This window comes from Balaenoptera musculus, chromosome 1 (assembly GCF_009873245.2).
Source record: "Balaenoptera musculus isolate JJ_BM4_2016_0621 chromosome 1, mBalMus1.pri.v3, whole genome shotgun sequence".
NCBI lineage: Eukaryota > Metazoa > Chordata > Mammalia > Artiodactyla > Balaenopteridae > Balaenoptera > Balaenoptera musculus.
The window spans coordinates 117536216-117603477 of record NC_045785.1 but is presented as its reverse complement, the minus strand read 5'-3'; the positions used below and the strand labels follow the sequence as shown (position 1 = coordinate 117603477).

Here is a 67262-nt window from a genome sequence, read left to right as displayed (position 1 = left end):
ACTTAAAAGCTTTTGCACAGGAAAGGAAACCATAAACATGATGAAAAGGCAACCCTCAGAATGGGAGAAAATATTTGCAAATGAAGCAACTGACAAAGGATTAATCTCCAAAATATACAAGCAGCTCATGTAGCTGAATATCACAAAAAAATCCCCAGCCCAATCCAAAAATGGGCAGAGGACCTAAACAGACATTTCTCTAAAGAAGACAAACAGATGACCAACAAATACATGAAAAGATCCTCAACATCACTAATCATTAGAGAAATGCAAATCAAAACCACAACGAGGTATCACCTCATACCAGTCAGAATGGCCATCATCAAAAAGTCTACATACAAGAAATGCTGGAGAGGGTATGGAGAAAAGGGAACCCTCCTGCACTGTTGGTGGGAATGTAAATTGATACAGCCACTATGGAGAACAGTATGGAGGTTCTTTAAAAAACTAAAAATAGAACTACCATATGACCCAGCAATCCCACTCCTGGGTATATTCCCTGAGAAAACCATAATTCAAAAATATACATGTACCATAAGTTTCATTGCAGCACTATTTACAATTGCCAGGACATGGAAGCAACCTAAATGTCCATCAACAGATGAATGGATAAAGAAGATGTGGCACATATATACAATGGAATATTACTCAGCCATAAAAAGGAATGAAACTGAGTTATTTGTAATGAGGTGTGTGGACCTAGAATCTGTCAGAATGAAGTAAGTCAGAAAGAGAAAAACAAATAGCATATGCTAACGCATATAAGTGGAATTAAAAAGTGGTACTGATGAACCTAGTGACAGGGCAGGAATAAAGACGCAGACGTAGAGAATGGATTTGAGGGCATGGAGGGGGAAGGGGAGGTTGGGATGAAGTGAGAGAGTAGCACTGACATATATACACTACCAAATATAAAATGGATGGCTAGTGGGAAGATTCTGCATAGCACAAGGAGATCAACTCGACGCTTTGTGATGACCTAGAGGGGTGGGATAGGGAGGGTGGGAGGGAGACTCAAGAGGGAGGGCATATGGGGATATATATATACATATAGCTGATCGTTTTGTGGTACAGCAGAAACTAACACAACATTGTAAAGCAATTATACTCCAATAAAGATGTTAAAAAAAAAAAAAAAAAGAACAAGAACAACAAAAATAACAAAGAGCCTAGAAAAGAGAATAAAAAGGAATAGCCAATGGACTGCAAATGGGCCTGAGAAATCTTTTGGGGGTGATGAAAATGTTCTAAAACCAGTCTGTGGTAATAAAACTGCAAAACTCCATAAATTTACTAAAAGTCATTAAATTGTGCACATAAAATGGGTGAATGTAAATTATACCTCAATAAAGCTGGGATGGTTTTTTTTTTTTTTAAAAAAACAAAACAAAACAAAAGAACAAAAAGAACAGGGCAGGAGGAACCAATGCATTTAGAAAAGATAAAGGGGCTGGATGTGAAAGATAAAATGCTATTTTTCAGACTTGAGGAAGTGAATAGGAATAAAATTTCTGGGGTCCAAGACCCAAAAGTTATCCTTTGATATAGTCTGAGAAGAATTACTAGAATTAAAACACAAGGCAACAGAAGTCTCTGCCAAGGACTTCTAAATCTGAAATGATGCTTTAAAAACCTCAGTTGGAATGAGGCTGATGTACTTTTTGACATTTAATGGTGTGTCTAACACTTGCGCTTGTGCTGGATTGCCCTGGCTGGGATGGAGGGCAGAAAAGCAGTATCAGATAAGAGAGTGGAGCAAGGGGAGGTCAAAACATGTGATCCCCAAGTCTCTATCCTCACAAGAAGAAAGCACACAGATGTGCTAAGGAACACCAGCAGAGGCAGTTAGAACAGAGTCTGCCAGAAAGACTGAGAGAACTTCACATGAAAGTTATATAGGAAGGTTGGATGGGGGGAGAAAAAGGGGAACTCTTGGGGGACGGGAAATACGATCTAGGCTCTTTATATTTTGTGGTCTAATATGTGGGTATGTGGGCATGTGTAACCTGTGTAGTAGATGTAACTGCACATGGAATCAGGAAACCTGTCAGCACTGATATGGATTATACATGACAGACAAACAACAATGTGGAGAAAAGAAAATCCTCCAGAATAGAGTTTGCCATGTCAAGAAAATTTCATTTATGGTTTATTGTGAATGTTCATATAATTTAAAAAACAAGATAACTTGGTTTTAAGCTTCTAACTGCAGTATGAAACTTTGATCACATGCTCTTGTTTTCAGAGGTGCCAGTGTACCACAACTTAAAAAATTAAAGGGAACATTGACTTGCACAAATTACCTTATCATTCAAACCTCAATTTTGACCTTCTAAATTTATAATTCACAAAGTAGGTGTAATTCACAAACTAGGTGGCAGGGCATCTAGAGTCATTATGTTTTCTTTTCCATTTTTGCAAAACACTCTGATATATTAATATGCCAAATGTAACAATTTAAGTATAAAATTTGATGCTAAATCAGATTCTGATTTATACTACAAAGTTGACCCTTGAAAAATGAACAATGTGGAGGTTAGGGGTGCTGATCCCACCCCTACCAAAGTCTAAATTTTGAGTATAACTTTATAATTGGCCCTCCATACAGGCGGTTCTGCATCCGTGGATTCAACCAGCCACAGGTCAGGTAGTACTGCAGAACCTATTTAGTGACAAAAAAAAAAAAAAAAAAAGGTTTACTCTCCCTCAAGTAAGAGAAAATTCTCCTGCCTGATGACCTTCAAACTGAGACATTGGCTCTGCAGATTTTGGATTTGCCAGCCTCCATAATTTCATGAGCCAGTTCTCTATAATAAATCTCTTTATCTCCATCTCCATTTCCATCTCTATCTCTCTATCTATGTCTATATATCTCCTATTGGTTCTGTTTCTCTGGAAAGCCTCACTAATACATTGATCTTATGTTATGTAGCTGAAAACCTGGGAACTCGGAGAACTGATACTTTAAATCATCGCACGTGTAATATAGTTATTGTAAAAAGTTCTGGACAGGAAGTATATGTGGAATAAAAAGTAAAAGTCACTCACTCACCTCTACTCAAAATTCTACTTCTTTATCTAAAGGTTGCCATCATGAAAAAAAAAAAAAAAAAAAAATATATATATATATATATAATTTTTTTTTTTTTTTTTTTTGGCTGTGCTGGGTCTTTGTTGCTGCGTGCGGGCTTTCTTTAGTTGTAGCGAGCGGGGATTACTCTTCGTTGCTGTGCACGGGCTTCTCATTGTGGTGCCTTCTCTTGTTGTGGAGCACGGGCTCTAGGTGCGTGGGCTTCAGTAGTTGTGGCACCCGGGCTCAGTAGTTGTGGCGCACGGGCTTAGTTACTCCGCGGCATGTGGGATCTTCCCGGACCAGGGCTCGAACCCATGTCCCCTGCATTGGCAGGCAGATTCTTAACAACTGCGCCATCAGGGAAGCCCCCATCATGAATATTTTTCCCCAGGCATGTTTCTTTGCATTTACAACCATTCAGAGAGCATAAATACACACACATTAGTTTGTCCACCTAAACAGAACTATATTATGCAGATGGTTTTGTGAATGTCTTAAGGTTCTTTTCATGTGAGTATGTGGACATTTATTTTACTCTTTTAAAAGCCTTCTTAATATACTGTAGTATAGAATGAATACACCATATTTTTAAAACTGTTCCCCACTGATTAACTTTAGGTTATTTCCGACTTTTTACTTAACAATGCTATAAGGAAGAATCTTGCTTATCTTTGGGCATTTGTGAAAGTATTAGTCAGAGTATTTCTGTGGGTAAATTCAAAGGGGGTATTGCTAGGTGAAAGGGCATATGTATTTAACATGTTAATGATTACTATTAAATTGCCTTCTAGTAAATTATCAAAATTGAAGGTGGTCTTAGGGACCCCAAATTTAAAATTTGTCTCAGAAGTGGGTGGATTGTTTCAGACATTACATGAAATTTCTAAAAATCTTATATGTTCTGGTATAATGTTATAAGTCATAATTCTAGTATTACTTTAAAATGTATATCTCAGAAATAACTAAATTTCCTTGTCAATTGCATTATTATGAACTTTCATCAAATCTTTAACCGTGGTCATTTTTAAGTCTTTTGTCATTTACAGACAGTTCTGGGTGTACTCTGATGCTTTTGCAAAAATGTTCCTATAAAAGGGTTTCATCTTCAAGGAATCCATGGAAAAGACTCTGACAAGTACAGGTTTCTGGTAACTGACTATACTGCTGAACTGAATGAATAAGCATTTTCAGAACTCTAATGGAAAACTGATGAATTCATAAAAGTGCTAACAAAAGATCAAGATGAAAAAAAAATTAATTACATGGGACTGAGTGAACTGATGAGGATGATTATAATTTTTGTGACTTTCTATTTGAATAAAAAAAAATCCCACAAGGACTCAGAGATAAAAAGTATACAAATCAATTTTCACTGCAAAGTAAAGGAGCTGTTACAGTGGAGGATTACTGGACTGAATGTCAATATTATGACATAGTATGAGTGTGTTTCGTGTTTGGTAATTGCAATCATTGTTGCTTTTGTTGTGGTCATCCAAAAAAAAAAAAAAAAAGAAGAAGTGGGTGGATTTGGGGACTCGTCAGTGTTGTAGCTGGGATATACTAGAATGACCTTGACTCCTTGAAACATGGTGAAAGTGTGATTTGAGAAAAAGAAGGATGAGAGGGTGGGGGTTGATGAAACTAATTCTTGGATGGTCACTGACCATTAAATGTCCAAGACTTACAAATACCTGGGAAATATGCATGGGAAATGGGAATACAGGAGTTTCTGAGTTTATGTGGACTTTGTAGCATCTTGGGTCTTCATGCTAAAGTGGCCGGATTACACAGAAGGGTTCTTTGTACAAGGATCCTGCAGGGCAAGATATAAACTCCATGAAGGCAGGGACCATGGTGACTTAGTTTACCAGTGTATCTCAGAGGGAAGGGAAATGCTTTCTCTAGGGAACTCATTCATTCCTTCAGCACTCAACAATCTATAACCAACTATTAAGAGCCAGGCACTGGGCCAGGCTCTGGAAACACTAAACTAAGGAGAGAAAAGACTTCATGTAGAAGAGCTCAAGGTCAGGCAGGGCAGTGTGGAGAACAAGTAGCAGTTATCATGGGGTAGAGTATGGTCAGGACCACAAGACACAAAGTGGTACATCTACTTCCAGTTCAGTTTCCAGGGGATGGTAGGTCAGCCATGTGACTGGTGGGAAGAGGATGGAGCTGGTGCTGGGGTCAGGAGCGGTGAACCACATTCCTAATTCATGTTGTCCATTAGTTGCTTTGAACAGATGGACCTTGTCCTCCATCTTTAACGGGAGGAAATTTACTCTTCCTTATTTTATCATGCCTTGAGCACCATTTCTTAAGGTCAAGGGCATGGCCAGATCAACTCTGAGGAAATTTCCCAGGGCTGAGGGCTGCCCCTTGGGAGGAGAAAAATGAGAGAAGAGCTGATAACCATTAGATTAGCTGGAAAAATCTGTGTGGGTCTACGTTTAAGAAAACAAACAAAACCTTACCGTTGTCCAGAGTTTTTTACATGCATCCTCTCAGGTTCAGTTTTTAATTTGATTCTGAAACTACCTTGTGAGGGATGGGAGCCAAGTATTGTTGAACCCACAGGCTCAGAAAGTAATTTGGTCAGGATCATACAGGTTGTGTGTTGCTGAACTGGAACTCAAGTCTACATCTTTGACTCCAAATCCAGTACTCCATCCGGAATATCACTGCTGCCTTTTTTGGCAGGCAAGGCTTTCAGTCTGCCTCGCCTCAGCCCAGCTTCAGACAGGGTGACTGGAAATGGATCAAAAGATGGAAAAGGAGAAGAAAGACTGACCTGAAGTGAACTGAAAGTATTTTCTGCTAAGGAGAAAGCAGAAGAAAGAGAAAGGCATAGAACGCTGGGGTGTGGTCTCAAAGCAATTGCGTTCTGGGGAAGGTGGGCTGCCTCTGCCTTTCCCTGGCGGGGTGAAGAGGATCAGATGCTACCTGGCCTTTCTGGAGGGTGGAATCAAAGTGCGTGCTGGGGGGAAGCAAACATGCGTCTACATCCTGTCTGGGTGAGAGAAGCTGAGAGAAGGAATAAAGGACTATTAAAGGAAAGTAGAAAAAGAAGAAGGGAGGGAATTTAGAAGTACAGATAGGAAACTAGGGCAAAAACACATTCTTAAGAAAAAAATTTAATTTGCATATGCTTAAACTTTGGTATCAACTTGCAGAGATTCCCCAGGCCTGTTAGATTTTTCCAGTGCCCCCTACTTGTCTTCTTCAACATTTCACCCACTTATCTAGGGTTCCACTTCTCAGTCCACATCCTTCCCAAACCCTCTCCCCTCCACCTTCACCATGTCTGTTGGGATGGGACAGGCTCTGATGATGGCTGTTTGGTCCCCATGTAGGTTTCTCCATATTGCCAGTAGGATGCAGAGAATTGGAAAATTTCTTGGACATCTGTCCTTTAAACAAAGCAGCTGGGCTGGGGCAGAGCTTGGGACAAGATTTTGAAGCTGGTTTTGTGAGTCACTGTGAACTCTGAGCACCCGCCCACTTGAGGCAGACTTTGCAAGTTTAGCTTACGGGACCTATCAGACCAGGTCCAGGGACTGGGGCTTCCTCAACGGCCTTGTTAGCGTTCAGCTAATGAGAACAGCCTCAAGTTGAGGAAACTGTGGCTGGAGCGAGGCAGTTCTGCTCCCCGTCACCCTCCTGCTGATGGGTGGCTGCTGAGCCTGTGCAGGGCAGAGCATCTGGTGGGAGAGGACCCGGCCTGACCCCTCTGTCTTGTGGGGATGTTGGGGCAAGCGCTTACCCTCACACTCCTCCTGCTCATCAAGGGACATCGGGGCCAAGGTAAGGAGGCTCAGCCTGGCAGGGGTGGGGTTGGCATGGACTAGGGGCCATGGCCTTCAGGGAGATCAGCATCCAGAGCGTCTGGGTTGTGCTGCTTACATGGTGACCTGGAACTGTGACTGAGCAGTTCCCCGCACCTCTGGACAGGCTGGGTCAGAGAGCAGAGGCTGGCAGTGGGTTGGGAGGTCCTTGAGAAGTGCCTCTGGCCAAGCAATCCAGGCCACCTCAGGCAAGGTGAGTCTTTTCCACTGGCTTCAGTTTTCCTTTCTGTCTAGTGGGGAGAAAGTATCCTCCCTGCTGGCTGTAAGAAAGACAAAGGAAATATCCTCTAATTTGGTGGGATTACCAGCAGAGAGGAGAAGTGGCCATGAGCTTCATGGGTTTCTCCAAGGAAGTAGGGGTACTGGAGCTCAGAGACTGACAGATTATTCTCTGAGGCAGGAAAGCTGAGCCCTGGCAAGGGGGAGGGGAGAGGGGAAGTGTGAGGCCAAGGCCAGAACAAGGGCTTTACCAGCATGGCCTGGTCCCTCATCCCTCAGCTCTTCCAGCAGCCCAGAGGCCATGGGAGCCTGAGAATTATTAGGGAAATGTTGTCTGGGGGCAGGGTGCGGGGAAGGGAAGAGAAGGAGACATATATAAGGAAGCTCCATAGCAAACTGATAACTGTCAGCTGGGCCCAAGCCAACTAATGTTTGTGTGTGTGGGAAGCAGTCTCCCCCTCTTTTTCCAACCCTGTCTAGGATGCTCTGAGACTTGGAGCCTGCATTTTAGATCAGCGACTCTTTGAGGGGCATCATGAGCGCGGCGTGCAGTGAGAGGAGGGCACACTTTTGTGCAAAGGGAAGAAACAGAGGCACAAGGAAGTATTTGTGCAAGGCCTGTTAGAAGCCATCCCTGGGTACTCAGTTCAATCACTGAGCCCCTGAGCACTCTGGTATCTTTCAAGAAGACACATTCTAGGCTCCGGCTTTTGTAACGAGTACAGGTGGAGTAAGGCAGGGTGTAATAAGGAACAGGGAGCAGAGAGAGAAGTCTGGAGACTGGGGCTCATGCGTGTGGGCTGGGGGGACCCAAAGACGCAGGATCCTAGGTAAGAGAGCTAGGTTGGAACCTGGGCTAAGTAGCCTTGAAAGCTGAGATAGGACCCACATGCTTTGATGCCTGGCTTTGGGGGTGGGAGGGACAGAAGGTTGAGGCTGACTCAGATCATGAGCCCAAGTGGCAGGAGGATGGTGCTCCCTCCATCCTCATTCCTAGGGCTGTGGTGCTCTCTTTGGGTGTGGCTATGACAAGACTCATTGGTAGGGGGTAGGGGGGAGCCTGGCAAGTGATTCTTTGAGCACAGGGACGGATGGACTTTGGTCTTAGGGAACTTCTCTCTCTTCTTGCTATGCCCTGTGTCTGTGGGGCCGGCTGATGTAAGCTGACTGAAACTGCTCTGTTTATTTAGTTCAATTTTTAAACTTCTTAATTGAAAATAATTTTGAAGTTTCAGGGAAGTTGCAAGAATAGCACAAAGAATTTTTGTATTTCCTTCACCTAGATTCACCAGTTGTTAACATTTTATCACATTTGCCTTATTTCTCTTTCTCTCCAAATATAGGTATGTGTGTATAGCTGTATAATAATAATTATTTTTGTGGAATATTCAAGAGTAAGTTTCAGACATCATGCCCCTTTACTCTTAACTATTTTAGCACACATCTTCTAAGGACAAGGATGTTCCAATATCATATCACATATCATATCATATCATATCATATCATATCATATCATATCATATCATATCATATCATATCAGCACAGGTATCAAATTTAGTAAATTTAACATAGATACAATCAAACATACAGTCCATATTTAAATATTACCAACTGTCTCCAAAATGTGCTCTACAACATCTTTTTTCCCCATCCAGAATCCAATCAGGATCATGTATTGCATTCAGTTGTTATGTCTTTTTTGTCATCTTCAATCTATAATTATTCCTTTCTTTGTCTTTTATGACTTTGACATTTGTGGAATACGTCAGTTGTTTTCTAGAGGGTTCCACAATCTGAGTTTGTCTAACGTTTTGTCATAAGACTTAGGTCATGCACTTTTGGCAGGAATACCACGAAAGTGATGGCATGTCTTTTTCAGTGCATCCCATCAGGTGGTACAATGATAGTGAAACATTTTTTCTAAAACTTGGTTTACTGAAGAATGTAATATGCATCACATATGTGTAAGAGGCTCATATCACTCTTGAGCATTGCAAAAGTCTTCCAAAGGCTTCTCACTTCACGTAGAGTAAAAGCCATACATTTTGCAATGGCCCACGTGATCGGACCTCCCTAACCACCGCCCCTTCCTCTCTGATCTTCTCACTGCATTTCAGCCACGCTGGCCTGCTGGTCCTCACGCATGTTCCACTTGGGGGCTTTGCACTGTCTTCTCCACTTAGAATGCTGCTTTCCCCTCATTTGCCATGAGACTTGCTTCCTCATTCTGCTCAAATAACACTTCTGCAGTGATATCTTTCCCATTAAAAATGTCAACCCCTTCATCCTGTAACTTCTTATCTCCCTCTTCGTTTATTTTTCTCTGTAGTGCTCGTCTCCATTTTACATACTATCTGTTTACTTATTTGTCTTATTTTCTATCTCCTAGGCTCTTCTTTACCTCATTAGAATGTAAGATCCTTGAGGCCAGGGCTTTTGTTTGTTTTGTTCACTGTTGTATCTTCAGCATCTAGAACAGTATCTGGCACAAGTAGACCCTCAATATGTATTAATTGAATGAATGAGTACTTTAAATAATCCATGGAATAAAGTGAGTTTATCTGCCTACCAGAAAGCTTCATTGGGAAAACCGTTTTAGATTTTAAAGCATGTAAATACTAACTACCTCTGTGGCCTTGAGGAAGTTAACTAACTTCTTGTTTCTCAATTTTTCATTCATAACATGAAGTTAACAGTGGTGCCCATTTCCTGGGGGATGTGTGAGGATTAGATGAGATATAGTGTATAAAGTGTTTAGAGAAATGTTGAGTTATGACAAGTCCTCCAAAATGAATGCTCATGTTATTCAGCTCTTTGGAGGCAGGGCATATATTTCACTTAGTTTTGTAGTCAGAGTAAAGAAGAGAGACTATTCAGTAATCCTTTGTTGACTTTAATTAGTTGAAGAGAAAGTGAGTTAGAGAATCTTGAGATAAGATGATAAAGTTTTAATGTGTGACCCTTTTCTGAGGGTTTCTCATTATCATAACCAGGATCTTAGGGAGTCTTCAACATTTTTAACTTAAAGGAACATGTATTCAAGACATTTAATCACATGATTACATCGTAATGTAAAGTAGTCTGTTTTCACAATAGCATCTCCCTCTCTCTTCCCATTCCTTCCCTGGATATGTTTTGAGTAGCTCTGCACCAGGTGCTGGACAAGATATTTAGGATTCAGTAGTGATTAAGTACACGGCCCCTTTGTTCATAGAGCCTACACCATTTATATCCATCAGTATATAATTACAGCTGTGATTAGTGCCCAACGAAGTGCCCAACACAGTAAGTGCTCCAAACATGTTAGTTGAGTGAGTAAATGAATTGTTTTCAGGCATCTTAGAGGAAGATTGGGATAATTTTTGGGTCAGATGGTTTGGGGACCAGGGACCTTCAAATCACTGCCCATAAGTGTGGACTTGGGCCCTAAAGTTCATTTTGGACCCTAAATTCAGGTTTTGGCTATGCATTCTGAAGAAACTACAAAGGACACACCAGAGGCTATAAATGCCCAGGGGCAACAAGGTGAGATGTGCTGGACAAAAAAAAAGGGGCAGGGGCAGCGTCTCACAGATCAGCTCTGAAGACTGCAGGCTGTTCCCATAGGTTGTGTTGAAACTTTCACTTCTCAGGAAGGAGTCACTGATCGCAACTGCTCTGGCTGGGATCCAGACAAGTTCTAAAAAGGCTGGATTTATTTTTGTCCATCTTTTCCTGATTGTACTCCCCCTCAGACAAAGTGTGAAGAGTGAAGTATCTGTCCACAGGAGAGAGGTCAGGACTCAGAGAACTCAGGGCTGCAGCACCACTGGAGGAAACCAGTTCTATAGAAATCCCTCCAGAGGTAGCTGGGCCACTGTCTTCATGATATGTGTGCAGAAAAGGGTGCAAAATTATAAACGTACCATCTCAATGAGTTATTGTTAAGTGAAAACACCTGTGTGTCTACCACATGTTCCCTCCTTTCCTTACCTCCACCCTCTTCCACAAATACAACCACTCTTCTGACTTCTAACATCATTGGTTAGTTTTGCCTGTATATAAATGGAATCATAAAGTATATACTCCTGTATTTGGCTTCTTTTGCTCAACATCTGATGAGATTTATCTCTGCTATCAGTTGCAGCTGGTCGTTTTCATGGCTGTATTTCATTGTATGACTATATAATAGTTTATTAATCTATTCTACCATTGATGAACCTTTGGGTTGTTTCAAGGGTTTTTTCCCTATTATAGTCACGCTGCTAAGAGCCTTTTGGCCAAGCTGCTTGGCATGCGGGATCTTAGTTCCTTGCCCAGGGATGGAGCCCACAGCCCCTGCAGTGGAAGCGCAGAATTTAAACCACTGGACCACCAGGGAAGTCCTCTATGAGACTTTTAGTGCATTCACGTCTGTTGGGCGTATCTCTGGGGGTAGAATCACTGGGTATGTAGATATACCTCTAGCAGTTGCTGCCAAACTGTTTTCCAAAGTGGTTGAACCAAGCAGTGCGTGAGAGTTCCAAGTTGTTTCAGGGCCACCAGCTTTGTGTTCTGAGGACCTGCAAATGGGAAATGAAAGTGCAGGGGTGTGGAGCCTGAAAGGTGAAAGTCAAAGCCAAGAGAACCATGTCTGTGTGGCTTCCCTGGTATACTGCACGAAATTCCTACACGAGAGTCATTTCTGGGAGCTGAATTTAATTGATTAATTAATCAACTGAACACTTCATTAAACCCTTACTATGTTCCAAGAACTATGCAAGATTTTGTGGAGGAAACAAAGATGAAACACACATTGGTTCCATCCTTAAGAATCTTTCAGACAGTTAGAGGAAAATAGGCCTGTACAATATCAACTCTAAGGGAAGACAGAAAACGCTAAATGCTAAGTGTCTCTGACAGGCAAGATACATTTAGAGCACAAAGAGTGCAAAGAAGATGGAGATTCCTTCTAGGTAGGGACACTGGGGAAGTGGCCTTGAAGGATAAATAAGAGTTCAGGAGATAGAGGTAAGGTAGAAGGACAAGCTAAGCAGAGGGAACAGCCTAAACAGAAGTAGGGAAAACAGGTTTGAATGAGGAGACATGAGAAGCAAATGCACTTGTTATCTTGGAAAAAGACAGTATTATAAATGGGATGATTCAGTTAACTGATACAAAGAGTGGGACATAGGCTAGGTAAGTTGACAGAGGTAAGGGGTTGCATTGTCTGAGAGGTGGAGTCAGTATGGTCAGGAGGAAGCCCCCCAGGGTGGGGCTAGGTGAAGAAGAAGAGAGGCGATGAATTGGGTTGTGGACCTGGAGGGGATTTTGTCTACTTTATAATTTTGCCTTGACTAGGGCCGGCCCTGCCCCAGCACTTTTGGGACCTCACTGAGCTTTATCCACCCAGACCCCATCAGGAACCCCTTCTGTTGCCTTCACTCCAAGCCTGGTGGCATAACCCTGAGCTGAGAAAACCTCAACATCCTTTGTTGGCTAGGGGAAGTTATACTTTTCTGAAAGTTCTCTTTTCTCTCCCCTGTCCCCTCTCCCAGTCTCTCAGGCCTCAACCTTCTTCCCATCTCACCCTTCCTCTGACCAGCAGGTCAAGGTGAGAGGGAGCTGAGCTGACAGTGGACACTGCGGGACTTTGGAGGCTGCAGCTCTTGCACCCAACTCTGGGGCTGAGCGGGACTCACTGCTGGGTCAGATCGTCTCCCTGACCGTCCTCTGTGCTGGCTTCCCTCTTCTTCCTGAGGAGGTGGTGGAGTTAATCATTTGACCTCTGCCCTCCCTCTGCAGAGTTGTTTCACCCCATTCTTTCCTAACCACCGGAAGAGAGGCCCCAAAGCTGCTGAGTGGTAACAACAGAGGTAGCAGCAGCCCTGGGGCCTGCTCTGACCACCGGAATCTGCTGTGGCCTCTCCGCTCTGAACCATCCACCACTTGTCGGGGCCTCCTCCACCTCTCACTAAGCATGTGAGAACTTGTGTTGAAGTTATCTTATCATACTGCCATTTCTTGTCTCTCCATTTGGCATATGTGCCCCTCGGGGACAGGGACAGAGGTCTTTCTGCATCAGTCACAATACCCAGTACATAGTACCTTGCCCACTCATCTTTCTGCTGTATCCTCCCACTCCAACCTCACCCCACCGCCATCCCTGTCTAGCCCTGCCTCACCCTGAATATCTTCCTTTTCCCCACACTGGGCTGTTGAGGGCTTCAGAAGAAAATTCAGCAACAAAGAGCAACTACAGGTTGAGAGCCTTCAATTTCAGCTGGGTCCTCAGTGCCCTGGGGATCCTTGTTTCTGATCCACAGCTTTCCCCTTTCTCCAAAGGGGTGATTCCAAAGCTTCACCATCTCTTCAAGATCCTGTTCCATCATCATAGCTTTTATCAGCCTACACTCTCCTTCTCCAAGTAAATGGAGGCCCCAATTAGGGATTCTGCCGACCTCACCAACAATCCCTCAACATCAACTGACCTCATCTGCGCCCATAAATGACCACAGTCACCTCTGCTCTGCGTTAGGGAGCTCTCCTCCTTTCCTTGGTCTGTCCTTCCCCGTGTGCTCTGGACTTCACGGCTTCATCTGGTAGGTCATCCAGGACCTGCCCAGTCCATGATATCTCTGATCTTTCTTCAACTGCTCCTTTTCTGTTGGCTCTCCACTCTTAGTTCATTATCCTCCCATTTAAAAATCTATGTTGGAATACCATCCAGTTTTTCCCTACTGTGTCTTTCTTTCCCATGTGTCTCTTTTACTACTCATACAGAACACTTCACTTCTGATACCTCTGGTCTCCAAATGTGTGTGAGGTTCTTTCCCCATACCAAGCAACTCTCTGTGACACCAGCTGGGTGTCTTACAATTTGACTCAATTCTGACACCATCTGCCAGGAGACAGTGTTAGATTTCACAGATTAAGGGCTCGTTCCCACAAGATTACCTCCCTCTGCCATTTCAGACACCAGTCTCAAGCCCAGGTTGTAGATAAGAGGTTCCAGTGAACCCCTCTTCTGATTCAATTAATTTGTTGGAGTGGCTCACAGAACAGTGGGAAACACTTACTTACATTTACCAGTTTATTAAAGGATATGATAAAGGATACAGATGAACAGCCAGATGAAGAGATAAATAGGGCAAGTTCTGGAAGGGGGCTTCTGTTCCCTTGGAGTTGGGGTTCACCAAACTGGTAGCTCCCCTAAACTCATGCTATTGGGATTTTATAGGGGCTTCCTCATGTAGATGTGATCAGTTATTAACTATTAACTCCATTTCCAGCCTCTATCCCTCCTCCAAAGGATGGGAAATGGGGCTGAAAATTCCAAGCTTTTAATCATGGCTTGGCCTTTTTTGTGATCAGCCCCTCCCACCCAGGAGTTGATCCAGAGTCATTTAATAGAATAAAAGATGCTCCTCTTATTACTTAGGAATTTACAAAGGTTTTAGGAGCCCCATGTCAGGGATGGGGTCAAAGACTAAATACTAAAGCAAGAGATGCTTTTATCACTGGGAAATTATAAGGATTTAATTTAATTTAATTTAATTAATTTAATTTAATTCCTCTGTGCCAGGAACTGGGGGGAGAGAATAATATATATATTTCCATTATCTCACAAAAGCCAAACCAACAAATCAAAATAACACCTGGTGTTCTTCCTGTGGTAGCTTATTTCCTACCTCCTTTTTAGTTGGAGACAAACCCTTCTTAAGTGTGTAAACTAATACAATTTACATGAAAATAGAATAGTATAATTAAAAAAATGACTACAATGGCAGTATAGCATCAGGAGGGTAGATCACACATTCGATTCCTTAATAATTTAATAGTTTAGTTAATAACTTAATCATTCCCTGTATACTCTATATTCAGTTTTTAAAAATTTAATTAATTAATTAATTAATTAATGGCTGTGTTGGGTCTTCGTTGCTGTGCACGGGCTTTCTCTAGTTGTGGTGAGCGGGGGCTACTCTTCATTGCGGTGCGTGGGCTCCTCATTGTGGTGGCTTCTCTTGTTGCAGAGCATGGGCTCTAGGCGCACGGGCTTCAGTAGTTGCAGCATGCGGGCTCAGTAGTTGTGGCTTGCAGGCTCTAGAGCGCAGGCTCAGTAGTTGTAGCGCACGGGCTTAGTTGCTCCGCGGCATGTGAGATCTTCTGGACCAGGGCTCGAACGTGTGTCCCCTGCATTGGCAGGTGGATTCTTAACCACTGTGCCACCAGGGAAGTCCTATATTCAGTTTTGTCATGATGAAGGAGAACCAGAATGAAGGCTCTATGTTTTGATCTGATGGTGGTTATTCAGGAGTTTACTTTATAATTATTCATTATACTATGCATTTATATTTTAGGCACCCTTTAATATTTGTGCTACCTCTCAATTTTATAGAAGGTAAAAATAAAATAAAACCATCACAACCCCCTAAAAATTAAACTCATGTTCTATCACCCCACTCTCCAGACCTGCTGGAGAGAGCTTTATTACCATCCTTAGCAGACCCATAAGCCAGAAGTGTGGGTGTCTGTAACAATGCTGCTGTTCTGTCTGTGATGCCCTCTTCCATACTCCTTTCTCAATCCACCTGGCAGGCCTGGGTGCCCCAGGCAGCACCTAGGTCACCTCCTCTGGGAAGCCACTCCTAATGCCCCAGGGAAGAGTAAAGCATGCTTTCTTTATGCTTGTGTCACGCCTTGGGCATACCCCCGTAGCACATTTCACATCAAGTCTTAGTTGGCTGTTTTAGGTCTATCTTCCTCTAGACTGTAAGCACAGTAAAACAGAGATTGTAACTTTTCCTTTACGTCTTTGCCCAGTGCCCTTAATAATCCCATTCTCCAAAATAGGAGTGATATTACAAATGATATTATAGATATGATATGAGCAACAGCAATCATAACAGATGCCAGCTCTGAGCAACCTGGAAAGCTTTATTTGAGGTATTGGCTGAACTTCTTCCCTGCCTTTGGGCCAGTAAGATGCACCCATGCATGCACCAATAACCTTGGCTGTTTACTGTTCCCATATTACACTTATATGCTTCTGTTTTGGTCCTCTTCTCTTCTTATGATTTGGCTTTCATTCCTTATTTAAAATCCTGCCCAGCCCTATAGATTCTGGTTTTGTGGCAAGCATTTCTGGCACCCATCCTGGAGCCCTTAAACTTGGCGTTTCTTGTTGGTCTTGGAGTTGGCTCCTGTGGAATACTCAAGATCCATCTGTAGTCTCAGCCCTTTTGCTGCCTTAGGTGGGGTGGAGCTTTAGATACCCATTACTTAGCCCAGTGCCTGGCCAATGAAATATGCATCCATTGGTGTGGCTCCCTCTCTGTTGGGCCTTACCCATGACCCTTCATATGACTGACACTGCTATTGCCAGTTAACCAGTCATGGGAGTTCCATATCTTCCTTTAGCACTTGCTTGTTAAGTATGGGGGGCATTTCTATCTTTCTGTGTACCAATCTATTTGCAACTCTCCCCAACTCTACTCGCCTGGGTTAATCTCTTGAATGTAATTTGGTTGTTTTATCATCTCCCATTTCTATAGTGTGTGAAGGTGATGTCCTGTTTCTAGGAAATTAAGACTTATGATATGTATGTATTTCTTTGCAAATGCTGCCAACCACTAAGACCATCTTGCTTAGTTCTTCTATCTCTAATATTCTGCCTAAGGGCTGCACCGTCTGCTTGATTCCCTGTCCCCAGAGGAGCTGTGAAGTTGCAGTTCCCCCTACCCAGAATGTTTTTTCTGTAGCTCTTCGCCTGGCTGGATCCTTCATATCTTTCATTTCTTAGCTCAGATGTCACCTCCTCAGAGAGGTCTTCTCTGGCCATGAATCTACCAGTCAGTCTGTTATATCACCTTTTAAAACTACCTTCATGGCACTTAATGCTTCTCTGAAAGGAGCTTGTTTCATTTTTCACTTATTTATGGTGCGTACCCCAACTGGAGTGTAAGCTTCATGAGAGCAGGGACCGTGTCTCTCTTGCTCACCCCTCTAGTCCAATGCCCTTGAGCAGTGGTTCTCAAGTGGGGACAATTTTGCCCCCCAGGGGACATTTGGAAATGTCTAAAAACTTTTTTGTTTGTCATGAATGGACCAGGGGTGCTGGCATCTAGCGGGTAGAGGCCAGGGATGATGTTACACATCTTTACAATGCACAGGACAGCTCCCCTTTCCTCTACAACAGGGAATTAACAGACCCCAAATGTCAAGTGTTGAGATTAAGATATCCTCCCTAGAGCAATACCTGACACACAGAGAGTATTCAATAAATAATTGTTGAATATAGGAGTGAATAGTCTTCTCATTGCCTCAAAGGGGCTCACTGATTCTTATAGATGTACCTGGAACCTAGGTTTAGGACATCTTTGTCAATCTGTAACTTTGCCCAACCTATTTCCTAGTCTATTTTACCTGTGAGAATTTCTGATCCACTGATTTCTGGTTGTCATTTGGGTAAGTATCAGGAAGACTTTTCTAATATTTCTCCAAAAGGTGAGTGCAGAAATCTCCTGTTTTTCCACTCTTGGCTGTGGTAATGTTTCCACAGTGGCAACATCTTACTTTGCTCTTATCAAAGTACATTTTACTTAGTTTAATGATCAGAAGAGCTCTCTGAGAGGTAGTAATTACTCCTTTTTTACATTTTGTATTTTTATCAAGATATAACTTACAGTAATGTACAAAAAGTTTAAGTGAATAGCTTGATGAAACTTTATATATGTATGTACATGTAACCACCACCCATCTCAAGATGTAAAACATTTCTAGCACCCCAATAGTCTTCTTTGTGTCACCTCCAACTTGATAATCTCCTCAGAGTTAACCAATATTCTAACCTCTTACCATAGATTTGTGTTTTTTCGGATTTTGAATTTCATATAAGTAGAGTCTTTCACTATATACTTTTTGGTGTCTGGCTCCTTTATTAATAACCACGTCGATAAGATCCATCCACATTTTTGCTTGTAGAAGTAGTTTATTCTTCTTTTTTTAAAAAATTAATTAATTTATTTTTGGCTGCATTGGGTCTTCATTGCTGCATGCGGGCTTTCTCTAGTTGGGCGAGCGGGGGCTGCTCTTCATTGCGGTGCACGGGCTTCTCATTGCGGTGGCTTCTCTTGTTGCGGAGCACCAACTCTAGGCATGCAGGCTTCAGTAGTTGTGGCATGTGGGCTCAGTAGTTGTGGCTCGTGGGCTCTAGAGCACAGACTCCATAGTTGTGGCACATGGGCTTAGTTACTCCACAGCATGTGGGATCTTCCCAGACCACGGATCAAACCCATGTCCCCTGCATTGGCAGGCGGATTCTTAACCACTGCGCCATCAGGGAAGTCCCAGTTTATTCTTTTTCATTGCTGTGTAACATTCCATTATATGAATATAACATGATTTATTTATTCATCTAATGATGACTGATATTTGGGTTGTTTTGCATTTTGAATTATTATGAATAAAGCCATTATGAACGTTCTTGTATATGTTTTCTTGAGTATGTACAAATTCTCCTGGGTCATAGGGCATATGTAACTTTAGTTTTAAAAGATATTGTCAGTTTTCCAAAGTGGCTGCACCAATTTACACTTCCATTAGCAATGAATCAGAGTCTCAGTTGTGCCTCATCCCTGTCAACACTTGGAATTTTCGGTCTTTTAAATGTTAGCCATTTTGGTGGGGATATAGTAGAGTCTCATTGTTTTCTGATATCCAGCAATGTTGGGGACCTTTTTGCTGCTTGTTTGTTAATTGGGTATCATTTATTTGTCAAGTGCCTGTGCCAGTCTTCTGCCTTTTTTTTTTTTTGGGTTGTCAGTTTATTTCTTACTGATTTTTAGGAATTCTTTATAGACAGGCATACCTCATTTTACTGAGCCTCACTTTATTGAACTTTGCAGATACTGAGTTTTTTACAAATTGAAGGTTTGTGTCAACACTGTGTCACACAAGTCTATTAGCTCCATTTTTCCAACAGCATTTGCTCACTTCGTGTCTCTTTGTCACATTTTGGTAATTCTCTCAATATTTCAAACTTTTTCATTATTATTATATTTGTTATGATGGTCTGTGATCAGTGATCTTTGATGTCACTATTGCAATTATTTTGGGGTGCCACAAACTGCACCCATATAAGATGGTGAAGTTAATCAATTGTTAAAATGACAACAAAAGATTCAGAATATTACATAAACTTAGTTGATGAAGCAGCAGCAGGGCTTGAAAGGATTGACTCCAATTTTGAAAGAAGTTCTACTGTGGTTAAAATGCTATCAAACATCATTGCCTGCTACAGAGAAATCATTTGTTAAAGAAAGAGTCAATCCATGTGGTAGAGGAGGCTCAGGTAAAAGGCGGAGCCTGACTTTCCTTCCCCAAACCACTACTCCCCATCTGGGTGGAGACTACTCCAATGTGCATGGTGTGAGGGTGTGCTCTAACTTTATTGATTTACATGTAGTTGTCCAACATTCCCAGCACCACTTGCTGAAGAGACTATCTTTTTCCCATTTTATATTCTTGCTTCCTTTGTTGATGATTAATTGACTGTAGGTGTGCGGGTTTATTTCTGGGCTGTCTATTCTGTTCCATTGATCCGTATGTCTGTTTTTGTGCCAATACCACACTGTTTTGACTATTGTAGCTTTGTAGTATTATCTGAAGTGTGGGAGGGTTATGCCTCCTGCTTTGTTCTCTTTCCTTTGTATTGCTTTGGCAATTCTGGGTCTTTTATGATTCCATATAAAATTTAGAATTATTTGTTCCAGTCCTGTGAAAAATGTCATGGTTATTTTGGTACGGATTGCATTAAATCTGTAGATTGTTTTGAGTAGTATTGCCATTTTAACAATATTAATTCCTCCAATCCAAGAGTATGGGATATCTTTCCATTTCTTTGAATCATCTTTAATTTCCTTTATTAATGTATTATAGTTCTCAGCATATAAGTCTTTCACCTCCTTGGTCAGGTTTAATCCTAAGTATTTTATTTTTTTTTTTTGGTGTGATTTTAAAAGGTATGGTTTTTTTACATTCCCTTTTTGATATTTCATTATTAGTGTAAAGAATTGTAACTGATTTCTGTATGTTAATCCTGTATCCTGCTACCTTGCTGAATTTATCTATCAGTTCTAGTTGTTTTTGTGTGGAGTCTTTAGGGCTTTCTATATATAATATTATGTCATCTGCATATAATGAGAATTTTACCTCGTCCCTTCCAATTTGGATAACTCTTATTTCTTTTTTTTTGTCTGATTGCTGTGGCTAGGATTTCCAATACTATGTTGAATAGAAGTGGTGAGAGTAGACATCCTTGTCCTGTTCCAAATTTTAACAGGAAGGATTTCAGCTTTTCACCATTGAGTATTATATTGGTTGTGGGTTTGTGATAAATGGCTTTAATTATGTTGAGATATGTTCCCTCTATACCCACTTTCGTAAGAGCTTTTCTTAAAATCATGAATGGATGTTGAATTTTGTCAAATGCTTTTCCTGTGTCTGTTGAGATAATCATGTGGTTTTGTCTTTCTCTTTTGAATGTGGTGTATCACATTGATTGATTTATGTATGTTGAACCATCCTTGTGACCCTGGAATGAAATCAGCTTGACCATGGTGTATGATCCCTTTTATGTAATGTTGGACTCAGTTTGTTAATATTTTGTTAAGGATTTTTGCATCTATGTTCATTAAAGATATTCGCCTGTAATTTTCTTTTTTTGTGGTGTCTTTGTCTGGTTTTGGTATCAGGATGATGATGCCTTCATAGAATGAATTTGGAAGTGTTCTCTCTTCTTAAATTTTTTGGAATAGTTTGAGAAGGATAGGTGTAAGTTCTTCTTGGTATGTTTGGCAGAATTCCTCAGTGAAGCTGTTCAGTCTTGTATTTTTGTTTGCAGAGAGTTTTGCTTTGTTTTGTTTTTAAATTACAGATTGTATTTCACTTCTAGTGATCAGTCTGTTTAAATGATCTGTTTCTTCTTGACTCAGTTTTGGCAAGCTGTATGTTTCTACAAACTTGTTCATTTCTTCCAGGTTGTCCAATTTGTTTGCATATAACTATTAGTATTCTCATAATTTTTTTGTATTTTTGTGGTATCCGTGGTTAAAATTTTCCTCTTTCTTTTCTTATTTTGTTTATTTGGGTCCTCTCTCTTTTCTTCTTGGTGATCCTGGCTAGAGGTTTGTTGATTTTGTTTACCTTTTCAAAAAATTAGTTCTTGGACTTATTGACCTTTTCTATTGTTTTTTTGGTCTCTATTTTATTTATTTCCTTGCTGATCTTCATTATTTTCTTCCTTATGTTGACTTTGGGTTTTGTTTGTTCTTCTATAATTCTTTTAGGTGGTAGTTTAGGTTGTTTGTTTAAGATTTTTCTTGTTTTTTGAGGCAGGCCTGTATTGCTATGAACTCTCTTAGAACTGCTTTTGCTACATCTCATAGATTTTGTAAGGTTGTGCTTTCATTTTTGTTTGTCTACAGGTATTTTCTGATTTCTTCTTTGATTTCATTTTTGACCCATTGGTTTTTTAAGAGCATGTTGTTTAGTCTCCATATGTTCTTTTCCTGTTTTTTCTTCCTGTGGTTGATTTCTAGTTTCAGATTTTTGTGGTCAGAAAAGTTCTCAGTTGAGTTCATTTTTCAGTTATTTTATATTTTATTCCCACAATTTTCATTTGGTTCTCAAAAAATTCATTTTTTCAGGTAACTATTGCTGTATAATGAAGCACCTCTAAACTTAGTAGTTTAAAACAACAACCACTTATTTAGTCAATGATTCTGCTAGTTGGCAGTTTGGGCTGGGCTCAGCTGGGTCATTATTTTCATTTCAACTTGCACCATTATGCATATATGGTAGGCTGCCAGATTGACTGGGGACGGCTGATCTAAGAAGGCCTCAACTTGCTGCATGTGATCTCTCATCCTCCAGGAGGCTATCTGAGTCTTGTTTATATGTCAGCTAGACAACATGCCAAGAGAACACGTAGAGGCACATTCCAAGAGGCATGTGCAAGGCCTCTTCAGATCTAGGCTTAGAACTGGCACAACAACATTTTTACTGCATTCTGTTCAGAAAGCCAGCCCAGTTACAAGAGATGGGAAAGTGAACTCTATCTCTTGATGATGGAAGGAGCTGCAAAGTCGCATTTCAGGGAGCATGGCCATTTTGCTTTCTATCACACTAGTTCTCTGCTGTAATTCTCAAACATATTTTATTTCCTTGAACATGTTAAACAAAATTACTTTAAAGTTTATGGCTGATAACACTATTATCTAGATGTCCCTTGGATTTATTTCTATTTTTTCTTTTGGTTTTTGGACATGTTTCCTCTTCTTATGCCTGTTTATTTTTTTATTTCATTTTGGACATTGTTGTATGAAAAATTTTAGAAATAGTTTAATGCGCTGGTTTTTGTTATTTTCCTCCAGGAATAATTTATATTTGCCTCTAGTAGTCAGATTAGAAATACTAGAGATATTAGATAATGTTAATCCAATTCAGGGTTGAAATTATTCAAAACTGGGCTTCAATCTCTGTGAGAGCTGGCCTATTTCTTTTCTTTCTTATTAACTTTTTGGCTGCATTGGGTCTTTGTTGCTGTACCTGGGCTTTCTCTAATTAAGGCGAGCTGCAGGCTACTCTTCATTGGGATGCATGGGCTTCTCATTGCGGTGGCCTCTCTGGTTGTGGAACATAGGCTCTAGGTGCATGGGCTTCAGTAGTTGTAGAGCGCAGGCTCACTAGTTGTGGCTTGCAGGCTCTAGAGTGCAGGCTCAGTAGTTGTGGCACAAGGGCTTAGTTGCTCCATGACATGTGGGATCTTCATGGACCAGGGATCGAACCGGTGTCCCCTGCATTGGCAGGCAGATTCTTTTTTTTTAATAAATAAATAAATTAATTAATTTATTTTTGGCTGTGTTGGGTCTTTGTTGCTGCACGTGGGCTTTCTCTAGTTGTGGCGAGCGGGGGTTACTCTTTGTTGAGGTGTGTGGGCTTCTCATCGCGATGGCTTCTCTTGTTGCGGAGCAAGGGCTCTAGGGTGAGCAGGCTTTAGTAGTTGTGGCATGAAGGCTCAGTAGTTGTGGCGCACAGGCTTAGTTGCTCTGCAGCATGTGGGATCTTCCAGGATGAGGGCTTGAACCCGTGTCCCCTGCATTGGCAGGCAGATTCTTAACCACTGTGCCACCAGGGAAGTTCCTGGCCTATTTCTTGTTCACCCTCACTCTTAGTGTGTAGACCTTTATGGTACCAACCCCAAATCTGCTGGATTTTAGGTATACCCACTTCCTATCAAGAGGTTCCTGAACTCCATGTTCTCTTAGTTCCTTAAGCTTATTGTAAACTCTGCTTAGCTTCTCAGCATTTCAGCTGCTTTTTATGGACTCAGAAGATGTCTCCAAGGAGCAACAGTCAAAAATTCAGGTTCCACCTCTCTGAGTTGCCTTCTTCCAGATCTTGGCCCTATAACTTTATACTGCTTTATTAGCTCTCTGATGCCATTAACAACATGCTTTTATACTTTGCCCGTTTTTTCTAGTTATTCTCAGTAGGAACATTGGTTAGCATGTCTTAATCTGGTCTTCCATTATCAGAATTAGAATTCTTTAGATGATTATGTATCTCAACCTTTAAGTGTATGCTGTGGGATGAAAGCATGTTCTATTTCCAGATCACAAATTCTCTGGAGTCAGGAACCATATCTTATACATGAAGAGGTCCTGCCTTTTCAGGGTCCTCATTACAGTGGGGACTCAGTAAAGACTGAATAATTGGTGATGACAGTTCATGTCGTTTTTGTAGGTTTAGTAATTATTTTTCTGTTCACCTTTGTTCTCAACATCTTTAGGCAGTGCTAGGACCTCAAGAGTCAAAGTCACAGAGATGTATATCACAGTCTCTGCTTTTGGCTTGGTAATGAGCACAGCCAGTTCAAATCATGGGAATATGAATATGAACCTCATGTGTTTTACTCTTAGGAGTGTCAAACCAGAGGAACATATTATATTAACCAGATAGTAATTACGAGTCCTTTAATTATTTACTTAGTCTCTTGAGAAAATGCTGACATGAAGGTATGGTTAGGAGTGAGGGTATTTATAATGCATGTGGACATCTAAAGATCTCTCTCCATCACTCTCTTCTCAATGTCCTCCATTTTAACAGATCTGTTTGTATAACTATCTCCTTCTTCTATTCTCTCCTCCAAAGTCTCCCTGACCCTTTTCAACCCGCCCAGATAGACCTTTTTATCTCCAGCATCCACTGGGCCATGGCACATAGCTTCCCTGCCAAAAATGGCCACAGGGATTTCCACTTGTTTTCATTGATTGCACTGGGGTACTCTAGGGTAGGCAATGACAAGCAGCTCTATTGCACATTGTCACGGTCATTAACCCCCATCTTGGTCCTTAGAGAGGGATGTGCTAGGATATGCCTTGGCAATATAGTTTTATTTTTCTCTATTTGTTTTCTATGGAGCGATCCTGTGGATACTTTCTAGTAACTAAAAAATTGGCAAACACTAATGAATAAAGACCACAATCCTATGTGCAAAGTGCTACAAGAAAGGATTACGAATCTAGTTCTATGAGGACGGAGGACGGAGGAGGGAGCCATTAGTTCAACTTGGAGGGTTAGTCTTATTAGGTCTGGCCATTAAGAATTTCCAGCAGTCACTGATGGCCACTGTTGGTTGCCTCAGCACTGCAGGGAAGGAGTGACATCATATATGATATTTATAACATTGTGGTGGTTAAGAATTCGTCCTCTAAAGCCAAATTGACCGGATTTTAAGCTCATCTTTCTCACTGTGTAACTTGGGCCAATTACTTTTAAGTTCTTTCTAACTCAGTTTCCTAACCTGTAAAATGGGGATAAGACTCTTTTAGGGTCATTGTAAAATGAAATAGTAAAAATATGTAAAGTGTTTAAAACCTGTCTGTCCCATAATAAGAACTCAGGAGATTTTAGCTATTATTACTGGTTTGTGGGCCCTTCAGACTCGGGCACAGAGCATGGAGGGAGGGGAGGCAGATAAGGGAGATACACTTTCAGGTTCTCTTAGACTTTGGGCTCCTCATATGCATTTCCATCCTCTTGGTTTAAGGAAGGTCACATCCAACAACACACAATGTTCAGGCTTGAATCTCTTCTTTCCACCTCCAGCCTGGGTTCTCTTTCCTATAATCCCTAGGTTCTGCTGATCATGTGGTTGGAATCTCGGGAGAGTCTGTCTGGTTACGGCCCCCCAGCATACAGATAAGGACCTACTCTGTTAAATGGAAGATGCAGCCATACTCAAATTCAAGCTGTTTTTTGATACACTCTTGGAAGAATGTTTCCAGCCGGAGCGATGTAGGGAAGAGTTTGAACTGGACTCCAAATCATTTCAACAATAGACTCAGCTTTATAAGCGAAAACTTAACTCTTCTCATCATGGCAGTTCAGCAGCAGGACAGTGGCCTCTACTTCCTGGAGGTCACTGAAGACACTGGGAAGGTTTGGAGACATAAGTTCCAGGTTTCCGTATTTGGTGAGTCCTCAGGACAGCTCATGCTGCACCTCTGACTCCTGCAGGGCTTGTATTTCCAGCACCTTTCTGATCAGAATCTCTGCTTCCAGATCGTGTTGAGAAGCCCCAGCTGGTGGAGAGGTGGAAGGTCCTGGACAGGGGGATGTGCCAAGTGACCCTGTCCTGCTCAGTCTCCAGAGGTGGTGATGTGAGCTATGCTTGGTATAAAGGGACTGAGCTGATTCAGACACCCAGGAACCTCACCAAACTGGAGGAGCAGATTGATGTCAGTGGTTTGCACACATACACCTGCAATGTCAGCAACCCTGTCAGCTGGGCAAACCACACCCTCCAACTCACACAGGGCTGTCTGAATGCCCACCCGAGTAAGTGGAGCACTTTGCGCTGTAACAGGGGCTGAAGGTGTGGGACCCCACAGCCAGGCTCATGTGCAAAGGAGACTTGGATCTGAGATCCCTTGGCTGCCTCCCCCAGGGCTTTGCAGTCCTTCCCCAGGGAGGTCCTGGCCTCTAGGCACACAGTTTCCATAAAGCCAGGGCTGTCTTTGTCTGGGAAGGATTTTATCCCAATAAAGAATCTCCTTCTGGGAGATGCGCATTTCTCCTTCATGTAGGGAATGCTTAGTTGTTTGGTGAGTCGCAGCCCTGCCATGATGCTGATGGTTACTTTCTTTCTCTGAGAGACTGATGGAGATCTACTTTCTCCTCCTGAGTGACAACTCCCCCAAACCATATAGTTCCCCAAGAGGTAACTATGCTGTACACAGTGCTCTGGGTCATAGGGTCATCAGGATGATCTTGGGGGTACCTAGAAGAGTTCTTGGTTTTTTTTTGCTTATGCTCATCCTAAGAGTTACCCCGAGTTAAGTTGACACCACTATTGATTAGATAAACAAAGAATTACTGTGCCATCAGCATGGGCATGACAGGAAAAAACAACCCACAGTTCCCATACTTAAGGAACTTATAATCAAATGGGGCAACAAACTAAGCATTCATGGGCAAAAAAGAAACAAAACAAGCTGAAGTAATGTGGGGTGACAAGGACACTGGAGTTTGGTTCATGCCAGCCATGGCTTCATCATTCACTAGCTCTGTGAACTCAGGCTGATGCATTACCTCTCTGAGCCTCAATTTTTCTTTTCGGTAAAATGGGGATGTTAATAATAAGTACCTCACAGGATTGCTGTTAAGGTTAAATGAGATGATGTTTGTAAAGAGCCTAGTCAGCTGGCCTCTGGAACTTTAATTCATTTCCCTTCTCCCCATGTTGGCTGGGTTATATAACAGGCTACACGTGTGACACAAATGTTAAAGTTTGAATGAAGAAGAGCAGTGAAAGCAAGAATAGCAGAAGGTGAAATGGAAGACTTGCCTGGCACATAGTAGGTGTGCGACAAATGTTTGTTGAGTTAAAAACAAAAGAGTGAATGGATTAACATTTGCTGTGCCAGATGTTTTACATATATTAGACCCCGTAATTAACCCCCATGTGTAGATAACATTATCTCCTTTCTGTAAGCGACAAAACAGAGGCTCAGAGAGTTTAATTAAGGAAGTTGCCCAAGGGCACAGAGCTTATAGAATTAGAATCGAGCCTGGCCTCTGAGATACTAATACCCATACTCTTAGCATCACTCAGGGGAGGTCACCCAATTGAGAAGAGAGATGACTTTGATGGTGAATTCACAGGGTGCGTGGAGACCAGCCATTTGAGAGAGGAGTGTGGGTTTTGAGACAGTCCCTGCAGCAGACAGGTGGGAAGGGAGAACAGAGAGGGCTTAGCACTCAGGCCTGGTGCCTTCCATATCCCTCAGGTTTCATCTTTCTGTCCATTTTGGTGAGCATCGTGATTCTCCTAACGGCATTGTTCCTGGGCACCCTCACCTGCTTCTGTGTGCGGAGGTGGAAGAGGAAGCAGTCACGTAAGTGGAGGGTCCCTAGGAGGTGTGTTGCCTGATTTGACATCCCCAGTGGCATGCACCTGGGAGCACAGTACCTGCTTTTCCTTGGGGGCATTGAGGTATGTGTGTGTGTGCTTGGGGGAGGGGAAGCAGTGGCTGCTGGGCCCTCTCTCCCAGTTCACGCCTTCTGCAGTGGCTGCTGGATGTTTACAGTCTGATCCCCAATGTGCAGATTTACCTGCACTCTGCCTGGCCTGACGGAATAGGTATGTCAGGGCAAGTTGCTGCCACTGTGCATTTCGGGTATCCTAGGGAGAGCACTAATCTGCCTCCTTTCTAGAACTTTTCTCAAGGTCTCGGTCATCTGGGATGGAGGGAGGACCGCCAGTAGCAGAAGCCTGGACAGGACGCCCTCTGGAGGTCTCTGCAGCTCTTTTCTTTGCTTCTTTGCTTTCCTCTCACAGAGACCAGACCAGAGGAATTTCTGACGATCTATGAAGATGTCAACAACGTGCAAACCAGGAGAAATCAAGTATGGCACCCTAGGGGCTGTGGTTTGTCTCAACTAGTCTGGGAGATGCTCCTGGGAGGATGACCATTCAGAGCAGGGGGACAAAGAGGACCAGACAATTGTCCTCAGTCCTCCCCATCTATCTTTTCTCCGTCAGCCTCCTAGCTCTGGCCATGGAGGGAAAGAGGAAAACAAGGGGGCGGGGTGCAGAAAAAATGAAGGAGGCAGAAGGGGCATCTTGGTGCAGAATCACACCTGTTGGGAAGGGATGGCTCCCTGGTGTCCTCATTTCTGTCCTGTCTTACCAGCCAGGCTCAGCCCCATGAAGAGTCCAACCTTCTTGTATTTTTGTGTCTGACCACAAAGTCTCGGATCCCTGCAAGTCCGAGTTTACTTTTGTGGGTCCCTTGATCGTTGCCCAGGCTGGGAAGGAGGCCAGCCTGGGCAGCCAAAGCACAGCTGTTTCACAGCTGGCTCAGTGGTCTGTGCTCACAATGCTTTGGGAGGAAGAGGCCCGAGTCTGGCTGAGGCGCTAGAGAGAGTATCCAGGTTAGCACAAAGGTTAGTTCCTCTGCGAACCTCTCTGGCCGGTCAGTGTCTGCATCTAGTGGCCAACTCTGCCTGCCATCCAGGGGTGTTGAAGAGGAGGAAACTGCAGGGGGCTGCAGGGGCCCTTCTGCTGCTCTGCCCCTGAGCAGGGCAGGATGTGTGACAGGCCTCAGGGAAAGGCAGTGCCCAGCTGAACTGCCAGGTGGGAAGGGTGATGGGCGTGGGGAGGAAGGGCCCTCTTCCCACCCCCATTCCTGGTGTTCCACCTGCGGAGGCGAGGCAGGAAGTCACAACAGTGGGACTCTCCCTTGTCACAGGTGTGAGGCCCTGTGAGACCTCATAGAACAGAGAAGCAGCTTCCCAAATGTCAGGGCTCAGTGGGAATTAGGAATCAGTGTGGCTCCCCTGGCCTGTTTCCTTGCCCCACCCATGGAATATTGGGGCATGAAAAACAAAAGGAGACTTTGTTTCTCCCATCATTACTGGATGCTGGTACAAATTCCTGAGAGCAAGTGCATCTTCCTACAGCCACGGATGCCCAAATGCTCAATAAAAATAGCCTTTCTTCCCCAACAAAATGAAGGTGACTTCAGATTAAGTAAACGGAGGAGAAGACAAAGGAAAATAACTACTCAGAATAAGAGAGACCTCTTGGGGATTCAGGTCTGTTACTCTGCATCTGACTCAGGGCTTCCTCCCTCCGTGGCCACGTCTCTCCATGGCCTGTCCCTTCTGTCCCCAAGGTTCTGCTTGAAGGTCTAAATCTTAAGCTTCACGTGGTCTCACTTTGGGTCCCAGCTTTGACCTTTCTGGAGACACTTCACTCAGGTCTGGGCAGAAGAGAAAAGCACAAACTCCTGTTTCTTGCCAGATGCCAGCGACTCCAGCCTCCAAGCACGGCTGATGTTTTTCTGCTCCTCTTAGCGTCTTCCTGCTTCTGGGGAGTTCAGCTTCTTCCTTGTCTAATGGACTCTAATGGTCTCCATGGGCTCTCCCCCAGAGCCTAGCCTGGCAGTCTGTGTTCGGGGTCGAGCAGCATGAAATGCCTCCAGCCCCAGTCTCCCGTGGGACAGGACTGAAGAGAGAAGCAGGAAGGGTGTGTGCTCCCTGCCTTTGGCCTTGGTCCAGGGCTCCACCCAGCACCACAGCTGCTCAGAGGCTGGCTTGAGGCCAAAGGCAAGCTGGCCACCAAGGCTGGATCTAGAGAGGGGGCTTTAGAACATTTAGAGTCCCTGAATTTGTGTCCTTTATAGGTAAGGCTCAGATTAGAGCCCCACCCAAAGCTCTGCCCATTATCAGTAGTTACGTGGCAAATTTAGTCAGAAAGTCAGCAAAGGCAAGTTTCTAAGTTACCAAAGTAAAGCAAGTGACAGGAGACCCTTTGGGCAGGGTCACTCGATGCAATTCTTTCACACTTGGGAGGTTCCCCACTTCTGACACTAACTGCTGCACGGTGAGTCGCTCCTACTGTCTCTCCCTATCCTGAGATGCTCAAAGACCACCTCCCTCCCAGGTTCCTGGGAGCGCCTCTTCTTATGCTGTTCCTCCCCCACTCGATCCAAATTCAGACAGACACAGCTGTCTGCTCACGTTACCATATGTCCTTTTACTATCTCTTGTGCAGGAGCAGAATTCCCCTGGAGAAGGGTGCACCATCTACTCCATGATCCAGTCCCAGGTACCACTCTGGTTTCTCGAATCCATTCTGTACCTGTCCATGGGGCTTGCTAATGCCCCCTAGACACTCACACCCTTGAATGGCAGAGTAAGACCTTGGCGCTCCTGGAGTCCGGAAGACAGTTTGGCCTCAGCTGCATTAAGTTGTTTGTAAAGATGAGTGTGATTCTGGAATGTCTCGACAGCTGAACAGAGCTGGAAAGTCTGATGCAGACATTCTTTTCTCTTCCATGCCTGGTAGCAAGTGTGGTCCAGATAAAGTCAGTGGGAGGAGGAAACTTGTCAGGGGACTCAACTTCTGTTTTCCCTCCCTGTTGCTTCCGATACTTGGGGGCCTTGTACTTTTTATTCCTGCCCTGATTATACCTGTTTTCAGGAGAGAATGCATCTGTGTTGTTCTCTTTTATCTAATTATGACTTAACAATAGCATTTATTAAGCACGTAACATGTCTATTTTATTATTGAATGTCACAAAACAACCTCATGAAGTAGGTCTAATAAAAACCCCATTTCGGGGACTTCCCTGGTGGCGCAGTGGTTACGAATCTGCCTGCCCATGCAGGGGACACAGGTTCAAGCCCTGGTCCAGGAAGATCCCACATGCCGCGGAGCAACTAAGCCCATGCGCCACAACTACTGAGCCTGCGCTCTAGAGCCCACGAGCCACAACTACTGAGCCTACATGCCACAACTACTGAAGCCAGTGTGCCTAGAACCCATGCTCCACAACAAGAGAAGCCACTGCAATGAGAAGTCCGTGCACCACAATGAAGAGTAGCTCCTGCTCACCACAACTAGAGAAAGCCCGTGCGCAGCAACAAAGACCCAACAAAGCCAAAAATAAATAAATTAAAAAAACCCCATTTTGTGGATGAGGAAACAAACTCAGAGGTTAAATAACGTGCTCAAGGCCACATAGCTGTGTTGCGGCAAAGCTGAGACAAATGGTTTCCGAGTCTTCACTCCACCTCTACCTACTTCATCTCTAACATTCTGGGATTGTAGAAATTCACCCATAAACTGGAGAAGGAGCCTGTAATATTGACTACTAAAATGACTGTATTGATAACCCAGACTGCTGAGGCATCTCTCGCAAAGGAGACACTGCCCCCTGGTGGCCAGTAATGATAATGTCTGATAAAAATGACATTATTTTACCTATTTATGTTTTAAAGAATTACGACTTGAAGCAGCAACCTCTTCAGCTTGGTGGCTAGGCTGCAGGGCAAAGAAAACTCCGGGGGAATGGTGATAAGCTTCAGAGGAAGATCAAGAAAAGAGGGAAGAGGAGAAAAGGAAGGGGAAGAGGAGAAGGGAAGGCAATGGAGGGGAGAGGAAGAGAGGAGAGAAATGGAAGAGAAGGAGGAAAGGAGGAAGGAAGGTGCCCGACCCCTCAGAGCCACTCTGGAATTCCCAAGCTGGGTGTTGCCTACTCCTACTCCCCTTAAGATAACGTGATTCACTGATAATGGGTCAAAGAGAGACGTAAGGGCCATTGATATCTGGCAGTTTTCTGGCTTTAGTCACATTGAATTCCAACAAGAGGAATTTAAATAAATGCAAGGAAGAAATCCTCTTAGACTGAGATGATGGTGAGAATGAGATTTCTCCTCTGGAGCATCTCAAAAAGAGGATGGTTACCTGCCTTTGAGGACACTTGGCTCAGGTCCAGATAGGGAAGGCATGATGTCAGAGGGAGGCACTGAGGTGTTGAGGAAAGAACCTTGGAGAGTCTGAGGTTTAGATCCCGCTTCTACTGTGAGCACACTGTCTGACTTGGGCTATTTACCCTTTTGGAGTCTCATCTGTAGAATGGGGCAAATTATGATTATTCCTATTTTGTAGGAGTGTTATAAGGGTTAGGGGAGAATGCATATACAGAGTAAGCACTCAAAAAATAGCAGCTATCTTTAATAACAGAGCAGGACTAGCTTTCAGGTTGTCTGACCTCCCAACTAGTCCAGGATTCTTTTCACTAACACTTAAACCTGCTGTCTGGGCAAGGTTGAAGGGGAGGAATGGAAGAGATAGATGCCTGCCTCCCCAGGGTTGTGTTGGATCTCTGCTTCTGAAATGGTTTTATTTCTCTTTTCTTTAGTCTTCTGCTTCCACATCACAAGATAATGCAAATACATTGTATTCATTAGTACAGTCTTCCTGGAAGGTAAGTCTCCTCCACAGGGTGTTCTTTATGCACAAATGTATTTTGCCTGTGCATATGCAGGCATGTGTTTGCAGAGGGTGTGTGTGTGTGTGTGTGTGTGTGTGTGTGTACTTCTGAGTGAGTTGTCTTCCACTGTGTGTATCTGAGTAGCTTGTGTTAAATGACTGTGTTTAAATGTTAATGGGTCAACTAGACATGCCTTTCTGGTTCTGTCTGGAGAAAAAGGACAGCTCTGAGATTAGGAGAAGCGTGGATTCTATAGGAGTTTCTGTGGGAGGCGGAGGACCGTCAAAGACAGAAAGGAGGTGCTTTGTGCAGAAGGACCACAGAGCCCTCATTAGACCAACTGAGGCTATGGTGGGAGATACTGGAGTCATTTCCAAGGCAGGGGCATATAACCTGGAACTGGAGGAGTAGACTGGACCTAGAGAGAAACAGTGTTGACTTTCAGAGAATCAGACAAAGGTTCTGGCCAGTCACCTGCTGGTGGAGGTCTCCAGACCGAGGCAACCCATCATGGTCTCCTTGAATCCTGCTCCAAGCTGAGCTCACAGCTGTTACATGTGCCTGGGACCACGAAGTGGGACGTCTTAGTGCCCATGGTCATATTTCCACCTTGGGGGGTGGGGGGGTGGGAAGAATGTTAATTCCAAGGCTGGAGTCACTGTATGAAGCCAAAACCTTACCATGGTAGTATGGGAAGTTTAGAATCTGCCAAACTGTGGAAGTGTTGAGTTCATGTGTGTCAGGGATCCTGTGTTTGTGTCAAATGGGGGAGAGGTTTGGGAAGATTTTTTAGACTTTTCACTCACCATCCTTCTAATAAGTCATTAAATCAACTTGGATTCTACCATGAGAGGTATTTATATTTAAATTATACACTAGAGTTTATGGACATATAGATGGTCACAGGCACCATGATCACATGCTTTTGTATTAAGTTATGAAGGCTCTGTATACTACTGAAAGTGCTTCTGAGTTCCTGCACTGTCTCCAGTGTTTCACCATGTTCAGGGTATGTGCTAGGATTGGTACTTATGTATGTGCCAGAATTGTTTACACTAAGGTGTGTATGTATGCTATGTGTTGAAAAGATACACAGTTTGAGGCAGTATTTGTATTAGGTTTGTCTGAAGGGTGTGTGTGTGTGTGTGCTGGGAATGTGTGTATGTGTGGATTTTAGGGGTATGTGGGTGTGGGATACTAAACTCTTTTGGTTCAGAAATACCATAGCATAGGCAAGTATGTACTGTGCCTTCTTTGGAAACCGTAAACACCATTGTTTACTCCCGGAGTAGGAAATTCTATTCACTTCTGGCTGGGGATACTTCAGGGACTTTCTGGGCCCTGAGCCTCCTTTGGGACCTCTCACATCAGTTAGGAGTGGGACATTTCTTAACTTGAAGTTAAGCACTCTTTACCCTCTGAATTTCCAGTCTGGATCCAAGAAGATGAACCACAACACTTCCTTCAATAAAACTGTCTATGAAGAGGTAAGGAACTCCTCTGAATGGGTTTAGTGCTCATAGCATAGCCCTGAAGTCATACACGTGTGAAAAGTCATCCATAGAGTCTCAGGGCTGTAGGGATTTTAGGGATCTTCTAATCCAAATCTTCATTTTAGAGATGAAGAAACAGGTTCAAGGAGAGTGATGGTCTAACCCAAGATCATATCATATTTTGGAGTTTGACTCCTGTTGGGGAGATAGAGTTTTTTTTTTTTTTTTTTAAACATCTTTATTGAAGTATAATTGCTTCACAATGGTGTGTTAGTTTCTGCTTTATAACAAAGTGAATCAGCTATACATATACATATATCCTCATATCTCCTCCCTCCCGCATCTCCCTCCCTCCCACCCTCCCCATCCCACCCCTCTAGGTGGTCACAAAGCACCGAGCTGATCTCCCTGTGCTATGCGGCTGCTTCCCACTAGCTATCTATTTTACATTTGGTAGTGTATATATGTCCATGACACTCTCTCACCCTGTCACATCTCAACTCTCCCCCTCCCTATATCCTCAAGTCCATTCTTTAGTAGGTCTGTGTCTTTATTCCCATCTTGCCACTAGGTTCTTCATGACCTTTTTTTTTCCCCTTAGATTCCGTATATATGTGTTAGCATACTGTATTTGTTTTTCTCTTTCTGACTTACTTCACTCTGTATGACAGGCTCTAACTCCATCCACCTCATTACAAATACCTCCATTTCATTTCTTTTTATGGCTGAGTAATATTCCATTTTATATATGTGCCACATCTTCTTTATCCATTCATCCAATGATGGACACTTAGGTTGCTTCCATGTCCTGGCTATTGTAAATAGAGCTGCAATGAACATTTTGGTACATGACTCTTTTTGAATTATGGTTTTCTCAGGGTATATGCCCAGTAGTGGGATTGCTGGGTCGTATGGTATCTTTTCCCTGTAATTGATATCTAGTCTCATAGCATTGTGGTCAGAAAAGATACTTGATACAATTTCAATTTTCTTAAATTTACCAAGGATTGATTTGTGTCCCAAGATATGATCTATCCTGGAGAATGTTCCATGAGCACTTGAGAAAAATGTGTATTCTGTTGTTTTTGGATGGAATGTCCTATAAATATCAATTAAGTCCATCTTGTTTAATGTATCATTTAAAGCTTGTGTTTCTTTATTTATTTTCATTTTGGATGATCTGTCCATTGGTGAAAGTGGGGTGTTAAAGTCCCCTACTATGATTGTGTTACTGTCGATTTCCCCTTTTATGGCTGTTAGTATTTGCCTTATGTATTGAGGTGCTCCTATGTTGGGTGCATAAATATTTACAATTGTTATATCTTCCTCTTGGATCGATCCCTTGATCATTATATAGTGTCCTTCTTTGTCTCTTGTAATAGTCTTTATTTTAAAGTCTATTTTGTCTGATATGAGAATTGCTACTTCAGCTTTCTTTTGATTTCCATTTGCATGGAATATCTTTTTCCATCCCCTCACTTTCAGTCTGTAAGTGTCTCTAGGTCTGAAGTGGGTCTCTTGTAGACAGCATATATATGGGTCTTGTTTTTGTATCCATTCAGCCAGTCTGTGTCTTTTGGTGGGAGCATTTAATCCATTTACATTTAAGGTAATTATCGATATGTATGTTCCTATTCCCATTTTCTTAAATATTTTGGGTTTGTTATTGTAGGTGTTTTCCTTCTCTTGTGTTTCTTGCCTAGAGAAGTTCCTTTAGCATTTGTTGTAAAGCTGGTTTGGTGGTGCTGAACTCTCTCAGCTTTTGCTTGTCTGTAAAGGTTTTAATTTCTCCATCAAATCTGAATGAGATCCTTGCTGGGTAGAGTAACCTTGGTTGTAGGTTTTTCTCCTTCATGCCTTTAAGTATATCCTGCCACTCCCTTCTGGCTTGCAGAGTTTCTGCTGAAAGATCAGCTGTTAACCTTGTGGGGATTCCCTTGTATGTTATTTGTTGGTTTTCCCTTGCTGCTTTTAATATGTTTTCTTTATATTTAATTTTTGATAGTTTGATTAATATGTGTCTTGGCGTGTTTCTCCTTGGATTTATCCTGTATGGGACTCTCTGTGCTTCCAGGACTTGATTAACTATTTCCTTTCCCATATTAGGGAAGTTTTCAACTATAATCTCTTCAAATATTTTCTCAGTCCCTTTCTTTTTCTCTTCTTCTTCTGGGACCCCTATAATTCGAATGTTGGTGCGTTTAATGTTGTCCCAGAGGTCTCTGAGACTGTCCTCAGTTCTTTTCATTGTTTTTTCTTTATTCTGTTCCGCAGCAGTGAATTCCACCATTCTGTCTTCCAGGTCACTTATCCATTCTTCTGCCTCAGTTATTCTGCTATTGATCCCATCTAGAGTATTTTTAATTTCATTTATTGTGTTTTTCATCATTGCTTGGTTCCTCTTTAGTTCTTCTACATCCTTGTTAAATGTTTCTTGCATTTTGTCTATTCTATTTCCAAGATTTTGGATCATCTTTACTATCATTATTCTGAATTCTTTTTCAGGTAGACTGCCTATTTCCTCTTCATTTGTTAGGTCTGGTGTGTTTTGACCCTGCTCCTTCACCTGCTGTGTGTTTTTTTGTCTTCTCATTTTGCTTATCTTACTGTGTTTGGGGTCTCCTTTTCACAGGCTGCAGGTTCGTAGTTCCCGTTGTTTTTGGTATCTGTCCCCAGTGGCTGAGGTTGGTTCAGTGGGTTGTGTAGGCTTCCTGGTGGAGGGGACTAGTGCCTGTGTTCTGGTGGATGAGGTTGGATCTTGTCTTTCTGGTGGGCACGTCCACGTCTGGTGGTGTGTTTTGGGGTGTCTGTGGCCTTATTATGTTTTTAGGCAGCCTCTCTGCTAATGGATGGGGCTGTGTTCCTGTCTTGCTAGTTGTTTGGCATAGGGTGTCCAGCACTGTAGCTTGCTGGTCGTTGAGTGAAGCTGGTTCTTGATGTTGAGATGGAGATCTCTGAGAGATTTTTGCCGTTTGGTATTACGTGGAGCTGGGAGGTCTCTTGTGGACCAGTGTCCTGAAGTTGGCTCTCCCACCTCAGAGGCACAGCCCTGATGCCTGGCTGGAGCACCAAGAGCCTTTCATCCACACGGCTCAGAATAAAAGGGAGAAAAAAATAGAAAGAAAGAAAAAAAGAGGCTTTAGGGAGGTCTGACGTCTTCTGCCAGCGTTCAGTGGGTGTTCTGTAGGAGCAGTTCCACGTGTAGATGTATTTCTACTGTATCTGTGGGAAGGAAGGTGATCTCCACGTCTTACTCTTCCGCCATCTTGCCCCTCCTCCGGGAGATAGAGTTTTAAATTAGGGCTATCCCCAGGCTAGTTTCCCAGCTGTGTGCCACACACTGGACATCTCTCCCTTCCACGGGTATGTGTGTGTTGGGGAACGGGGAGCAGAGAAGGGAGGATAAATGAATCTAAATGATTTTCCCATTAGTAAGTAATTGGGAATCATTCCAGGACATAGGTGATCTTCAGCTGCTGCTGGGATGGACACTGCACAAAAGAGACCAACGAGCCCGGTGGCCAAATTGATTCCCATTAGGCCATTTAGGGAATCGAAAGTAGGGACTCAACGTTTATTGGAGGTTTAGTGCATATGTATATATATATATATATATATATATATATATATATATATATATATATATATATATATATATATATATATATATATATATATATATATATATATATATATATATATATATATTAGCCTGCCAGTGACTTCATGTGAACTATCTTATTTAATCCTCACAGAATACTATGAGGTAGTATAATTATACTTCCCATTTATACCCAGAGAATTTAAGGCATGGAGAGCACCCTGCCCATCAACCTCAGTTAACACCTGAGCTTCCACCTGTGGCCTGATAAAGATGTTGCCCCTGGTCACAAGGGAGAGGGTAGATGGGTGCCTGCTGGAATTTCTGGCACTTGAGCTGCGGCCCTACATTAAAGCCAGCTGGACAGGCCAGGGTTGTAAAGGGCACCATGTGGGCCAAGGCAATCTAGGTGGGTCACGAAGAGGGGTGGTGTGGTTAAAAAGCACTAGAAATGGAGCCAGAAGAACTGGATTCAAGCCCCTCCTTTACTTCTTACTAGTAGTTGACCCTGAATTATTTGCCTTAGCCATCTGAGCTTCCTTTTCTTATGAATTGTGAATCGGGATAATAATTCACAGCCCACAGGGTTGTTATAAGGATCTCTTAGTGGGAGGGTCTGAAGTTCTCCTCTTCTTCTGCAGGTGGGAAAGAGAGCATCCAAAGCTGTGAACCCTGCTCGACTGAGCCGCAGGGAGCTGGAGAACTTCTGTGTATATCCCTAGTTGCCGCAGCCGTTCTCACCTTTCTTACAGTTCTGCTTCTGTCACAATGGATGACACCACATGACTCTCTGCAGAGCGGTTCCTAGTCTGGAGAGGATACGAGAGTTTGTGCATGGTCTATATTTTGTTTTGAAAATGATTGCTAACAGCCATTATAGGAGCAAGGCTGTTAAATACTATCTCAACCCACAGACTGGACAAGAATGGGTAGAGATATTGGGTAGTTTCCAAAAAATGACTCCGCAATCCAAGTACTGGTAATCTTTCAAGTGCTATGTAAATGTATGGTGGTGTTATTATTAGCATTAAGATTCCCTTCCTCTGGTTTTCTAATCTATGACTTGTTTTCCCTCCTCCCTAATCAGGGATGACCACATTTTTAGACCCTTCCCTTGCCCAGGCTCATCTTCCAAAGAGGAAGGAAAGATAATGGGGATGCAGAGGAAAAGAAACAGCCCCCTCTGTGAGGGTGGAATAACTAGCCATAAGCCAGCTGGCAGGTTCTCCAAGGGGGCCATGCCTGGGCTTTGGTCACAAAAGGGTGTAGGCAGGAGTGAGGGTAGATGGTGCAAAGCAAGCCCATCTCTGAGTGGAAAAATCACCCAGAGCCCATGCCATCCTGATAACCTGGCAGTGGGACCAGCTTTGTCTACAGAACGAGGTTTGACTTACAAAAACACATTATTGGACATCTATTTTGGCCTCTTCACAGTTAGAAACAATATTGTATTTAAGTTCTGAGTCCTGATGTTCCCCTTGGCACATGCTGGAGGGAGGGCTCAGACCGCTGAGCAACTGGGAACCAGACACCTTGCTGGGCTCCCCTGAGTCTTCAGGCCAGACCCTTCCACAAGGCTGTGGGGAGCAGGCTGAGACTCTGGCCGAGCCCAGGCAAGGGTGAACTGGAAGAGGGCCTACTGAGAGACCCCCAACAGGTGGCATTGCATGGAGCATTGTTCTTCAATTGCCCCACTCTGTATTTAAGGTATGAATTTAATATAGAACTGTGTTGTTATTTAGAGGCAGTCTAAATTTCTTTCCTGAATTAAATGTCTGGGTCTCCTCCCTATTCTGTACTTTTCTTCTCTATAGCAGCCAAAGGGCACTCGTGGGCCATCAATAAATACGTCTGTTCAACTCCTGCTGGAGAGGAGTCTGGTTTCCTGGTAAGCTGTCAGTGTCTCCCAGCCTGCGTTCACACTGGAACCACAGATTCTAGGGTCCCAAGATCCCAGGGCCACTTAGTCTTGGGGGATAGCCACTTGCTCATGCCCCGCCTGATCCCTCTCCCCTGCAGGTGTGTGGTTGGCCAGGCTAGCTTCTTCCTGGAGACAAGTGCGGACAGACCACATCCTGGAGAAAGTGTCAAGGGTAAAACTTGGAAAATATATGCAAAAGGAAGAGGGGGAGGAGCCAAGGCACCTATTAGGAGCTGAGCTGCTCAGTCAAGGAGTTTGGTGAGAAGAGGGAGTGGGAAATGATAGGGGTCCAGCAGTTCAGATGAACACCAGAGATGTGGACCGTTGCCTGCTGCTGGCCTTTCACATGTCCTGAGTTGCATAGCTCTTGAACTGGCCAGATTTGTTTAAGGAGCAGAAGAGATCCTATGAGCCCAAGACCTTTTGGGATGCTCTATTCTGGAATGTAATAATGTACATCATTATCATCTTACATGTCTTTGTTGAGCTTCTGTGATAAAGCCTTACAAAGATAATTATCCATGCAATGACCAGCCAATGAGCAAAGCAGTAATTAAGCTCCTGCTGTGTAGGAAACACTGCCTGGCTCCCTGGGAGTACTCACTTCAGGCCACAGAAGTCATACTGACTCCATGGACCACGTGCAGGGGCGCATGACAGTGGAAGCACAGTATTCAAAAACATAAATGGGCTGCAAAGCTCATGTAACGCAAGTGGACATGAGAGTATCATGAATGTAAGTCAAGGGCAGTGTAACTTACAGGCAGGGGGACAGGGCTGAGGCCACAATTTGGGGGAGAAGAGAGATATTATGGCTGTTATGCATCCAGACCTGACAATAAGGAGGGAAATTCTTTTGGGTAAATACGGGAGGCTTATACAGAAGAGGCATTTTAAGCACTTAAAAAATATATCAAAAGAGTAGTACACACAAATGGTTTAAAAAATATCTGGCAGTACAAAAAATATGCATTAAAAAAATCCCCAAGCCAATCCAGTTCCCTCCACAGAGGCAGCCCCTGATAAGATTTTTGTATTTCCTCTCAGAACTTTTCTTTATCTATATAAACATACAGTTATTTTTTTATCCAACTGGTAGCATATGAAACACACTGTCCAAGACTTTGTTCTTTCCATTAGCAATGTATCTTAGAGCTCATTCTATATTAGCACATATTAGTCTTTACTTTCCTTTCTTTACAGAAGTGGCAAGTTTTGCCATTGCATGGGTATACTTTCATGTGCTTAACCAGATTCCTACTAAATGGACACTTAGGTTATTTGTAGCCTTTTATTTAAAAAAATACTACTGTGGTCATGATTTCACCTAGATCTTTGTGTCTGTAAGTGAGAATATCTGTTGGATTTATCTTAGCAGCTGTTTAGAGGAACATGTGAAGGTCCAGGTCCCCTTCAACAACATGACAAGCCTTGGCAGAGTTTTGAGGTGTGCACCTGAGTTGAGAGGCAGAAACAGTATGAGCATGCAAGGAGACAAATGGAGCCCAGAAGTTGTCTGATCTGTTAATGGGTTTGGGAAGTCATGGGGGTGAGAGGAAGGGGGAGGCACAAATCCAGGCATCGCTGAGACACTGAAGGAAATTCTGAAGTGCTTCTGCCTGCAGGAGCCCCAGGCCCTATTAGGTCCAGCACTCCAACCTCATGGAGGGAGGCAGCTGCTTTTCAGGGGACATTTTCATAGGTAGATATTTCAGGAGACTCAAGGTCATTCTGTTGCGGTGCTGGCACCACCTGTGAGCCAAAAGACACACAATAATATGGTTAATAAAGCAATTATCCAAGCTGATGACAAGCATTTACGGAGAATCTCCTAATGGTGAGGGCCATGCGCTAGGCTCTTTGGAAGGGAGATATAAGACAGTTTAGTGCAGCAAATTGAGGGTGTTCAAAAATGACAATAAAAGGCCTTGCTCTCGTGAAGCTACAGTCTAATGATCCCAGTCTCTACCCTAGCGAGAGAAACAATACAGACATTTATATAAAGATAATTCAGGTGATAGAGGCTAAGTTCCAAAGTAATAGTCCAAACCATTAGACCTTCATATTCCAGGGGTTCTGAGGATCCCTTGTCTGAGAGTGTTCAGGAAGGGCTCTAAAGAGAAGATGAGACTTGAGCTGATGCAGAAAGGAGGTTGGGTACCATCAGTAGCTTGGAAATAGCACAAACCTTCTTTGAGAGATCATGCAGAGACAAGTGTCAGAAAATAACTAAAGTAGGTTTGAGAATTTCCTGGTCAAGTGGGAAATAATGGCCTTAGGAGACCCAGAACCAGAATTCCTGGTCCTGAAAATTCTGAGGGCAAGGAATAAATTCTTTCTAGAGTTTGGCTGAGGAAATGCACTGATTTCCACTTATATTGTGGGTGAGGGTGGTTTTAGGGGTCTTGAGTTCCTGGAGTGGTGTGGGAGTCATGCAGGACTGACCAGATAAGGTGGGGGGGGGGGTCACATGACCATTCTGAAACTCAAAGCAGGGACTGCTGTCCATGACTTTAAGATTGACCAGTATTGACCCAAACACAAAGGGCCAGGCCCAAGCAGCTTTAGTGAACGTAGTCAACAGTACAGATTTGGCCTTGAGACCAAAGATAAAGTTCCTACCTGGCTAGGCATTAGGCCATGCTCTAGAAATCAGGACATGAGGCAGATGATGGTTGAACCAAACTGTGTATTTGCACAAATGTTTACTGAGCAAATTCTACCCATCTTTTCAGGCCTAATCCAAATTATTTTTTTCATGAAGCCTTTCCTGGCTACCTCCATGCAGGGCTGTCTACCATTTCCAATGTCTGAAAAACCCTTGGGAACTGCACACATAATAAGCAGTCATGTAGAGTATTTTCTCTCCCCTTTCAGGTGACTAAATCAATCCAACTCTCCTACATCAAAGATAGATAACAAGTCTTCAAAGTCAAAAGTGGTGCCTTAAACATATTTGAATCCCCATAGCACTCAGCCCAGTTCTGGGCAAACAAAAGGTATTCAATAAATATCTACTGATTGATTCATCAATCACAGAGAAGTAGCATAATTGAAAAACTTGGAGAGTTAAAAAAAAAATCTTGTTCGAACATATTACAGTGAGGAAATTCTGGGGGAGACTTGAAAGCAAAAGTATGAATGGACTCAATATTTTCAGGAAAGTGAAAGTGGAGTGGACAGCCAGATTCAGATCAAGGTTAATTGTTTAAGACTTTTCAGGATTATTTAAAAACTCCTTGTGGTTTTTAATATTGAAATTCCAACCACTATCTGTGTGAACTTAGGCAAATTTAATTCCTGAATCTCAGCTTCTCTGGCTATAAAGTTTGGATGACAGCACACCTGTAGAGTTGTTTTAAGGATCAGCTGAGAATATGTTTGCTAATGTTTTGTAAACTGTAAAACTTTATATAAACTTATTATTAATGGGGAATTCTATGCTGAAGGGATGTTTTAACGCTCTAATGAAACCAAAGGGCTGTAGTTAATAGCACATATTCCAAAAAATCTTGGCATTAGACTGTTGGCTAATTTCCAGTTGTTTTGGGAAGTTGCCATTTTGATGGATTAGAGATAGATTTTTAGAGATAGATTTAGAAACATACATGGACCATACAGTGTTTGGGTTTACAGACTCTTATTCTGGTCAGTGTTAAGATTAATCAATATAAGATATCATTAAATTAATTAGAAATATTCAGCTTTTGGCCACACCAAAATATATTATATTATATTTTAATATATTTTAATATATAATTATTTAATATATATTAATATATTATATATTATATATTTAATATATATTAATATATTATATATTATATTTTATATTATATTTTCATATATTATTATATTATATAATATATAATTATATATTATATTATAATATATTAAATATATTATATTCCAGATACAAATCAGGAATATTTGTTTCAATATCTCTATGCACCATGGAGTGTGTCATGGGAGCACACAGTGAGTGGAACCTGAGCTCCTCTGCTTTCAGTTAAAATGGTCTGGGCAATATTTCCTCACTTTATGGGCCTTAGGATACAGAGAAAATTGTTCTCACCTTCTGAGGTTTCTGTATAGAGCAGTAGATTGTGGCTGACCTCTCTTTCTTCTGAGGAACTGGGGTCTGTCTCTGTAACAGACCAACACCAGGATATCCATAATCACCAGACAAGAGCTTTCCAGAGATTCGCCCTCAACTCTTGAGGAAAAGGGGCACCCCACCAGGTTCTGATTACACATAGAGGGTGGGAACTGCCTTAGTGCAGTGGAAACAGCGCCTCTGGTTTCCCAACACCTCCCTTATTTACGGCCCAAGAATGGGAGCGAAGTTCCTTCATTTCAAGGGACCCCAATGTTGGTAAACATGGATAGAATCACAATTCTCTGCCCTTGCACCGCTGGTCCTGTCTCCCAGTTTGGAGAGATTAGTCTTCCAGGTTACTGGATGGTCCTAGAAGGGGGAGGGGGAGGGAAGGTGTACTGATCAAAAGAGCTCACCTGAAAGTCAAGGAACACCTGTGTATACACAGTTTCCCCTTCAGTCACAAGCGCCGGTGCCGTGTCATCTGGAGTGACGAGATCGTACTCTGCTTGCCCCTCAGAGTCATGTCCAGCATCCTCCTGAGTGACCAAATCATACACCTGGTCTCTTCCATTGACAGGTTGGTGCCTCTCTGTCCTCTCCTCATCCTCCTCAGTTGTTCCATTGCTGTCAGAGCTGCTGTCGGAGATGTGCCTGGCAGTCTTAGGGAAAGTGTCCACCTTCTCATACCCTTGGGAGAGCATGGAGTATACTGTGTGGTCAGCAGTGGGCTCTGGAACACATTGTGCAGGGTTGGTAAAACGTGTGCCAGCCCCCTTCTCTCTCTTGCTTTGTGCAAGGATCCAAGCTGCTCTGACTCCTACCCCAGACGAGGCCTAGAGAACTGGAGGAGAAGGTGTTTTCCTGTCTCCCCTCACAGGACTCCATTCCACTCCCCCTTCCTTCTTCCTTTCAAGCATTCACTTGTTCATTCATTTGATAAGCATTCATCGAGTGTGTTACGTGATGGACTTAGGAGCTCTCAGTGAGCAGGACTGGCCCCGTTGAATAAACCATCCTAACTGCCATGACAGGTACTCTGGGGAAACACAAAGGTGAATTAGACCTGGTCTTGAAGGAGTACACTGTCTACCTGGGGGTCAGATCTATACATAAATCAACTAATGTAAGGCCAACTGTGACAAGTGTCATAGGAAAAGTATGAGGAAAGTACAGAAGTGAGAGGAAATGGTCTCTGGTTAGGAAGCAGAGAAGAACTTGTGAAGTGGCAGAATTAAGGTAGGCCTTGACATTGGGGCAGGACTTTGATGAATGACAGTGTATTCTTGGTGGAGAGAACAGCATGATTAAAGGCAGGTATGAAACCTGAGGCACCCTCTCTTTTGGGAAAGGATGATACTTAAAATATTTAACAACCACAATGGTTTGGGCATAGGACAATCAGAATGGGTGCCTGCTATGAACAACTGGGTGGATGTCTACTGCCTTTGGGGTATATCAAGCAACCCATTTGATCTAAGTGTAGAATAATAATGGCTCACATTTATTAAGTGCCTACTATGTGTCAGTCACTGTTCTAAATGTTTTTCATGAATAAATTCATTTAACCTGCATAAAACCCCATGAAGCCTAGACAATAACTATTCTTATTTATGTTTCGCAGATGAGGAAACCGGAGCACATAAAGTTTGAATATTTGCCCAAGTAAGTGGGAGGGTCAGGATCTGAATGCAGGTAGTCTGGTCCCTGGTGTTCTTAACTGCTACTCAATACTGCCCCCTACGGGCTTTGTGTAGGAAAAAAGTAGACAAAAGTAGCGATAATCATAGTTACCACTTACTGAGTGCACACTGTGGGTGCTGCCCCACGCAGTCCTCACAGCAACTGAGAGGTTGGTGCCTTCATTTTGCAAAGTAAGGAAACTAAGGCTTAGAGACTGAATTGCCCAAGATCACTAAAAAGGAGGAGAGCTAGGATAGAAACACAGGATTATCTGACCTCAGGACTCATACACATGACCACTAGGTTATCTTGCCTTTTGAGTAACAGACAAAGCCATGAGGAGCCACTGATGGTTTTAGAGCAGTCAGAATTAAGCTTTGCAAAGGGGGAGCAGAAGGGATAGAAAGGAAAAGTTCTGGAGAGGGAATGGCCAGTTAGGAAATTATTACAATATTTCAGGGAAGAAGTTACAAGGAATGGGAATGTCTGTTAATAAGGACTTGTTAAATAAATTAAGGTACATCTGTAGAATGGAATAAATGGGAGTCAGTCTTAATCTACGTATGCTAATATTGCTAGGATCTACTGTTAAGTTAAAAAAGCAGATTCAGAAAAATGTTATAGATGGCTCCCGTGTGTGTAATCAAAGGAAGAATATATGGCTTGTAAATGCATTAAAATGCTCTGAAAGGATTTAAACATACATATATCTTAACAATGGAGGTCTCTTCAGGGAGAGCTGGAGATTGGGATTTAGAAGGAGAGTATTTTTGATTTATACCATGTGAATATGTGACTTTTCAATTAAAAAAAGAACCTGTTTAAAAAAACAAAAAATTGATGACAGCAAGAACTCAGGCAGTGGCAGAGTCTCCAAAGAGGAAACTCTGGAGAGATAGTAGAGAAATAAAAGAAGCAGGCCTTGGGCACTGAGGAGATGTGCTGGGGGAGGGAGGAGGGACAGGAATGACAGTGGTGTCCCCAAAACTTTTTTATTCCTCCTCCTGTGCCCAGGGCGTCAAGGAAGGAGCGTTCAGGCTAGGGGAGACCAGGGTCTGTTCTGCCAGCTCTAAGGAGGAAGCTGGTGGGAATCTCCAAAGTCTAGCCTCATTTCCATTTCATGCCCCCTTTTTCTTGGTTACACTTTCCCATCAGAAAAGTCTTCAATGTTGGATTTCTGAGCCCCTGGATCCCCCACACATTCCCTCCTCCTATTCCATCTCCTTGGGGCATCCCCTCCATGAGAGGTGACATAGGGTTTTTTAAAGCAGGGTTTGACTGAGTGGCCAGAGTTTGAGGATTCCTTAGAACTCCAGAGCTTCAGAGTTCAAGGTGGTAATTTAGGACACTGAGATTTGGGACTGAGAGAATAAGGTGTAGGCATCTCAGCTCTCCACCCCAACACTCATCAGAACAGCTCCACTTTTACGTGCATTGTGATTTGGGGGTGTTGCATAATATTTTGTTTGAAGAAAGCATTCCTTAGCTTTTTCAAAAATTGGGAAAACCACTGCCTCAGTAATACTTACGGGTAATAGGTATCTAAACAGTCTTATGAGTTTTAATTTCAACTAAGTTTTAATTTTGCTACTGTCACAGATTTACTGTTTCATCTGGTCTTTGTTTCTCCATTCTTGGAGTGGAGACGGTAAATTCATCCTCATCATGGGGCACATTCCAGTGATGGCAGTCAATGCCTGAGGAATCCTAGAGACACCGGAGGAAGGACTAGTTCTCCTAGCTCTGGTTACCATCTTTCAGGAGTTCAGCCTGGTTGTGGCTTTTGTTCTCCAAACCACTTTCCTTTTAACACGTTGCTTCTCAGACTTTAACAGGCATATGATTCACCTACAGATCTTTTTAAAATGCAGGTTGGTGTTCAGTATTCTGGGGTGGTACCCAAGAGTTGCGTTTCTAACAAGCCCTTGGGTGTACCCACGTTGCTGGTCACACATTGAGTAGCCCCACTCTGGAGCTTCCATCTGGCCTGGGAACCCCATAGCCTGTGTCATTGGTGATATATTACCTGGTGTGTCAGCTGGAGCCTCAACTTGACTGGAACTGAAGGCTGGGGCTGAACCTGAGAAATCAAGTTAGAGAAGGGTTATCATTAGGGCTGTGAGGGGAGAGAGTCTCTGATTCTGTGAGAGTCAAAGGAGAGGGAGAGAGATTTCTGAGAACATAGGGAAAAAGCTTTAGGGAGGAGAGTGGACCCTGATGTGAGTACAAGCCCATGGGAAAGGATGGCCAGAGTCTAGGGTCATCTTCAGCTGAGGAGAATTCTCTGGAGCTTCCTGCCATCTCTCTGGAAGGGAGAGCTCTAATCCCTCTGTGGTAGCCACTCATCAGGTTGGTTTGCTGGCTCACAGTAATTCTTCCAGGGACCCTATATATTCTAACCAATCTGTTCTTTCTGGGAACTACTCCATTTCCCACTTCAATACTGACATTCCAGAAGGAGCTACCAATCACAAACACTCATTCCATTGCCCACAGTGATTAGTCCAAGCAATAGTCACATGACCTAAAGCTGAGCCAATCAGAGAGATTTCTGAGGTTCTTCAAATTGGAGTTGGAGGGGAAACATCTTTTTCCCCTTTCTGATGTCAGAACTACTAGTATGTGTGAGTCTGGAGCTACCAGTTGCTGTGTTTTGGTACATTCCACCCCCAGCCCTGCCCTTCAGCCGGCTGTATTAAGAGAGTTAAGCTGGCTTATAGGGAAAAATAGCGATGAGAGATGGAGAGCTCTGGTGGCTTTTGAGTCTCTGGTGAGATTTGTCTCTAGGTCAGCTCTTCTCTTCCTTGCCCATAGACTGATTATGCGAGTCTCCAAATAATAAAGCACTCCCCTTGCACTTCTCCCCACCCTTTCTTGTCTAAACTAGTTTTGAGTTGGGTTTCAATTATTTGCAACTAAAGAGTCCCAACTGACACTCCTCCCCTATCATTCTGAGAAGAAATGAGGTCTTGGGAGAGAAGGGCTAGGAGGGAATTATGAGAGGACAAAGAAGTCTCCAGAGGTCTTAGGGAAATGGCCTAATGCTGGCAGATGTCATTGATCTCAGAAACTCACATTGTCCTTTTTTCTTCCAAAAGCACCAGCCAGAGATCCCAAAGCACAGAAGGGTGAAAAGAACCATCAGGGAGAGCCCAGACCAAAGTGCTGTCCTTCTCTCAGGTCCTGTGAAGAGGAACTGAGTGATATCAGTAAAAATAACAACAAGGGAGTTGGGGCAAGCAATGGACAAAACATAAAGGCCATCCTACCTGCCTCTTAAAATCCCATACTATTGCAGGAAATATTCCTTTTCATTCATTCATTCATTCTACAGCTATTTATTGAGCAATCATATTCTAGGCAAGAAATTATAGCAGTAAGGCAGACACCGTCCCTGGGTAGAGAGGTTTATTGCTTGCCCAGTGTCACAGAGTTTTAAGTACCTGATCTGGGATTTGAATGCAGGCTGTCAGATCCTAAAACACCCTTATCCATCACACTACACTGCCCCTCTCTATAAATGGCATAAGGAGAGTTCTAGACAGTGAATCCAGATTACTATTGATCAGAGCTCTAAAACCATTTGCCAGACACAGCCTGACCCAGCATTTTCACATCCTGGGTAGACCTTCCTTTTTTTCTACTTCTCTCTAGGGAAGAGCAGAGCACAGAACTCAGAGCCTCAATCCTGCTTCTGCTGTGTGACCTTGGTTAGTATGACTAAGGAATTAAATTGTCTATTTAATTTTAATTAATTAAAATTTAAATTAAAAATCAGCTACTCTATTCCTTATTGAAAAACTGATAAGTATATTTAGAACAACTTGGATATAAATATATTTTTTCAACTGCAAATTTTATGAAATCTGAATACAGATCAACTACTGTCCATGAGAATTTAGCACCTGAATTAAGATGTGCTGTAAGTGTAAAGTACATACTGGATTTCAAAGACTTAGTACAAACTGAAATGCAAATTATGTCATGAATAATTCTTTGTATTGACTACATGTTGAATTGATGATATTTTGGATATATTGGGTTAAATAAAATATATGATTAAAATTAACTTTACCTGTTTCTTTTTGCTTTTTCTAATATGACTATTAAAAATTTAAATTATGTATGTGGCATCCATTATATTTCTATTGGAATGTGCTGCTCTAAAGACTCTTACTCACACTCCCTCACTGCACTTTATAAAGAACTACTCAGAATGAAAACTCTTGGGTCCACGGACTCAAGGCTCTGAGGTCTGGCTGAACAGGAGAGCAACCTGGACAGAGGTCCCTAGAAAGAAACTGCTGGGAGCTGTTGCTGACAGGATTGCTGGCTCTGCACGTGAAGCTGGGGTGTTTTTCTCCACTTCTCCAGGAGACGCTGAGGTGAGCTCCCCCTTGGGACACGACAGCTCCTTTCTGTAGGGGGCTCCATCTGTATGTCACGTTGTGTCCACTGTCCTCCACTGAGCATGTCAGGCTGACCCTGCAGACGCCGTCCTCTGTGAGCCCGAGGTTCCCGGTGACTTTTGGCTTCTTCAGCCTCCCTATGTGAGGAGAAAGGTAGACCAGATGTGGAGTCAGGCCTGCACCCTGGGCAGTTACCATTCAAAATATATTCATGAAGTTGTGGATTGACATTGCCTTAGGGCTGGGAAGGTGCCTCCAGGCGTGCACCTGGACTTTCCTTTGATAGCTCTAAAATCTCGGACTCATCACTTTACTCATCTTTGGTCCTTGGAAATAGAGGAGTTAATGAAAAGTGAAAAAAGATACCCCATCATTCTATACAGTATACTGTGAAGAACAAGCAAACCAATCAACACAAATAAGCACAACACTTCCAAGTGCCCTGAGGCCCTTCAAGGCTTACATTCTGAGGTCCCATCATCTAATTTGTTTACTTACATGAGATAAGGAATATGGAGAGGTGAGCACAGCACTGTCACAGAGTAAGCACTTAATAAATGTTAACAATTTTAAAAGCAACGTAAGACTGGCATTCTTTGTTCCCAATTTCTTATTCTTTTTACTTGATCTTCTTCCTGGTTCTTTGATATTTGAGTCACAGTAGGCAATAGATGTGAACTAGTGGACTTGCATATTTTAACACGACCATGGACAGTGACACTTTTCTCATGTACTGAGACACCAACATGCCCAGGCAGGGGATAGGTTGACCATGTCTGAATGGTACAGGTGAAGGAGCTGGCAAATATAAATTATCCAAACCGTCCAGCTAAGCTCCTGTGAAGCACAGGGCTGAGGAGGAAGACTCTGAGTTCTTTCCCTCACACTCAAGGAAGCCAAGTAGCCTTCCAAGCTCTTGGAGGTCACAGGACAATAAAGGCTTTCTCCTCAGTCTTCTATGATTTTACCCAGCCAGCTCTGTCTTTATGCAAAATGATAATGTTCTATAAAAATACAGGTTGGAGAGTTCCTTGTCCCACCCAATAATCAATGCAGGAAGACAGGGCAAGTACCAGAAGTTGGTTGATTGAGGCTTAACTGGAAGCCTAGAAGAAGGGGGCCTGGGCCAGGGGAATTTGCCCAGCTGCTGATTGTATTGTCCTCCTGTGAACTGACTGGTGTGAACTGAGTAGCTGTCCTGTGGGTCTGAGGCATTTTGTAGGAGGAGGGAGGTGGGATAGGCAGCAAAGAGGAGAAACCTTTCAGGGAATGAATCTAATGATGGGTGTTCTACTCAGAAACTCACGGTAGATGCTCAGGTTGATATGTTTTGTGCTGGCAACTCTGGCGTTTGAGCACACATAGGCGTGGTAGGAGCCAGCGTCCTCCATCTTCAACTGGCCAATCTTTAGGGAGTAGTCCTGGCTGGAGACCCACGCCGTGTTCAGATTTGGATCCTTGAACTTAATGAGTTGATTGGCTGTTGCTTCTTCTCCCCGCTCTTTGCTGATAATAGAGGTGTTAAACATCCAGACAACGTTGTCTATGTGCTGACTGTCCGGGAGTGCCAGGGACAGGGTGATGGACTCCCCCAGGATCCCCGCCACTGTCTCCCCCACTGGTCCTCCTCTGGAAGCTCCTAGATCTGTAGCCAGAGGTGAGACATTGCAGTTTCAGACACTGGTCTCTATCCCTTGACCCTCAGCCTGCCTGAAGGGGACCATAGCCCAATACACCCTCCTGCCCAGGCCTCCTTTCCCCTTTCTCTGATGAGGCATCCCTGCTGCTTTCCCATGACCACTTGTCATGCACAGGTATGCACATGGCTCTGCCTATTGCATACCCAGGCCCCTCCTGCCCTCTCTGTCCTTCTAAGGACACCCTAGGAGACACCCCTACCCAAGCAAAGAGCAATCTGGATTTCTGCATCCATACTCTCTTTTCCTCTCTTGTGTTATAGACCCTTGGAGTTTCACAGTGCCCTGGGAGTTCCCAAGTCCCCTGCCAGTCTCTCTCAGGCTCCTGAGGGTAGAGAAAAAGGGATTTTCGGGCCTGTTCTCTTACCTCCCTACCTCATCTCTGTCCTGCCAGAATCCTGGGGTTTAGACTCTATAGCTGCTTAGACTGTTTCTGGAATCCCCTGGAGGGCCTTAGTGGAGCCAGTTACCTGTACAGAACTGCCAGGCATGGACAGGGCGGGAGTTGCTCTGGCTGACTGGGTTCTTGGCTCTGCAGATGTATGGCAGGTCTGAGTCACAGGGCAACCAAGAGATGGTGAGACTAGGCCCCACCCAGGATTCAGAAGCATGGGGATCCCTCGAAGTCCAGTAGTACTGAACATCTTCCCCTGCCCCCTTCACGGAGCATACCAGGGTGATGTTACAGGAGGCGTTCTCAGACATGTTCACAGACGTCATGGTGACTCGGGGCTCCTGCAGCTGTTCTGCAGGAACAAGGGCAATAGGAAGACTACTCAGAATGCTTCCCCAGCAGGAAAGGGCTAAGTGAAAAAGATGGTGATGGTAGAGGAGCTGGGGGCCGAAGGAAGAGGCCAGCATTATCTGTTCCAGTGGGAAGTCTTTTTTTTTCTCTTTGTATCCCATGCAAGCTAGGTTGCCTTTCCTCAGTGCTTCCATAGTATACTCTACAGCTGTTATCACCAAGACTCAACATGACAATAGTCTGATTACTTCTCTCTCTCCCCCACCAGTTAGTGAATTCCTTGAGGACAGAGCCAGTGTCTGTGCCTGAACATATAACATCTGCCTGGTGCATGAAAGACACTCATGAATGTTTGGTAAATAAATGGATGAATGAGTCAGCCCCAAACACTGGGGATTTGGAAGCTCTGCCTCTATAATTTGAGTTGCCCTTGCCTTTTGGTCTAGATTTGGGCCCCACTGTGCTTCCAGACTTTCTTCCTGGTCTTCTCCTTTCCTTTTGTTCCATCTCCTCTGTTCATAGCCTGTGTGTGCGTGTGTGTGTGTCTGTGTGTGTGTAAGTTCATTTTCTTTTTCTTTTTTGAATAGGCAATACATACATAAAATTGAAATTGCAAAGATACAAAAAGGTACACATGCACACACAAAAAAACAAGCTTTCTTGCCCCAGCCACCTAGTTCCTCTTCCCAGGAATTATTGTTCTTGGAGGCAATTACTGTTAGGAGATTCTTGTTGATCTTCCCAGAGATATTCTACTTGTAGACACATATATATAATAGCATGCTGTACATATTGTCCTGAAGCTTTTAAAAATTTTAATAATATATCTTGGAAATTGTTGTATGTTAGTACATATTAAGTTGATTCATTCTATTTCTGTTAACTGCATAGAATTCCATTTCCTTAATATATCCAGAGCACCCTAAAAATCATTCAGAAAGTGCAAACAATCCAATAGAAACATGGTGTTATAGGCTAAATTCTGTCCCCACAAAGTTCATATGTTGAAATCCTAACCCCAAGTACCTCAGAGTGTGATTGTATTTGGATATAAGACTGTATTTGGAAACGGAGGTAATTATTTTAAAATAAGGTCATTAGGATGGTCCCTAATCCAACATGTCTGGTGTCCTTATAAGAAGAGGAGATTAGGACAGAGACAACACAGACAGAGAGACAACCATCTGAGGACATAGGGAAAGAAGGTGGCTGTACGCAAGCCAGGGAAAGAGGTCTCAGAAGAAACAAAACCTGCTGACCTCGTGACCAGCCCCAGATTTGTGAGAAAGTAAATCTCTGTTGTTTAAGTTACTCAGTCTGTGCTATTTTGTTATCGCAACCCTAGCAAACCAACACAGATTTTAGCACCAGAACTGGGGTGCTGCTATAATGAATACCCAAAAATATTGAAGTGGCTTTGGAACTGGTTAACGGATAGAGGCTGGAAGAGTTTTAAGGTGCATGTTAGAAAAAGCCTAGATGGTCTTCAAGAGACAGTTCATAGAAATATGGATGTTAAAGGTGATTCTGGTAAGAGCTCAGAAAGAAAAGAAGAGAGCTGTAGAGAAAACTTCTATTATCTCAGAGATAGACATATTATTGTCAATATAACATTGGTAGAAAGATAAACATTAAATGTGTGGCTGGTAAGGTAATAGTTGAAAATGAAGAGCCTGTTATTGGAGGAAAGGTGATACTTATAAAGTGGCAAAGAACTAAGACAAATTATGTTCTAGTGTTTTGTAGAAAGTAGAACATTTAAGTGATGAACTGGGTGTTTAGTTAAGGAGATCTCCAAGCAAAGTGTTGAGGGCACTGCCTGTTTTCTCCTTTTGCTTGTAGTAAAATGTGAGAGAAGAAAGATAAATTGAGGAAGGAATTGTTAAGCAAGAAGAAACCAGAATTTAAAGATTTGGAAAATTCTCAGCCTATCTATAGAGCAAAAAATGAGAATTTGTGTCTGGAGAAAACACTGAGAGTATGGATAGACAATGGTGTAATTCAAGGATCCAGTCAACCATTTCAGTAGAAATTCTGCCACCTTGGACTGAAGGGACACAGATGGGACAAAATGAAGGAAGGCTGTCAGATTTGGGGGATTTTACAGGATAAGCCAATAGAGATGTCCAGCTGAGACCATGCTTTATCCTTCAAGAAAAGGGAAGAATGACCCCAAGGGCAGTTCAGAGGTTGACAGGTCTGTCACTGGCGCCACAGGCCTAAAGGGCATAGGCCCAGGGGCCATTGGTGAGGTGGTTTCCTCCTTGGTTCCAGGGGGCAGGGCTGCTGGCCAGGGCCCAGGGCCAAGGGGTGTGGCTGTCACCCCAGTGGACCAGAAGGATAAATCATAGAGCCAAAGGGGATTATTCTCAGACCTAAGAAGATGTGGAGACTTCCCTAGTGGCGCAATTGTTAAGAATCCGCCTGCCAATGCAGGGGACACGGGTTCGAGCCCTGGTCCGGGAAGATCCCACATGCCGTGGAGCAACTAAGCCCATGCACCACAACTACTGAGCCCGTGTGCCACAGCTACTGAAGCCTGCGCACCTAGAGCCCATGCTCCACAAAAAGAGAGGCCACTGCAATGAGAAGCCCACGCACCGCAACAAAGAGTGGCCCCTGCTCGCTGCAACTAGAGAAAGCCCGCATGCAGCAACAAAAAACCCAATGCAGCCAAAAATAAATATATAAATAAATAAAATTTATTAAAAAAAAAAAGAAAATACATCATCAAAAAAAAAAAAGATGTGGTATATATATATACAATGTAATATTACTCTGCCATAAAAAAAGAATGAAGTAATGCCATTTACAGCAACATGGATGGACCTAGAGATTGTCATACTGAGTGAAGTAAGTCAGACAGAGAAAGACAAATATCATATGACATCACTCATATGTGGAATCTAAAAAAAGGGTATAAATGAACTTATCTACAAAATAGAAATAGAGTTACAGACGTAGAAACTAAACTTATGGTTACCAAGTGGTAAGGGGGGGGGATAAATTGGATTGACATATACACACTACTATATATAAAAGAGATAACTACCCCAATAAAATTTTTTTAAAAATCTAATAGAATTTGCCCTAATAGGTTTTAGACTTGTTTGGGACCTGTGACCCATTTCTTCTTTCAGATTTCTCCCTTTTGGAATGCAAATGTCTATGTTGTGCCTGTCCCATCATGAAAGCAGGTAACTTGTCTGGTTTCAAAGGTTCACAACTGGAGAGGAATTTTGCCTAGGATGACTTATACCTCAAGTCTCACTTATACATGATTTAGATGATATCTGGATAAGATTTTGGACTTGATGTTGGAATGGGTTAAGACTTTGGGGGCTGTTGAGATGGGGTGAATGTATTTTGTGAGAAAGACATGAGTTCTGGGGGGCCAGAGGGCAGAGTGTTATGGGCTGAATCAAAATTCATATGTTGAATTCATAATCCCTATTACCTCAGAATGTGACTGTATCTGGAGATAGAGATTTTAAAGAGATAATTAAGTTAAAATGGGGTTGTAATGTGGGCCTTAATCCAGTATGACTGGTGCCCTTGTAAAAAGAGGAGACTAAGACACAGTCAACACAGATAGAGGGACGACCATGTGAGGACACATCAAGAAGGTGGTCATCTGCAAGCCAAGGTGTGAGTCTCAGAAGAAATCAAACTTGCTGACACCTTGACCTTGGGCTTCTACCCTCTAGAATTGTGAGAAAATAAATTTTTGTTGTTTAAACCACCCAGTCTGTGATATTTTGTTATGGCAGCTCTAGCAAGCTAATACCGATGGATAAAGGATATTAATAGAGAGTGAGAATCCAAATGTCAGAAAAGAGGATCCAAATAGCTCTTAAACACATTTTGGCTGTTCTTCACTCTTGACATCTGTGTTTATGGAATTGGGTGAAAATGACCAATGTGATAGTTCTCTTTGTCCTAGAGAGATTAATTCCTGGAGAGGAAAAAACCCTGCTTTTAAAAATAAAAGGTCAAAACCCACAGACGCTCTCTGGAACTCACCATAGATAGACAGGGTGAATTTCTCACTTGTGGTGACTTCAGAATTCTTTTGGTTTATCTGGGCTTTGTAGGATCCTGCATCTTTCAGAGTCAGCTTGTTGATAGACAAGGAATTGTTCTGGGTGATGTTTATTCGCCCCTGGTAGCTTTTGTCTATAAAGATAATCTTTCCTCTTGCATCTGCTAAAGCCAAAGCTTCTTGGGGACCACTCCAGGCGATGTGCTCAATTTCTGTGTCTACTGAAATGTTCAGGGAGAGAATCACCGAACCCCCTAGAATCCCTTTCACCACTGTTGGGGCTGAGTCCTTTTCAGAGGCTCCTAGCCCTGCAGAGACAAAAGAAGGACTTGGAGGAGGAACTGGAGTCCTCAAGCCAGCGTTCATTTGTTTGTTCATTTATTCATGCATGCGTGCATTCATTCATTAAATAAACACATATTGGTAATAAATGCCAGATGTTGAGAAATGAAATGATATTTTGGCTTTTCTCCATCTAGGTCCATTGCTTAGCAAATGGACCTCATTCATCCATTCATTCACTTCCCAAACATTCTCTCCCAGGAATGTAGCTACAATAATCAGTAAAACAGATTTTATACGTTTCTATTCCTACAGGGAAATTAACATTGCGACTTTTGATGAATTTCTGAATTTCTCTGAGAATCAGTCTACTCATCTGTAAGACAGAAATGTTCACACCTGTACCATCTTCCTCCAAGAATGTGGTCGAGAAGAAATAAAATCAGGTTGCTGTAAATCATAAAGAACTAATGAAGTAAAAAATGGAGCATCTTTAAAAAAACAAGATGGATTGATGGATGGCTAAAAGAGTGGATAGAAGAATAGGTGTGTGATAAAGCAAGTAAAGTAAAACACCAGTGATAGAACTGAGCTGGGAGGTATCTGAGTGTTCACTGCAAAATTCTTCCAAGTTTTCTGTACGTTTGAGAATTTTCATAATAAAATATTGGGAATAAAAGGAGCATCTCTCACCTCTATTATCACCTTACCTTTCCCTCATTGTCCACGGATCTCAGCCTGACTTTGGCTTGGCCAGGGAAATCTGGTCTGTGCTTGGGAACAAGGTTTGAGGTTGGGAATAGGTAGGTAGCATTGATTCAGCCCCTGATTTCCTCATCTCAGGAAAGACTCAGATGTCTGATAACCATTGTTACCAAGGGTTCCAGAGACCTGACATTTGCCCACGGCAGCTTATTTCCTTGTAGAGGTCCTGTGAGTTTCCGCCGGGTGACCCCAGCCTGGATTCCCAGATTCCAGGGCTTCTGAGGCTCTAGAGAGTGCTCTGTAAACCCTAGACCAACTCAGATGGGTTCAGGACCCAGACTACACCAGGAATTCTGGGTGGAAAAATATGTAGAAAATGTTAGAGAGAGAGGAGTGTCCAAAGTACAGCCTGGAGGGATGGGAAAAGGTTGAAGTGTGTTCGGAAAGCCTAAAGGTTACAACTTCCGTAGACACAGAGAAGAGATTGGTGCAGGCCAAGGGGGTCTCTGTCCAGACCCCCATCAGCAGAGCACTTGGACCTTGTGGCATGGTAGCTAGGGAGGGCACAGGACTAGGAAGCCTGGACATGAAAGGGTCAGTTCAGGTAGACTCTGGGGGCAGATTCAGAAGACAGAAGCTTAGCTGATGTGATGTTGGTTTGAGGTTGCCTAAAAGAGAGCTCTTCTCATCCAGAAGACACTGCTTATGATTGCTATGTGTGTATTAGGCACTTTGTAGAAATCACTTCATTTAATCCTCAAAATTATCTGATAAGTAGCCCTGTTCTTCTGATAAGGAACTGAAATTTAGAGAGTTTAAGCCACTTGCCTGAGATCACAGATTTGGTCAGTTGCAGAGCCCCGATTCTATGTACATGATGCCCCGGAGTATAGAGGCCAAAAGCACTCACCACCCTATCCTGGAAGCCCAGAGGTGCTGGGTCTTGGCTGGGTTCATATGAACATGTTTTGATCTCATCTTTCCTCACATCAACGATAAACAAAGCCTCTCATACTGTCAGTGGGAGGAGCAGGATGTGGTCCTGATCATATTGTAGCAGAGTGCTACATAGCTCCCTGCAGAGTGACAGGAGTCCCAGGTATCATCCATCTTATTTTTGAACTACATCATTTGACAAATAATTAAAGGGGGGTTCAAAGACTGTGATAACTGAATTTGACTTGCCCACCCTTTAATAGTGTCTGAGAATAATGTACTTAACAGTGATTATCATAATAACAAACATAGCTTCCACCAACTACGTGCCAAGCACTGTACACATACCATCTCTATCTATAAAACAGTCTTGCATAATACATCTTATTATTTGTATTCTACACTTAAGAAATAGAGTATGAAATTAGAACACTCCCTGACACCATGCACAAAAATAAACTCAAAATGGATTAAAGACCTAAATATAAGGCCAGACACTATCAAACTCTTAGAGGAAAACATAGGCAGAACACTGTATGACATAAATCACAGCAAGATCCTTTTTGACCCAGCTCCTAGAGAAATGGAAATAAAACCAAAAATAAACAAATGGGACCTAATGAAACTTAAAAGCTTTTTCACCGCAAAGGAAACCATAAACAAGAACAAAAGACAACCCTCAGAATGAGAGAAAATATTTGTAAATGAAGCAACTGACAAAGGATTAATCTCCAAGATTTACAAGCAGCTCATGCAGCTCAATAACAAAAAAACAAGCAACCCAATCCAAAAATGGGCAGAAGACCTAAATAGACATTTCTCCAAAGAAGATATACAGATTGCCAACAAACACATGAAAGAATGCTCAACATCATTAATCATTAGAGAAATGCAAATCAAAACTACAATGAGATATCATCTCACACTGGTCAGAATGGCCATCATCAAAAAATCTAGAAACAATAAATGCTGGAGAGGGTGTGGAGAAAAGGGAACACTCTTGCACTGTTGGTGGAAATGTAAATTGATACAGCCACTATGGAGAACAGTATGGAGGTTCCTTAAAAAACTAAAAATAGAACTACCATATGACCCAGCAATCCCACTACTGGGCATATACCCTGAGAAAACCATAATTCAAAGAGTCATGTACCAAAATGTTCATTGCAGCTCTATTTACAATAGCCAGGACATGGAAGCAACCTAAGTGTCCATTATCGGATGAATGGATAAAGAAGATGTGGCACATATATACAATGGAATATTACTCAGCCATAAAAAGAAATGAAATGGAGGTATTTGTAATGAGGTGGATGGAGTTAGAGTCTGTCATACAGAGTGAAGTAAGTCAGAAAGAGAAAAACAAATACAGTATGCTAGCACATATATATGGAATCTAAGGAAAAAAAAAAAAAAAGGTCATGAAGAACCTAGTGGCAAGATGGGAATAAAGACACAGACCTACTAGAGAATGGACTTGAGGATATGGGGAGGGGGAAGGGTAAGAGGTGACTGGGTGAGAGAGTGGCATGGACATATATACACTACCAAACGTAAAATAGATAGCTAGTGGGAAGCAACCGCATAGCAGAGGGAGATCAGCTCTGTGCTTTGTGACCACCTAAAGGGGTGGGATGGGGAGGGTGGGAGGGAGGGAGATGCAAGAGGGAAGAGATATGGGAACATACGTATATGTATAACTGATTCACTTTGTTATAAAGCAGAAACTAACACACCATTGTAAAGCAATTATACTCCAATAAAGATGTTAAAAAAAAAAAAAGAAATAGAGGCTCACACACGTAAGAAATGATGGAGCAAGGACTTACTTTCAAATATTCCTGGTACTAAAGCTTGGGGCGGGGGTCAAAACTTTTCACCCTACTGCCTCCTAAGTTCCTGAAACAACTCCTTGGAAACACAAAAGCATCAAGGAAACTCCCTTCTAGACCCAAACAGTGAGGTTTGAGGTAACCCTAATTGGTGGAGCCAGACAGAGGGAGATGTCTCTTTGCCCTGAACTGTTTGAAATTCCCTGCATTGACCATCTGAGGCTTGGGGGTCGTTGGATGTGGCTAATTCCAGGTTTATCCAACATAACCAAGAAGCACCTCGAGAGTTGGGTGTGGATATAAACAGCCCTGCTGCTGCCTGTGTTTTTATGGTGAGCAAGGATGAAATAGAAAGTGAAGAGAGGGGGCTTCCCTGGTGACACAGTGCTTAAGAATCCACCTGCCAATGCAGGGGACACGGGTTCGATCCCTGGTCTGGGAAGATCCCACACGCCACAGAGCAACTAAGCCCTTGCGCCACAACTACTGAAAGCCATGCGCCCTAGAGCCCGTGCTCTGCAGCAAGAGAAGCCACAGCAATGAGAAGCCCGCGCACCGCAACAAAGACCCAACACAGCCAAAAAAAAGTGAAAGGAGGTCAAACTAAAATTCAGCCTTGAGGTCTAGGCTCCCTCTACCCCCATACATGCATCTAAGAGTTTTCTAGAGTTTTCCTCACTGCCCATGCCCACCTCCATCCTCACTGCTGTCAGGTCCTTAGTGGTACCTGCATTATCCTCCCTGAATCCCTGGTGAGGAAGCAGGATTCCAGATGGACAGTAACCGCCACAGCCACATCCAATGACCTCCAAGCCCAGGTGGTTGAGATCCTCCCTGGGCTACTGGGTCAGCTCTGTCCACTGGAGAGGGGTGACCCAGGCCACGCTCTTGAGAAATGTTTCTCAGAAACTAGCAGGACTTGGGCCTTGAGGGGGAGGTAGGATGGTGGGGAGAAAGGATATTCACATAGAAGCCACCTAGCCGAGGGCAACCAGACCATCTCCAGATCCCCAATGAAGCCTCCATACATGTGATGAACAAGGCAGGATGTAGAAAGAAGCTCCAGCAGTTCTATCCCTCCCTAGGAAATTGACAGGTGGCTTATCCTCAGGACAAGTTCCCTGTATCTCTCTGTGTGTTTTACCCACAGCGTATAGGGAACAAACTCATCACCCAGTATTTCTTAGCAGGAAAATGTGAAGGTGAGAGGAATAGAGTCTGAGCCCAGAGTTATTTGTGACCGGGGCTAGAATGTCACCTATTCATGGTATGTAACTATGCATACTCACACACACACATACAGAGCTCAGAGTAAGGTGGAACTTGCAGAATCATTACCAAAAGGAGAAGCATTTCCTGCTTTTAACAATTAGAATCCCCAGCAGAAATGTGACCAGCCTCAGAGGAATACCAGTAGCAAGCAGCGGTGACCATAGTGTGGACTTACCCATGAGCAGGAAGAGGAGAGGGGTCCACAGAAAGGGAGAGGATATGTGTGGCTGACTCTTTGGTGGCTTATTGGAGAAAGGTTGTAGAGCCCAGCCATCTGTTTGTCTTCCTGGGCTCGCCATGATGATCTACTTTCAGATAACATGCTGACGGAGGAAATACCACAGCTTCCGCAATTGCATGTGTGTGTGTGTGTGTGTGTGTGTGTGTGTGTGTGTGTGTGTCCCAGGGAGGGTTGTTTATACCCAGCACCACCAGCTCCTCCCACATGCTCAGGCTGGGGTAGAGGTCCCAAGTCGATTAATAACCTTCATGGGATTTGCAAACCAATAGCGGCTATCACTTGCTTCAGCCTCAGGAGACTTAGGTTCTAAACTTGGCTCTGAAGATGCAGCTTAAAGATCTCTACCTCCTGGTATTCATGCCCTAGTGTAATCAGCTCTTCTTGAGTGTGGGATAGATTTTGTGACTTGCTTCTAGTGAGCAGAATGTGGCAGAAGGGATGGGATGAGGCTTCCATCTTGGGCTCTCTTTCTCCACCCCCATCCCTCCTTGAGCTCATGCGAGGAGCCAGGTATTATGCTGTGAACTGCAGGGCCCCAAGATAAGGAAGGCCTCCAGCCAGCATCCAGCATGGAACTAATGTCTCTGGCCAATGGTTGATGAGAACCTGAGGCCTGCCAAGAGCCACAGGAATGAAATTGGAAGTAGATCCTCCCCTAGGAGGGCCTTGAGATGACTGCAGCCTTGGCTAACACCTTGAGTGCAGCTTAGTGAGGGACCCTATGCCGGAGGCACCCAGCTAAGCTGTGCCTGGATTCTTGATCCACAGAAGCTGTGAGATAATAAATGTTTATTGTTTTAAGCTGCTAAGTTTTGCAGTTTGTTACACAGCAATGGATAACTAATACAATGGTCCAATAAATTCCCTATTTTGCTTAAGCCAGATTGTGTTGGCTTCCTGTCAATGCAACTGAAAGACTTTGAATTAATCCTGAAAAAACACCAGGGAAACTGTGCTGAGGATGGATGTTGCAGGTGACAGTTGTAGAACTGGCTGAGTTGAGAAGGTAAGTTCGGGGGGGTGTAGCATAATTCCCTTTATTTGCCTTGGGAAGCTGACTTCTTCTTTCAATTGATAGTGTAATAGCTGGTTAAGCTGTAGTTTGTTGTATCTTGAGATTTATATGTTTACTTAGGCTATAACCTTAGAGGACTTAGAAAACTTCAGGATGGTGGAGTGTGTGGTTTTAGCTAACATTCAGTGAGTGCTTCTTGGGTGCTAGGCCCTCTTCTAAAACTTGACACATATTAACTCATTAGTCTTCACAACAGCTTTATGAGATAGGTATTTTTTATCATCCCCACTTTATAGATGAGAAAACTGAGGTATAAGGAGAGTAAGTAGCTTGCTCTGAGTTTTGTAGTTAGTGAGAATTTGAACCCAGGAAGTCTGGGAGGAAGGAGGGAGAGAGGGGGTCAATTAGGATAACAGGCCTCTGCCCATGGAGAGCTTCTTCAGAGGCTGGTCATGAGCTGATGTTGCAGAATCCTGAGAGGGAAGTCCTCCTTAAATTTGTGCTTTAGACACCTCTCTCACCTCACTCTAGTACTGGCCTTGTGGCTAGAATATGGTTGCCTAGAGAGAACTGCAGGACATGGGGCCAGGAATGGTTGCTGTAGCTCAGATAAAGGGTCTTACAACCTAGGAGCTATGGACTAAATGTTTGTGTCTCCCCAACATTCACATGTTGAAGTCTAATCCCAAATGCAATGGTTTTAGGAAGTGGAACATTTGGGAGATGATGAGGTCTTGAGGGTGGAGCCCTGAAGAATGGGATTAGTGTCCTTATACAAGAGACCCCAGAGAGCTCCCTCACCCCTTGTGCCATGTGAAGACACAGTGAGAAGATGGCTGTCTATGAACCAGGAGGCAGGCTCTCACCAGACGCTAAACATGTTGGTGTCTTGATCCTCGACTTCCCAGCCTCCAGAACTCAATTTCTTGTTTATAAGGCACACAGCCTGTGGTATTTTTGTTATAGTGGCCCAAATGGACTAAGACATAAGACTACAGGCAGTGATGGTCCAGCAAGTGTTTTTAAGCAGAGGCATGGCATGACTCAAGGACTCGAAGAAAGATTACTCCAGCAGCAGAGTGGAAGGTGGATGGAAGGAATGAGACTGAGATATGAGAAGACAGGTCACTAGGGAGCCCAGGTAAGAGCATGAGAGCAGGGACAGCCTGGATGGGAAGAGAGAAGAAAGGTGGGAGAGGGTTCAAAGATATTGATAATAATAAAAATAATCACATCTGTTGAGTAATTGCTGTGGGTAAGGCTTTGTGCTTGGAGTTTTACATACGTTTTCTCTTTTAATCCTCAAATCAACCCTATTTGGTTGGTACTCCTATTATTCCCATTTTAGAGATGAGGAAACTGAGGCTTAGTGAAGGAAAAGTCATTGGAAGGACCTTCTTTGAAGTTGTGAACATAGGTAGACGCAGTCTTGTGATACACAGAATCCAAATGACGTATCATTTAAGTATAGTAATTAAGTGCAATAAAAATCTAAAATAATGTGAGTTTTGATATAATGCAGTTGGCAAATGGGGTCTTTACTCACCCAGCCCCTGTCTTCACACAGCGAGGGCTAATATTCTCATTGGGCCATGGATGCAAAGGCACCTAGTGTTGGGAAGCAGAGTGGAGGCAGGTTGGCCCCAGCATCTCCAGTTTCTCAGTGTCCTTGTACCAGGCCAGCAAAGGGTGCAAATGACTGGAAAGTCTGGAACCCCTGCTACTGTCCTGGAAATCCAGCCAGTCACAGGCTCCTATTTACTGGGCATTGCCTTCAGGTAGCACCAAACTCCAGCCTGGGCTGCAGTTTGGATCCTACAGCCATAGTCCCAAATTTAGTTGCATAGATTCACCATGAGCCCCAAACCAGCCCTTTAATAACTTTGCAATTAAGATGACCCTGCATTTTACACAACTGCATTTTTTGGACTTTATTTTTAATGTTATGTGGGGTTCTAATATGTACTATTCCTAAAGATTGGAAGAATATGAAAAGAGTATAGAATTTTGGCAAGTTCAAAGCTCTTTACACCTAAATGGAAAGAGAGTTAAATATCTTAAGAGCAAAAAGAAATGCAAAGGAAAAATCAAGTTCTGTAGCTGCAGGAAGGGGAAAAATTAGGTAATATCACAGTGTGCAAATTGAATCTAGGGGACAAGGGCATGAGACCAGCCTTTTAGAGGGCATCAGCAAAGTAAATAAAGGGACCATCAGCTAAAGTCTCAGTGATATCTGGTCATTAAGCAACAGTCCTTGGTTGAGAAGGTGGCCCAGGGAATAGCTGGGATTGAGATGATTGTTTCCTTTGTAGTTATGAATCTTTCAATCCTGGAAAGATAAGGAATTCAGAATAGACATATTCAAGATATCAGTTAATACTTTTTGTTTAAGCATATGTATTGTTTAAGAAATCCAGCTTATTAAAGTAATAGTTAACTTTGTGGTTCTGATTTGAACTGTGTTAATTGAGTAATTGATTTACACTTTGATTTTAGTTGGAAATCTTAAGTACATATGAAGTATTGAATATTTTAAAACAACTTAAGAATTACCATATTTAAAACTTTAATTATTAGATTTATAAGCTCTCTTTAAGTATTTGGGGAGGCTTATTTGTTGATTAAAATACTTTAGAAGGAAATTAAATATATGACATTCAATAGTGAGGTTTGAAGTCCTTAAGGGAATCAATTTATACATTTGTAAAATGAGTCAAATATTATCAATAGCCCCTAAAAAGGGTTATTAAAAGTTTCCTGACTTGTAAATGGAACAATATGTTTGTAAGCTGAACTGGCCTTAAGGCTGACGGGTTTTTAATTTGTCTGCTTGGTTTTTTTTTTAGTAAATTGAATATGAATTCTTTTTTTTTTTTAAAGTATTTGTTTATTTGGCTGGGCCAGGTCTTAGTTGCGGCACACAGCATCTTCGTTGCCGCGTGCGGGATCTTTAGTTGCAGCACGGGGGATCTAGTTCCCTGATCAGGAATCGAACCCAGGCCCCCTGCATTGGGAGAGCAAACTCTTAACCGCTGGACCACCAGGGAAGTCCCTGAATATGAATTCTTAAAAGCAGTATAACCTATGAATGATTTTTTTAAGCACTAAAACCACCTTCAGGGAAATAAATGAGAGTGGGAGAGTCTTACTGACTGGAAGGTAGTTTGCTAAGGTCACAGAGCTAGCAAGCAGCAGAGGCAGGATTCAGATCAAAAAGCTTCACACACACCCCACTGCACCCAATCCCTCCTGAGGCTACATCACTCACATAACTTTATTTTTCTATTGATGTGACTTTCCCACTGGCCTGTGAGCAACATGCTTGCAGAAACTTCTTTTCATCTTTGAATCCCCAGTCTCAGCATAGTGCCTTTGCAGCTCCCAGCAGGAGCTCATATGTGTGTTGAATAATTGAGTGAGGAGAACCTAGTGAGAATAGCATCCCGGAGCACCCTCCAGGGACGGTTTCAAGCAGGGAGTGTTCCAACGTCAAATTCCACCAAGCGGTCATAGAAGATAAGGACCAAAGGGTCTGTAGGATGTGACTGATGGGAGACCATTGGTGACGTTCTTAAAAGCAACATAGATTCTCAAGTCTTGTCGGAGCACCTAGCCTCCACACACTGAAGGCCAGGGAGATACTTACCAAAGTCCTAGAAGTAAGGGAGCCTTACTTCTGACTACATTGTGACTAGCGACAGGAGACACTAGTCACAATCACCTTCTCATGGAGATGTCAGAGGAGTCTGCATAGCCTAGCAAAGCCATCAGGACTCCTTGGTGTGGAGAGGTGGGGAGGGGAGCTCCATACCTGCCCCAGCTGTCCCCTCTCTCTCCATCCACCCATGGACCAGGACTTTTCACACAACTCCCTCAACCGTACCACTAACAGGGCAAGATAGTAAAATGATATCTGGTGGTCCTTCATGGTTGGAGGTAGAGGCGGTCCCAAAAGTCTTGTCCCCTGGATCCTTCCAGCCTTGTTTCTGTGCTAAAGAAGCTACAGCCAAGCCTGTGCCTGTCACATTTTTGTTCTTGGGCCATTCTGGGCTCGTTCTTCTCTGCCTGTTGACTCCGTGTCTGCTCATGGACTTACCAAGCATGTAGGAACTAAGCCCTTACTATATGCTGATACTGAGCTAGTCACTGGGAACTGAAAAGTGAAAAAAGTAGGCCCTACCCTCAAAGGGCTGAGAGACTACTAGGAAGAGTATGCAAGTAAGCAGATGTTTATGGCACAACAGGATGGGTGTTACCATAGAGGCGAGTAGGGGGAATCTGAGAGGCCCAGAAGAGGGCAACTGTTCTAGTGTGGTGTTTCAGGCAAAGCCTTTCTCAAGGCGGTGATGACTTTAGTCGGGGAATGGGAGGATATTAGAGGGAGGCAGGTGAGCCAGGTGGCAGGGACTAGGGTAGTCCAGTAAGCCGAATTGCAGGAGTCAATTTACAATGGTGAGAAATCATAAGGTATGTGGGGGGGAGTCCAAGATGTGAGACTCGGTGACAACATGAGGCCAAGCTCATGTTGGGAAGCCAGCAGATCCTGAAGGATTTCATCTGTCAGGACTGTGACCCTGGACTTTACCTTGTAGGGGATGGGGGACCTTAGAAGGGTTTAAAGCAAGGCTGCGACGTCGTCAGCTTTGGCTTTTAAATAGCTCACTCTGCTGCCTCTCACACTTCTTTCTTTCATATCCCCTTTTTTTCATATCATGTGACTCAAAAGCTACATGTGATTAAAGCGGTGAACTCTAAAAATGGGAAATGTTTGTGGGCTGATATTTACATGCACACAGCCTATCAGCTGTCATGAGGCAGGCCAGTCCGCTGCATATTATGGGCCT

At 43.1% G+C, this 67262-nt stretch overlaps 3 protein-coding genes across 7 annotated transcripts in view; 2 read left to right on the top strand and 1 right to left on the bottom strand.

Annotated features, from left to right (window-relative positions):
• Window positions 1-6814: 6814 nt before the first annotated feature.
• On the top strand, window positions 6815-38441 carry CD244 (CD244 molecule). Its single transcript, XM_036823356.1, has 9 exons — window positions 6815-6877; window positions 25296-25634; window positions 25709-25999; window positions 27451-27562; window positions 28009-28069; window positions 30222-30275; window positions 32374-32439; window positions 33876-33932; window positions 38181-38441. The coding sequence occupies exons 1-9, from the start codon at window positions 6817-6819 to the stop codon at window positions 38259-38261; spliced, it is 1122 nt and encodes a 373-aa protein (XP_036679251.1). The 5' UTR covers window positions 6815-6816; the 3' UTR covers window positions 38262-38441.
• Window positions 38442-40420: 1979 nt separating this feature from the next.
• LY9 (lymphocyte antigen 9) lies at window positions 40421-61461 on the bottom strand. Of its 5 annotated transcripts, none has more exons than XM_036842511.1 (10): window positions 61338-61461; window positions 56117-56443; window positions 51819-52094; window positions 50958-51296; window positions 49519-49788; window positions 48318-48425; window positions 47269-47322; window positions 43976-44292; window positions 43536-43607; window positions 40421-41212 (listed from the first exon to the last, which is right to left on the bottom strand). In XM_036842511.1, exons 1-10 carry the CDS (start codon window positions 61459-61461, stop codon window positions 41144-41146), a joined length of 1956 nt encoding a protein of 651 aa, XP_036698406.1. In that variant the 3' UTR covers window positions 40421-41143. The 5 variants fall into 5 exon arrangements, with proteins under 5 accessions (XP_036698406.1, XP_036698495.1, XP_036698673.1 ...); XM_036842600.1 differs by having other exon boundaries at window positions 43976-44250; XM_036842778.1 differs by having other exon boundaries at window positions 56117-56356; window positions 61338-61419.
• A 5742-nt stretch (window positions 61462-67203) lies between these two features.
• Window positions 67204-67262, top strand: part of LOC118890759 (T-lymphocyte surface antigen Ly-9-like) — a gene marked incomplete at its 5' end in the record, with an annotated part of 10071 nt that continues 10012 nt past the window's right edge. The window contains 1 exon segment of the mRNA XM_036844021.1: window positions 67204-67262. This exon segment is cut by the window's right edge and continues 41 nt beyond it. Within this exon segment, the coding sequence (XP_036699916.1) occupies window positions 67204-67262 (59 nt within the window).

Coding starts and splice junctions, on each gene's coding strand:
- LY9 (XM_036842511.1), bottom strand. CDS start 61,461: ATGGCGAGCCCAGGAAGACAAACAGATGGCTGGGCTCTACAACCTTTC. Junction 52,095..56,116: donor ATTCACCCTGTCTATCTATG/GTGAGTTCCAGA, acceptor TTGTTCCTGCAG/AACAGCTGCAGGAGCCCCGA. Junction 47,323..48,317: donor TTGGAAGAAAAAAGGACAAT/GTGAGTTTCTGA, acceptor TTGATTTCTCAG/GTTCAGCCCCAGCCTTCAGT.
- CD244 (XM_036823356.1), top strand. CDS start 6,817: ATGTTGGGGCAAGCGCTTACCCTCACACTCCTCCTGCTCATCAAGGGA. Junction 28,070..30,221: donor TGCAAACCAGGAGAAATCAA/GTATGGCACCCT, acceptor TCTCTTGTGCAG/GAGCAGAATTCCCCTGGAGA. Junction 32,440..33,875: donor TAGTACAGTCTTCCTGGAAG/GTAAGTCTCCTC, acceptor CTGAATTTCCAG/TCTGGATCCAAGAAGATGAA.